At 40.4% G+C, this 72,089-nt stretch overlaps 1 protein-coding gene across 1 annotated transcript; it reads left to right on the forward strand.

Moving 5' to 3' along the window:
- The first annotated feature begins 3,171 nt into the window (after window positions 1-3,171).
- On the forward strand, window positions 3,172-52,845 carry LOC138356999 (uncharacterized protein PFD1115c-like). Its single transcript, XM_069313530.1, has 4 exons — window positions 3,172-3,311; window positions 3,466-3,742; window positions 8,102-8,169; window positions 52,497-52,845. The coding sequence occupies exons 1-4, from the start codon at window positions 3,172-3,174 to the stop codon at window positions 52,843-52,845; spliced, it is 834 nt and encodes a 277-aa protein (XP_069169631.1).
- Window positions 52,846-72,089: the final 19,244 nt, after the last annotated feature.

Here is a 72,089-nt window from a genome sequence, read left to right on the forward strand (position 1 = left end):
AGCTCAACCCCCGCAAACACAACTAGGTGAGTACACACACACCTCCCCCCCTCTCTCCCTCACCCCGTCTCTCCCTCACCCTGTCTCTCCCTCACCTGGTCTCTCCCTCTCCATCTCTCTCCCTCTCCATCTCTCTCCCTCTCCATCTCTCTCCCTCTCCTCTCTCTCCCTCTCTCCTCCCTCTCTCTCTCCCTCCCTCCCTCCCTTCTCTCTCTCCATCTCCTCCCCCCCTCTCCTTGTACTTTCTTCTAACTTCAGTGGAAGGGTCGGATCGCCCCCCCCCCCCCACCCATTTAGCTCTCCCTTTATCACTCCCTTTCTCTCTCTCTCTTTCTCTCTCTCTCTCTCTCTCTCTCTCTCTCTCTCTCTCTCTCTCTCTCTCTCTCTCTCTCTCTCTCTCTCTCTCTCTCTCTCTCTCTCTCTCTCTCTCTCTCTCTCCCTCCCCCATCCCGCTCTGCCCGCCTGACAAATCCTATCACGGCACAACTATAGGAACAGGGGCAAGCATGACAGCCAGAGGTACCAGGGGAACAGGGAAGAGTCAAGGTGACGAAATGAAGGAAATGTTCGCCCAGTTTCTGGAGGACATCAAGAGTGAGATGCAAGAAATGATGCAGGAAATGAAGAACGAAATAAGCAACCTGAAAAGAGAGCTGACAGCAGCAAAGGAGGAGATTAGAGCCCTCAAAGAGAATGGTATCAACGCTGAGACTCAGAAAATCATCCAGGGAGAAGGTGGTAATAGTTTTTTGGATGAGAATGCCACAATAAAAGCAACATTTGCAGAAATACTAAAAACAATAACCCTGAAGTAATGACTGCAGTGATGGAGTTGGCCATGAAAGCAGCCACCTCACAGGAGGCGGCACGCTCCACTAGCCAACTGCTGGAGAGGAACAGATCAGTGGTTGCTGTGGGTATTAAAGAGCAGGAAGGCTCTAATAGGACAGAGTGGAATGACAAGGACAAAGCAGCTGTGAATGAAGTACTAAAGGCACTAGACATGGAAGGGGCTGAGCATAGCATTGAGAAGGTTTTCAGGCTAGGTTGGTACAACAAAGACCGAGACTGAGTGATAAAGATAGTGTTTGCAAACGAGAGCACACAGGAGAAGATTCTATCAAGGAAGAGCTCCCTGAAAAACATGGTAAAATTAAAAAATGTATTCCTCCAGAGAGACATGACAAGGAAGGAGAGAGCCGTGGCAGTAGAAGCAAGGAAGAGGCCCTGGACGAGAGGGGAAAACCGGAAGTCACAGCTCCCAACACAAATCCCCAGAGGCGAGGGGGGAACCCACAACCAGCTACACAGTAATACCAGAGGGGAGGACATTTCCGCCACCCTACTCTGCATAGAAAACCCCCCTACCCCAAACCCTCCCTGGCCCCAATCAAATGTTCAGCCATATCTCCCTCCCCCCACACCCAATCCCCACCCTTCTACCCCTCCCCTCCTCCCGCCGAGTCCTCCCTCCCCCCTTTCCTTCCTGTCCTCCCTCCCCTTTCACCCCATACCCTCCCTGTCCCTCCCCCTTCACTGGATCCCCCACCCCTCATCCCAGTATTCTCTGAGACCCTGTTATCCACCTCACAGGTCCTCACACCCATGGAACAGCTTCCCCCACAAGCAGAACACTCACCAAGGAGGCGATTTGAGAAGGGACAGAAGAAAGTGAGCCTCAAAGCAATGTTCACTAACATAGATGGAATTACAAATAAAGCAAATGAGCTCGGAGAACGGGTACTAGAGGAAAACCCAGACATAATAGCCCTCACAGAAACAAAGCTAATGAAAACGATAACAAACGCAGTGTTCCCACAGGACTATTATGTTATGAGGAAAGAGAGGGAAGGAAGAGGTGGGGGTGGTGTAGCTCTGCTGGTAAGAAAAGGCTGGGATTTTGAGGAGATGGTTATTCAGGGCTGTGAAGGTTTCAGTGACTACATAGCAGGTACCATAACAAATGGAGGGGAAAAAGTTATAATCGTAGTCATATATATAATCCACCACCAAATGACAGAAGACCTAGACAGGAATATGATAGAAAAAACATGGCCACCATTAACATAATAGAAAGACACACACACACAAATTAGAAAGAACTTTTTTAGTGTCAGACTGGTTGACAAATGGAATGCATTAGGAAGTGATGTGGTGGAGGCTGACTCCATACACAGTTTCATGTGTGGATATGATAGAGCCCAATAGGCTCAGGTAACCTGTACACCTGTTGATTGACGGTTGAGAGGCAAGACCATAGAGCCAGAGCTCAACCCCTGCAAGCACAATTAGGTGAGTACATGCAAGCACGCACATGCACGCATGTACACGCACGCACTCGCACACACACACACACACACACACACACACACACACACACACACACACACACACACACACACACACACACACACACACACACACACACACACACACACATATTAGAAAGAACTTTTTTAGTGTCAGACTGGTTGACAAATGGAATGCATTAGGAAGTGATGTGGTGGAGGCTGACTCCATACACAGTTTCATGTGTAGATATGATAGAGCCCAATAGGCTCAGGAATCTGTACACCTGTTGATTGACGGTTGAGAGGCGGGACCAAAGAGCCAGAGCTCAACCCCCACAAGCACAACTAGGTGAGTACACACACACACACACACACACACACACACATACACACACACACACACACACACACACACACACACACACACACATAAGAAGGTTTGGGGGGGCCTCGTAGCCTGGTGGATAGCGCGCAGGACTCGTAATTATGTGGCGCGGGTTCGATTCCCGCACGAGGCAGAAACAAATGGGCAAAGTTTCTTTCACCCTAAGTGCCCCTGTTACCTAGCAGTAAATAGGTACCTGGGAGTTAGTCAGCTGTCACGGGCTGCTTCCTGGGGTGTGTGTGTGTGGTGTGGGGAAAAAAAAAAAAAAAAAAAAAAAAAAAAAAGTAGTTAGTAAACAGTTGATTGACAGTTGAGAGGCGGGCCGAAAGAGCAAAGCTCAACCCCCGCAAAAACACAACTAGTAAACACACACACACGCACACACACACTTACAAATAAACACAAACACACACACGAGGAAAAGCTAGGGGAGAATAGGATGGAGGGATATCACCGCACACAGGGTCAGGGGAGAATGGTGGATACTACCGTTGAATGGCTCAACCAGACATTAGGGAGATTTGGCAGAGACCTGCAGGCAATGCAAATGGGATTCAGCAGAGACCTGCACTAAATGAAAGAGGAATTTGGCAGAGACCTGCAGGAAATGCAAGCATTAATACAGAGCCAAAGGAGTGAGTTGGAGGAAGCCAGAGAAGAAATAAAGAGACTCAGGGAAAATTAGAATTCAAACCAATACGGGGTATGCAACCTCCTGGAAACAGGGGACAATGCTGATGGAAGGCTCCTTCCACGGGGACTCTCATTTGCAGAAATACTGCAAAACAGCCCAGGGGCCAAGGCCGCTTTAGAGGCTGCAGCTATGAAAGCAGCTACCTCGCAGAAACCTGCAAAATGCACTGAACAAATGCTGGAAAGGAAAATACCATTTATAGTTGAAGGAGTTCAGAAACCAGAGAGATCCAGTCGGGAGGCGCGGAGAAGGCGGGACCGAGCAACTATGACAGAGATCTTGGAGGGACTGAATATGGAGGAGGCAAATGGCAACATAGAGAAGGTTTTCAGGCTGGGCATTTACAAGAAGGAAAGGAAACGATTGATCAAGGTAGTGCTCACGAACGAGGCAACAAAGAAGAAAATCCTATCCAGGAAGAGCAGACTTGTGAGGTTAGGGGGATACGAGGACGTCTTTCTGCAAAAAGACATGACGAGGGAGGAGAGAAGGAAGGCTGCAGAAGCAAGGAGGAGACGCAAAGAAAGGGGTGGGGATATGGAAGCCACAGGACTCGGATCAGTGTCTCCAGGAACCTCACTGGGAATTGGGAATCCTTCCACCAGCAGGCCAGCACCCCCAGAGAGGATTGTAACAGAAGCCTCCCACCAACCAACCCCTCAGCCATCCCCCACCAATCACCTGCACCTCCCCAGACAGTAAAGTTCCTCTTCAGGCCATGCCCCCCCCCCCCCACGGTCCCTGACCCCAGACCCCCATGTTCCCCCCATGGATTCTTTCCTATCCCCTACCCTAGGTCCTCACTAATCCTGCACCCCATGTCCTTCCCTGTTTCTCCAGCCCATGCCCTTCTCAGTTCCCCACACTCCAAGCTCTTCTTCCTACCCCACCCCCTCCCTCCCGGAACCCACCCCCCTCCCCTCCCCCAACCCCTGACCTCCATGTCAACCCACCCCAGTCTCCTCTGCATACCCCAACCCGTGACCTCCCACTACATGCCCATCCAGCTCCTCCATCCCATGCCCCAGTTAACCCCCAACCCCAGACCCCCTCAGCCGCACCATGCCATACCCCCTTAGCCCCCCTGTTCCAGATCTTCCCAGCTCCCTCACCCCCCCCCCCCCCCAGGTCCTTCTTCCTAGGCCCCTCCCACCCCAGACATCCCTTGCCCCTGAACTCTAGTGGAATCAACAAAAACTGAGAATGGACAGAAGAGAGTCAGCTTCAAGTTCATGAACTCGATCATAGATGGTATTACAAACAAGGCTAGTGAACTTATGGAAAGAACACAAGAAGGAAACCCAGATGTAATTGGACTCACATTCAATTACATCTGGACACATTTCCAAAGTGTCAGACGGCAGCAAACAAGTTCGTCCGAGTTCAAAAGGAAAAAAATAAATGCAGATGAGAAACCCATGGTTTAATCAGAGTTGTAAGCTAGCAAAGCAACGAAGTAAAATGGCGTGGAGAAACTATAGAAACAAAGAACACTAGAGAGCAGAGAAAGATACCAGGGCGCCAGGAATGAATACGTCAAGGTGAGAAGAGAGGTAGAAAGGCAATATGAAAATGACATAGCCAGCAAGGCAAAGATTCAACCCAAACTGCTGCTTAGCCACATCAGGAGAAAAACAGCAGTGAAGGAATGGGTAATAAATCTGAGGATAGGGTCAGAAAGATTCACTTCAAACGACAAGGAAGTGTGCTAGGAACTCAATAAGAAATTCCAGAAGGTCTTCACCTCAGAGCAAGGAGAAGTCCCAGAGATAAAGAAGGGAACATCAAACCAGACACCACTAGAGGATTTTGTGATTACCAATGGGGAGGTGAGGAAGCATCTGCTAGATTTGGACGTGATATAGCATCTGCTAGATTTGGACGTGATTCCATCCAGGCTATAGGCCCGGATGGAATCTGACCATGGATTCTAAAGGAAGGAACAGAAGCTCTGTGCCTGCCACTCTAGATGGTGTACAACAAATCACTGGTAACATGTGAACTGCCAAAAATTTGGAAGACGGCCAATGTAGTCCCAATATACAAGAACGGTGATAGGCAGGAGGCACTGAACTACAGGCCAGTGTCCCTAACTTGCATTCCATGCAAGATGATGGAGAAGATTGTGCAAAAAAAGCTAGTGGAACATCTGGAGCGGAAGAACTTTGTAACACAACATCAGCATGGGTTCAGAGATGGCAAATCATGCCTAACAGGTTTAATTGAGTTCTATGACCAGGCAACAGAAATCAGGCATGAGAGAGAGGGTTGGGCAGACTGCATATTTCTGGACTGCCAGAAAGCTTTTGACACAGTACCACATAAGAGACCAGTGCACAAACTGGAGATGTAGGCAGGAGTGAAAGGGAAGGTACTCCTCTGGATACAGGAGTACCTAAGCAACATGACACAGCGAGTCACCGTGAGGGGTGAGGTCTCGGAGTGGTGGGGAGTCACCAGTGGAGTTCCACAGGGATCAGTCCTTGGTCCTATACTGTTTTTTGTATCTATTTTACCTATACGTAAAGATCTCCCAGAAGGAATTGACTCGTTCCTCTCGATGTTTGTTGATGACGCAAAAATTATGAGGAGGATAGTATGAGGCTACAAGATGACCTATACAAACTGAAGGAATGGTCCGACAAATGGCTACTAAAGTTCAACCCAGGTAAATTTAAGGTTAGTTAAACTAGGAGGCCAGTCAATGGATACCGAATGGGAGATGAAGTCCTTCACGAAAAGGACAGAGAGAAAGATCTAGGAGTTGATATCAGGCCAAACCTGTCTCCTGAACCCCACATCAAAAGAATGACATCAGCGGCCTATGCGAGGCTGGCTAAGATCAGAACTGCTTTCAGAAACCTGTGTAAGGAAACCTTCAGAACCTTGTATACCACATATGTAAGGCCAATCCTGGAGTATGCAGCCCCCAGCATGGAGCCCGTATCAAGTCAAGCACAAGACGAAGCTGGAAATAGTTCAGAGGTATGCCACTAGGCTAGTCCCAGAACTAAGAGGCATGAGTTATGAGGACAGATTACGTGAACTGCACCTCACGTCGCTGGAAGACAGAAGAGCTAGGAGAGACATGATCACCACACACAAAATACTCAGGGGTATTAACAGGATGGACAAGGATGGATTATTTAACACGGGAGGCACACGCACAGAGACACGGGTGGAAGCTGAGTACCCAAATGATCCACAGAGACATTAGAAAGAACTTTTTCAGTGTTAGAGTAATTAATAAATGTAATGCACTAGGAATTGATGTGGTGGAGGCTGACTCTATACACAGTTTCAAATGTAGATATGATACAGCCCAGTAGAGCTGTAGAGCTACCTACCGAAGAGCTAGGATGTCGATGAGGAAGGAGGAGGTTGAGGAGGAAGGAGGAAGACGTAGGAGGTCGAGAAGGAAGAAGTAGGAGGTGAAGGAGGTCGAGAAGGAAGGAGTAAGAGGTGGAGAAGAAAGAAATAAAAGGAAAGAGGAAAAAGGGGGGAGGGGAGAAGAATGAAGAGGGAGGAGCAGGTCGTGGAGGAAAGAGGAGGAGGAAGGAAGGAGGAGGAGGTTGAGGAGGTCGAGGAGGAAGAAGGAGAAAGTCGAGGAGGTCGAGGAGGAAGAAGGAAAAGGAGGAGAAATGAAAAAGTCGAGGAGGAAGGAGAAGGATGAGGAAGAAAGAGAAGAAGGTAGAGGAAGAAGGAGGAGGAGAAGGTCGAGGAGGAAGGAGCAGAAGGTCGAGGAGAAGGAGGAGGAAGGATTGCGAGGAAAGAGGTCAAGGAGGTAGAGTAGAAGGTGCAGGAGATCGAGAAGGAAGGAGAGGAAAGAGGAAGGAGAAGGAAGAGGGGGATTAAGAAGTCGAGGAGGAAGGAGGAGAAAGTCGAGGAGGAAGGATAGCGAGGAAGGAGGAGGTCGAGGAAGAAGATGTCAAGAGGAAGGAGGTCGAGGAGGAGGAATGAAGAGGTCGAGGAGGAAGAGTAGAAGGAGGAGGAGGTCGAGAAGGGCGGAGGAAGAGTAGAAGGTGGAGGAGGTCGAGAAGGAAGGAGGAGGAGGAGGAAGAGGAAGGAGAAGGAAGAGGGGGACGAGGAGGAGGAGGAGGTCGAGGAGGAAGAAAAAGGAGGACGAGGAAGGAGGAGGTCGAGGATGAGGCCGAGGAGGAAGGAGTAGGTCTAGGAGGAAGGAGGATGGGGAAGAAAGAGAAGGAGGAAAAGATCGAGGAAGGAGGAAGAGATCGAGGAACGAGGAGGTTGAGGAAGGATGTGGAAGGAGGAGGTAGGAGGAAGGGGTCGAGAAGGAGTAAGGAGGGAGGTCAAGGAGGAAGGAGGCTGCGGAGAAGGTCGAAGAAGGGTAAGGAAGAGGAAGGGCAGGAGGAGGTCGAGGAGTGAGGAAGAGGAAAGTGGAGGAGGAAGGAAGGAAGAGGAGTAGTTCGATGAGGAGTAGGACGGGAAGGGGGAATTAAGTAGCAGAGGTGAAGGGGGAAGAGGAGGAGGGGGGAAGAGGAAGGGGGATAAGCAAGAAGGGGAAGAGGAGGGAGGAGGGTGATGGTGTCACACTACGCATGGAAAATGCTACACCGACCCCCAGTGAAGGTGAGCACGGTACTGAGGGTAACCCTCTCTGCCTCACCAACTGTTATTCACACAGTTTCTAATATTAATATAAATCACAAGTAAAATCAGAGATGAAGTAATTTAAAACATTATCTGATTATTTTTGTTGCTGTATTTTAGGAAGATGAACACACGCTATTTATCTACCAAGACAAGTCTATAATAATCCAGGATAGGACCGACCCCAGGTAAAACAATTCCCAGCAAATAATACTTGTCCTAATAGATCTGTAGTCCATGAGAGATTAACCTACTCCCCTCCAAACAGGGTCAAAGGATACTGCACTATAATCTAAGTACTTATTTATTAGCCCTCTATTAACCCCAATATACAAAAATACAACAATTTACTTTACCACTCAGTCTTTGACGAGACCTCATCGTGGAGAGTAGTGAAAGACAGGGGTCTTAAGAAGACCTTGACAAGGCCGCCTACAGACGCCCTAAGGACGGCAAATTCATTTGCCGTGTTGGAGGATGAGTGCTGTAGTGCACCTGCAGCGAGGAAATCAGCGAGGAACGGCGGAGCGCAGGCCCCTCAGGCTGCTCAGAAAGTTAGGGCGGTAGCGAAGCGAATTTTGGTTGTGGCAGATTCCCAGGTGAGGTATTTAGACAGAACGTTTTGTGCCAGAGATAGGGGAAACAGATTAAGGGTTTGCTATCCGGGAGCTGGAATTGGTGATATTGTTGAAAACATGAATGATATTATGACGGGAAATGGGAACAAACCCATTATTTGTATTAGTGCAGGGGGTAATGATGTTGGACGAGTTAGGAGTGAGGAACTAATACAGAGATTTAGGACAGCCATTGAATTAGTTAGGAGCAAGGGAGGAATCCCAATCATATGTGGCATTCTTCCAAGAAAGGGAGTGGGAAATGAATGGATGTCGAGGGCACTTGGTGTCAATTGCCGGCTGGAAAGATATTGCAAATCAAATGCAATATCTTTCATAGACAACTGGGAACGCTTCTATGGAAGAAATGAAATGTATGCTCGTGATGGGGTGCATCTATCGAGGGCTGGGGTTGTTGCTGTTGCGAACTCGTTGGAACCAGTGGTTAGAGGTGTTTGTTTGGGTTTAAACTGTTAGTAGATAGTGGTATGGGAATTGATTTGGAGGAAGGAGGTAAGAAAAGTATGTGTTCGTGGGAGAAAGGAATTGGCAAAATGATCAGGGAAAGAAAAGGGCCTCAAAATAACAATTCACTTAGGATATATTACACTAACAGTAGAAGTCTAAGAAATAAAATTAATGAATTAAATGCTCTTGTCTGCACAGAAAAAATTGATATTATTGCACTTACCGAAACGTGGTTGAACGTAGAAAATAGAGAACTATTAGCTGAATATCAGATAAATGGATTTAAACTATTTCACACAGATAGATATATTAGACGAGGAGGGGGAGTAGCCATATATGTTAGGGACAATTTGAAATGTAGTCTCAAACAGGGAATCAAAACTGAGCCACACACAGAAACTATTTGGATAGAATTAAACGAAAAAGCAAATAATATTATAATAGGAGTTATATATAGGCCACCAAATTTAGACAGAATGGAAGTAAAGCATCTATGGAATGAAATATCTAGAGCATCTAGATCTAACAGTATTTATGTCATGGGTGACTTTAATTTTAGTGGAATAAACTGGGTGAACAAAACAGGGAATAGTGAAGCAGAAGATTTTCTAGAATTAATTGACAATTGCTTTCTTATGCAACACATTAAGGAACCAACACGGGAAAATAATATTTTAGATTTAGTGCTAACTAACAGGGAAACACAAATTAATGACATCGAAATAGGGAGTGAGCTAGGGAACAGTGATCACAAAGTAATCAGATTTAGCATAGAATGGAATAGACCTGTAGGAGAAAATTCTGTTAAAGTGCCAGATTTTCGAAAAGCTGATTTTAATAGCCTAAGAAATTTTTTGGGTCAATTAGATTGAAAAGTCTTGGGTATGGGGTGTGGGCCGGTCTTAGAGCGAGACATGAACCCAGCGATAGGTGACGTAAAAGGGGATTTCGATGTTAATTTAATATATAACTTATTTAAGAATATTCTAAACAAAGCACAGGAACGTAGTATACCATACAAATTGAATAGGTCGTATAGTAATGACCCAAAGTGGATAACAAATAATTTAAAGAACCTTATAGGTAAAAAGAGAGCTTGGTACAAAAGGATTAAGAATGGGGAAGTCAGGTTAGAACAGGAATTCATACAACTGGTTAGAAATGTTAAAAAAGAGATTAGGAAAGCAAAAAGAAACTATGAAGTTCGCATAGCAGAGCAAGCAAAGTCAAATCCTAAAGGGTTTTTTCAGTTATATCGAACTAAGACTAGGGAAAGGATAGGTCCGTTAAAATCTGAGACAGGTCTAATAACGGATAATGCCAAGGAGATGTGTAGTATTTTTAACAAATATTTTATATCTGTATTTACTAAAGAAGAACTTAACAATATGCCTTCAGCCGAACAAGTCTATGTGGGTGGGGATGAGGACAGGTTGACTAGTTTAGCAGTTACCAGGGAGGATGTAATTAAACAATTAGAAAAACTGAAACCAAACAAATCCCCAGGGCCGGATGAAGTGTTTGCCAGGGTGCTTAAAGAATGCAAAGAGGAGCTTTCCGATCCACTGTCTACCATATTTAATAAATCAATAGAGTCAGGCAAAGTGCCAGAGTCATGGAAGGTAGCTAATGTGGTACCAATTTTTAAGAAAGGAGATAGATCACTTGCGTCAAACTATCGGCCAATTAGCCTAACGTCTATTGTGGGAAAGTTACTTGAATTAATAATTGCAAATACAATTCGTCTCCATCTAGAAAAACATAAATTAATAAATGAGTCGCAACATGGTTTTACAAATGGCCGTTCATGTTTAACATAAGAACATAAGAACAAAGGTAACTGCAGAAGGCCTATTGGCCCATACGAGGCAGCTCCTATTCTATAACCACCCAATCCCACTCATATACTTGTCCAACCCGCGCTTGAAACAATCGAGGGACCCCACCTCCACCACGTTACGCGGCAATTGGTTCCACAAATCTACAACCCTGTTACTGAACCAGTATTTACCCAAGTCTTTCCTAAATCTAAACTTATCCAATTTATACCCATTGTTTCGTGTTCTGTCCTGTGTTGATACTTTTAATACCCTATTAATATCCCCCTTGTTATGTCCATTCACCCACTTGTAAACCTCTATCATGTCGCCCCTAACTCTTCGCCTTTCCAGTGAATGCAACTTAAGCTTTGTTAATCTTTCTTCATATGAAAGATTTCTAATTTGGGGAATTAACTTAGTCATCCTACGCTGGACACGTTCAAGTGAATTTATATCCATTCTATAATATGGCGACCAAAACTGAACTGCATAATCTAAATGGGGCCTAACTAGAGCAAGATATAGCTTGAGAACCACACCAGGTGTCTTGTTACTAACGCTGCGATTAATAAATCCAAGTGTCCGATTTGCCTTATTACGAACATTTATGCATTGATCCTTTTGTTTTAAATTCTTACTAATCATAACTCCCAGATCCCTTTCGCAATCCGACTTCGCAATCACAACACCATCTAGCTCGTATCTTGTAACTCTATCATCATTACCTAACCTCAGAACTTTACATTTATCAGCATTAAACTGCATCTGCCAATCCTTTGACCATTTCAAAACCCTATCTAGATCAACTTGAAGTGATAGTGAGTCCTCCTCCGAATTAATTTCCCTACCGATTTTCGTATCATCGGCAAATTTGCAAATGTTGCTACTCAAACCTGAATCTAAATCATTTATATATATTATAAACAACAGAGGTCCCAGGACAGAGCCTTGAGGCACTCCACTTACAACATTTTCCCACTCTGACTTGATTCCATTTATACTAACTCTCTGTTTCCTTTGGTATAGCCATGCCCTAATCCAGCTTAATATAGCACCCCCAATACCATGAGACTCTATCTTTTTAATCAGTCTTTCATGTGGCACTGTATCAAAAGCTTTGCTAAAGTCAAGGTATACAACATCGCAATCCTTACCACTATCAACTGCCTCAACAATGCTAGAATAAAAAGATAACAAATTTGTTAAACATGAACGGCCATTTATAAAACCATGTTGCGACTCAATTATTAATTTATGTTTTTCAAGATGAAGACGAATTTTATTTGCTATTATGGATTCGAGTAACTTTCCCGCAATAGACGTTAGGCTAATTGGTCGATAGTTAGACGCAAGTGATCTATCTCCTTTCTTAAAAACTGGTATCACATTAGCAACTTTCCAAAACTCTGGCACTCTGCCTGACTCTTTTGATTTATTAAATATGGTTGACAGTGGGTCACAAAGCTCCTCTTTGCATTCTTTAAGCACCCTGGCAAACACTTCATCCGGCCCTGGGGATTTGTTTGGTTTGAGTTTTACTATTTGTTTAAGAACATCCTCCCTGGTAACTGTTAAACTCGTCAACCTGTCCTCGTCTCCACCCACATAGACTTGTTCGGCTGAAGGCATATTGTTAAGTTCCTCTTTAGTAAATACAGATACAAAATATTTATTAAAAATACTACTCATCTCTTCATCACTATCTGTTATTTGACCTGTCTCAGTTTTTAATGGACCTATCCTTTCCCTAGTCTTAGTACGATATAACTGAAAAAACCCTTTAGGATTTGTCTTTGCTTGCCCTGCTATGCGAACTTCATAGTTTCTTTTTGCTTTCCTTATCTCTTTTTTAACATTTCTAACCAGTTGTACGAATTCCTGTTCTAAAGTGACCTCCCATTTTTAATCCTTTTGTACCAAGCTCTCTTTTTACCTATAAGGTTCTTCAAATTCTTTGTTATCCACTTTGGGTCATTAGTATTCGATCTATTCAATTTGTATGGTATACTACGTTCCTGTGCTTTGTTTAGAATATTCTTAAATAAGTTATATATTGAATCCACATCGAAATCCCCATTTAAGTCACCTATCGCTGGGTTCATGTCTCGCTCCAAGACCGGCCCACACCCCATACCCAAGACTTTCCAATCAATTTGACCCAAAAAAATTCTTAGGCTATTAAAATCAGCTTTTCGAAAATCTGGCACTTTAACAGAATTTTCTCCTACAGGTCTATTCCATTCTATGCTAAATCTGATTTCTTTGTGATCACTGCTCCCTAGCTCACTCCCTATTTCGATGTCATTAATTTGCGTTTCCCTGTTAGTTAACACTAAATCTAAAATATTATTTTCCCGTGTTGGTTCCTTAATGTGTTGCGTAAGAAAGCAATCGTCAATTAATTCTAGAAAATCTTCTGCTTCACTATTCCCTGTTTTGTTCAACCAGTTTATTCCGCTAAAATTAAAGTCACCCATGACATAAATACTGTTAGATCTAGATGCTCTAGATATTTCATCCCATAGGTGCTTTGCTTCCATTCTGTCTAAATTTGGTGGCCTATATATTACTCCTATTATAATATTATTTGCTTTTTCGTTTAATTCTATCCAAATAGTTTCTGTGTGTGGCTCTGTTTTGATTCCCTCTTTGAGACTACATTTCAAATTGTCCCTAACATATATGGCTACTCCACCTCCTCGTCTAATATATCTATCTGAGTGAAATAGTTTAAATCCATATATTTGATATTCAGCTAATAGTTCTCTATTTTCTACATTCATCCACGTTTCGGTAAGTGCAATAATATCTATTTTTTTCTGTGCAGACAAGAGCATTTAATTCGTTAATTTTATTTAACACTCCTAACTCAGTGTTGTTATATTATCATAGCAATATGGAAGTTGTAGTGAAGGACCTGGTGACTCTAGTGGGAGCCCTGAGGACAGAGTTGGACTCTCTGCGGGAGGAGGTGCGTCAGCTTAAAAAACAACGAGAAGTAACGAAGGAGGAGACCAGCAGTAAAGGGACCTCGTCTTGGAGAGTTGCGAAAGACAGGGGCCTTAAGAAGACTTTGATAAAGCCGCCTTCAAACGCCATAGCAACTTCAAATTCATTTGACGTTTTGGAGGACGAGTGCTGTGGAGAGACTGTGGATCGCGCAAAAGGGAAAGCAACGAAGAGAAAGGAAGCGCAGGCCCCTCAGAAAGTAAAGGAAGTACCTAAGCAAACATTAGTTGTGGGAGATTCCCAGATAAGGTATTTGGATAGAACGTTTTGTGCTAGAGATAGGGGGAACAGGTTAAGGGTTTGCTATCCCGGAGCTGGCATTGGTGATATTATAAACAACATGAATGATATTATGGCTGGTAATGGGAACAATCCCATTATTTGCATTAGCGTGGGAGGAAATGATGTTGGTCGAGTCAGGAGTGAGGAACTGATTCAGAGGTATAAAACAGCCATAGAGTTAGTTAGGAGCAAGGGAGGAATCCCGATCATATGTGGCATTCTTCCAAGAAAGGGAGTGGGAAATGAATGGATATCGAGGGCACTTGGTGTCAATTGCCGGCTGGAAAGATATTGCAAATCAAATGCAATATCTTTCATAGACAACTGGGAACACTTCTATGGAAGAAATGAAATGTATGCTCGTGATGGGGTGCATCTATCGAGAGCTGGGGTTGTTGCTGTTGCGAACTCGCTAGAAGAAGTGGTTAGAGGTGTTTGTTTGGGTTTAAACTGTTAGTAGATAGAGGTATGGGAATTGATTTGGAGGAAGGAGGTAATAAAAGTATGTGTTTGTGGGAGAAAGGAATTGGCAAAACGATCAGGGAAAGAGAAGGTCCGCAAAATAACAATTCACTTAGGGTATATTACACTAACAGTAGAAGTCTAAGAAATAAAATTAACGAATTAAATGCTCTTGTCTGCACAGAAAAAATAGATATTATTGCACTTACCGAAACGTGGATGAATGTAGAAAATAGAGAACTATTAGCTGAATATCAAATATATGGATTTAAACTATTTCACACAGATAGATATATTAGACGAGGAGGTGGAGTAGCCATATATGTTAGGGACAATTTGAAATGTAGTCTCAAAGAGGGAATCAAAACAGAGCCACACACAGAAACTATTTGGATTGAATTAAACGAAAAAGCTAATAATATTATAATAGGAGTAATATATAGGCCACCAAATTTAGACAGAATGGAAGCAAAGCATCTATGGGATGAAATATCTATGGCATCTAGATCTAACAGTATTTATGTCATGGGTGACTTTAATTTTAGCGGAATAAACTGGTTGAACAAAACAGGGAATAGTGAAGCAGAAGATTTTCTAGAATTAATTGACGATTGCTTTCTTACGCAACACATTAAGGAACCAACACGGGAAAATAATATTTTAGATTTAGTGTTAACTAACAGGGAAACGCAAATTAATGACATCGAAATAGGGAGTGAGCTAGGGAGCAGTGATCACAAAGAAATCAGATTTAGCATAGAATGGAATAGACCAGTAGGAGAAAATTCTGTTAAAGTGCCAGATTTTCGAAAAGCTGATTATAATAGCCTAAGAAATTTTTTGGGTCAAATTGATTGGAAAGGCTTGGGTATGGGGTGTGGGCCGGTCTTGGAGCGAGACATGAACCCAGCGATAGGTGACTTAAATGGGGATTTCGATGTGGATTCAATATATAACTTATTTAAGAATATTCTAAACAAAGCACAGGAACGTAGTATACCATACAAATTGAATAGATCGTATACTAATGACCCAAAGTGGATAACAAAGAATTTGAAGAACCTTATAGGTAAAAAGAGAGCTTGGTACAAAAGGATTAAAAATGGGGAGGTCACTTTAGAACAGGAATTCGTACAACTGGTTAGAAATGTTAAAAAAGAGATAAGGAAAGCAAAAAGAAACTATGAAGTTCGCATAGCAGGGCAAGCAAAGACAAATCCTAAAGGGTTTTTTCAGTTATATCGTACTAAGACTAGGGAAAGGATAGGTCCATTAAAAACTGAGACAGGTCAAATAACAGATAGTGATGAAGAGATGAGTAGTATTTTTAATAAATATTTTGTATCTGTATTTACTAAAGAGGAACTTAACAATATGCCTTCAGCCGAACAAGTCTTATAGAGGTTTACTTATAGAGGTTAATAGAGGTTTACAAGTGGATGAATGGACATAACCGGGGGGATATTAATAGGGTATTAAAAGTATCAACACAGGACAGAACACGAAACAATGGATATAAATTGGATAAGTTTAGATTTAGGAAAGACTTGGGTAAATACTGGTTCAGTAACAGGGTTGTTGATTTGTGGAACCAATTGCCGCGTAACATTGTGGAGGTGGGGTCCCTCGATTGTTTCAAGCACGGGTTGGACAAGTATATGAGTGGGATTGGGTGGTTATAGAATAGGAGCTGCCTCGTATGGGCCAATAGGCCTTCTGCAGTTACCTTTGTTCTTATGTTCTTATGTTCTTATGTAAGTCTATGTGGGTGGGGACGAGGACAGGTTGACGAGTTTAGCAGTTACCAGGGAGGATGTTCTTAAACAAATAGTAAAACTCAAACCAAACAAATCCCCAGGGCCGGATGAAGTGTTTGCTAGGGTGCTTAAAGAATGCAAAGAGGAGCTTTGTGACCCACTGTCAACCATATTTAATAAATCAATAGAGTCAGGCAGAGTGCCAGAGTTTTGGAAAGTTGCTAATGTGATACCAGTTTTTAAGAAAGGAGATAGATCACTTGCGTCTAACTATCGACCAATTAGCCTAACGTCTATTGTGGGAAAGTTACTGGAATCTATAATAGCAAATAAAATTCGTCTTCATCTTGAAAAACATAAATTAATAATTGAGTCGCAACATGGTTTTATAAATGGCCGTTCATGTTTAACAAATTTGTTATCTTTTTATTCTAGCATTGTTGAGGCAGTTGATAGTGGTAAGGATTGCGATGTTGTATACCTTGACTTTAGCAAAGCTTTTGATACAGTGCCACATGAAAGACTGATTAAAAAGATAGAGTCTCATGGTATTGGGGGTGCTATATTAAGCTGGATTAGGGCATGGCTATACCAAAGGAAACAGAGAGTTAGTATAAATGGAATCAAGTCAGAGTGGGAAAATGTTGTAAGTGGAGTGCCTCAAGGCTCTGTCCTGGGACCTCTGTTGTTTATAATATATATAAATGATTTAGATTCAGGTTTGAGTAGCAACATTTGCAAATTTGCCGATGATACGAAAATCGGTAGGGAAATTAATTCGGAGGAGGACTCACTATCACTTCAAGTTGATCTAGATAGGGTTTTGAAATGGTCAAAGGATTGGCAGATGCAGTTTAATGCTGATAAATGTAAAGTTCTGAGGTTAGGTAATGATGATAGAGTTACAAGATACGAGCTAGATGGTGTTGTGATTGCGAAGTCGGATTGCGAAAGGGATCTGGGAGTTATGATTAGTAAGAATTTAAAACAAAAGGATCAATGCATAAATGTTCGTAATAAGGCAAATCGGACACTTGGATTTATTAATCGCAGCGTTAGTAACAAGACACCTGGTGTGGTTCTCAAGCTATATCTTGCTCTAGTTAGGCCCCATTTAGATTATGCAGTTCAGTTTTGGTCGCCATATTATAGAATGGATATAAATTCACTTGAACGTGTCCAGCGTAGGATGACTAAGTTAATTCCCCAAATTAGAAATCTTTCATATGAAGAAAGATTAACAAAGCTTAAGTTGCATTCACTGGAAAGGCGAAGAGTTAGGGGTGACATGATAGAGGTTTACAAGTGGATGAATGGACATAACCGGGGGGATATTAATAGGGTATTAAAAGTATCAACACAGGACAGAACACGAAACAATGGATATAAATTGGATAAGTTTAGATTTAGGAAAGACTTGGGTAAATACTGGTTCAGTAACAGGGTTGTTGATTTGTGGAACCAATTGCCGCGTAACATTGTGGAGGTGGGGTCCCTCGATTGTTTCAAGCATGGGTTGGACAAGTATATGAGTGGGATTGGGTGGTTATAGAATAGGAGCTGCCTCGTATGGGCCAATAGGCCTTCTGCAGTTACCTTTGTTCTTATGTTCTTATGTTCTTATTTCTTAGACTTCTACTGTTAGTGTAATATACCCTAAGTGAATTGTTATTTTGCGAACCTTCTCTTTCCCTGATCGTTTTGCCAATTCCTTTCTCCCACAAACACATACTTTTATTACCTCCTTCCTCCAAATCAATTCCCATACCTCTATCTACTAACAGTTTAAACCCAAACAAACACCTCTAACCACTTCTTCCAACGAGTTCGCAACAGCAACAACCCCAGCTCTCGATAGATGCACCCCATCACGAGCATACATTTCATTTTTTCCAAAGAAGTGTTCCCAGTTGTCTATGAAAGATATTGCATTTGATTTGCAATATCTTTCCAGCCGGCAATTGACACCAAGTGCCCTCGATATCCATTCATTTCCCACTCCCTTTCTTGGAAGAATGCCACATATGATCGGGATTCCTCCCTTGCTCCTAACTAATTCTATGGCTGTTTTATACCTCTGAATCAGTTCCTCACTCCTAACTCGACCAACATCATTTCCTCCCACGCTAATGCAAATAATGGGATTGTTCCCATTACCAGCCATAATATCATTCATGTTGTTTATAATATCACCAATGCCAGCTCCGGGATAGCAAACCCTTAACCTGTTCCCCCTATCTCTAGCACAAAACGCTCTATCCAAATACCTTATCTGGGAATCTCCCACAACTAATGTTTGCTTAGGTACTTCCTTTACTTTCTGAGGGGCCTGCGCTTCCTTTCTCTTCGTTGCTTTCCCTTTTGCGCGATCCGCAGTCTCACCACAGCACTCGTCCTCCAAAACGTCAAATGAATTAGAAGTTGCTATGGCGTTTGAAGGCGGCTTTATCAAAGTCTTCTTAAGGCCCCTGTCTTTCACAACTCTCCAAGACGAGGTCCCTTTACTACTGGTCTCCTCCTTCGTTACTTCTCGTTGTTCTTTCAGCTGACGCACCTCCTCCCGCAGAGATTCCAACTCTGTCCTCAGGGCTCCCACTAGAGTCACCAGGTCCTTAACTACAACTTCCATATTGCTATGATAATATAACAACACTCAGGAGCTCCGGTTAACACAACCTCTCACTGTGACTTCACCTGACTGACTAACAAATTTGCTAACTTTTTATTCCAGCATAGTTGAGGCAGTTGATAGTGGTAAGGATTGTGATGTTGTGTACCTTGACTTTAGCAAAGCTTTTGATACAGTGCCACATGAAAGACTAATTAAAAAAAATAGAAGCTCATGGTATTGGGGGTGCTGTATTAACTTGGATTAGGGCAAGGCTATTCCACAGGAAACAGAGAGTTAGTATAAATGGGGTTAAGTCAGAGTGGGATAATGTTGTTAGTGGAGTACCTCAGGGCTCTGTCCTGGGACCTCTGTTGTTTATAATATATATAAATGATTTAGATTCAGGTTTGAGTAGCAACATTTGCAAATTTGCCGATGATACAAAAATCGGTAGGGAAATTAATTCGGAGGAGGACTCACTATCACTTCAAGTTGATCTAGATAGGGTTTTGAAATGGTCAAATGATTGGCAAATGCAGTTTAATGCTGATAAATGTAAAGTTCTGAGGCTAGGTAATGATGATAGAGTTACAAGATACGAGCTAGATGGTGTTGAGATTGCGAAGTCGGATTGCGAAACGGATCTGGGAGTTATGATTAGTAAGAATTTAAAACAAAAGGATCAATACATGAATGTTCGTAATAAGGCGAATAGGACACTGGGATTTATTAATCGAAGCATTAGTAACAAGACACCTGGTGTGGTTCTTAAGCTATATCTTGCTCTGGTTAGGCCCCATTTAGATTATGCAGTTCAGTTTTGGTCGCCATATTATAGAATGGATATAAATTCACTTGAACGTGTCCAGCGTAGGATGACTAAGTTCATTCCCCAAATTAGAAATCTTTCATATGAAGAAAGATTAACAAAGCTTAAGTTGCATTCACTGGAAAGCGAAGAGTTAGGGGTGACATGATAGAGGTTTACAAGTGGATGAATGGACATAACAGGGGGGATATTAATTAATAGGGTATTAAAAATATCAACACAAGACAGAACACGAAACAATGGGTTCAAATTGGATAAGTTTAGATTTAGGAAAGACTTGGGTAAATACTGGTTCAGTAACAGGGTTGTTGATTTGTGGAACCAATTGCCGCGTAACGTGGTGGAGGTGGTGTCCCTCGATTGTTTCAAGCGCTGGTTGGACAAGTATATGAGTGGGATTGGGTGGTTATAGAATAGGAGCTGCCTCGTATGGGCCAATAGGCCTTCTGCATTTACCATTGTTCTTATGTTCTTATGTAAAAGGGGATTTCGATGTGGATTTAATATATAACTTATTTAAGAATATTCTAAACAAAGCACAGGAACGTAGTATACCATACAAATTGAATAGGTCGAATACTAATGACCCAAAGTGGATAACAAATAATTTAAAGAACCTTATAGGTAAAAAGAGAGCTTGGTACAAAAGGATTAAGAATGGGGAAGTCAGGTTAGAACAGGAATTCATACAACTGGTTAGAAATGTTATAAAAGAGATTAGGAAAGCAAAAAGAAACTATGAAGTTCGCATAGCAGAGCAAGCAAAGTCAAATCCTAAAGTTTTTTTTCAGTTATATCGAACAAAGACTAGGGAAAGGATAGGTCCATTAAAATCTGAGACAGGTCAAATAACGGATAATAACAAGGAGATGAGTAGTATTTTTAACAAATATGTTATATCTGTATTTACTAAAGAAGAACTTAACAATATGCCTTCAGCCGAACAAGTCTATGTGGGTGGGGATGAGGACAGGTTGACTAGTTTAGCAGTTACCAGGGAGAATGTAATTAAACAATTAGAAAAACTAAAACCAAACAAATCCCCAGGGCCGGATGAAGTGTTTGCCAGGGTGCTTAAAGAATGCAAAGAGGAGCTTTCCGAGCCACTGTCTACCATATTTAATAAATCAATAGAGTCAGGCAGACTGCCAGAGTCATGGAAGGTAGCTAATGTGGTACCAATTTTTAAGAAAGGAGATAGATGACTTACGTCAAACTATCGGCCAATTAGCCTAACGTCTATTGTGGGAAAGTTACTTGAATCAATAATTACGAATACAATTCGTCTCCATCTTGAAAAACATAAATTAATAAATGAGTCGCAACATGGTTTTACAAATGGTCATTCATGTTTAACAAATTTGCTAACTTTTTATTCCAGCATAGTTGAGGCAGTTGATAGTGGTAAGGATTGTGATGTTGTGTTCCTTGATTTTAGCAAAGCTTTTGATACAGTGCCACATGAATGACTAATTAAAAAAATAGAAGCTCATGGTATTGGGGGTGCTATATAAACTTGGATTAGGGCATGGCTATTCCAAAGGAAACAGAGAGTTAGTATAAATGGGGTTAAGTCAGAGTGGGATAATGTTGTTAGTGGAGTACCTCAAGGCTCTGTCCTGGGACCTCTGTTTATAATATATATAAATGATTTAGATTCAGGTTTGAGTAGCAACATTTGCAAATTTGCCGATGATACGAAAATCGGTAGGGAAATTAATTCGGAGGAGGACTCACTATCACTTCAAGTTGATCTAGAAAGGGTTTTGAAATGGTCAAATGATTGGCAAATGCAGTTTAATGCTGATAAATGTAAAGTTCTGAGGCTAGGAAATGATGATAGAGTTACAAGATACGAGCTAGATGGTGTTGAGATTGCGAAGTCGGATTGCGAAAGGGATCTGGGAGTTATGATTAGTAAGAATTTAAAACAAAAGGATCAATGAATAAATGTTCGTAATAAGGCGAATAGGACACTGGGATTTATTAATCGAAGCGTTAGTAACAAGACACCTGGTGTGGTTCTTAAGCTATATCTTGCTCTGGTTAGGCCCCATTTAGATTATGCAGTTCAGTTTTGGTCGCCGTATTATAGAATGGATATAAATTCACTTGAACGTGTCCAACGTAGGATGACTAAGTTAATTCCCCAAATTAGAAATCTTTCATATGAAGAAAGATAAACAAAGCTTAAGTTGCATTCACTGGAAAGGCGAAGAGTTAGGGGTGACATGATAGAGGTTTACAAGTGGGTGAATGGACATAACAAAGGGGATATTATCAAGGGATGTTATATTATCATTGCAATATGGAAGTTGTAGTTAAGGACCTGGTGACTCTAGTGGGAGCCCTGAGGACAGAGTTGGACTTTCTGCGGGAGGAGGTGCGTCAGCTGAAAGAACAACGAGAAGTAACGAAGGAGGAGACCAGCAGTAAAGGGACCTCGTCTTGGAGAGTTGTGAAAGACAGGGGCCTTAAGAAGACTTTGATAAAGCCGCCTTCAAACGCCATAGCAACTTGTAATTCATTTGACGTTTTGGAGGACGAGTGCTGTGGAGAGACTGTGGATCGCGCAAAAGGGAAAGCAACGAAGAGAAAGGAAGCGCAGGCCCCTCAGAAAGTAAAGGAAGTACCTAAGCAAACATTAGTTGTGGGAGATTCCCAGATAAGGTATTTGGATAGAACGTTTTGTGCTAGAGATAGGGGGAACAGGTTAAGGGTTTGCTATCCCGGAGCTGGCATTGGTGATATTATAAACAACATGAATGATATTATGGCTGGAAATGGGAACAATCCCATTATTTGCATTAGCGTGGGAGGAAATGATGTTGGTCGAGTTAGGAGTGAGGAACTGATTCAGAGGTATAAAACAGCCATAGAGTTAGTTAGGAGCAAGGGAGGAATCCCGATCATATGTGGCATTCTTCCAAGAAAGGGAGTGGGAAATGAATGGATATCGAGGGCACTTGGTGTCAATTGCCGGCTGGAAAGATATTGCAAATCAAATGCAATATCTTTCATAGACAACTGGGAACACTTCTATGGAAGAAATGAAATGTATGCTCGTGATGGGGTGCATCTATCGAGAGCTGGGGTTGTTGCTGTTGCGAACTCGTTAGAAGAAGTGGTTAGAGGTGTTTGTTTGGGTTTAAACTGTTAGTAGATAGAGGTATGGGAATTGATTTGGAGGAAGGAGGTAATAAAAGTATGTGTTTGTGGGAGAAAGGAATTGGCAAAACGATCAGGGAAAGAGAAGGTCCGCAAAATAACAATTCACTTAGGGTATATTACACTAACAGTAGAAGTCTAAGAAATAAAATTAACGAATTAAATGCTCTTGTCTGCACAGAAAAAATAGATATTATTGCACTTACCGAAACGTGGATGAATGTAGAAAATAGAGAACTATTAGCTGAATATCAAATATATGGATTTAAACTATTTCACACAGATAGATATATTAGACGAGGAGGTGGAGTAGCCATATATGTTAGGGACAATTTGAAATGTAGTCTCAAAGAGGGAATCAAAACAGAGCCACACACAGAAACTATTTGGATTGAATTAAACGAAAAAGCTAATAATATTATAATAGGAGTAATATATAGGCCACCAAATTTAGACAGAATGGAACCAAAGCATCTATGGGATGAAATATCTAGAGCATCTAGATCTAACAGTATTTATGTCATGGGTGACTTTAATTTTAGCGGAATAAACTGGTTGAACAAAACAGGGAATAGTGAAGCAGAAGATTTTCTAGAATTAATTGACGATTGCTTTCTTACACAACACATTAAGGAACCAACACGGGAAAATAATATTTTAGATTTAGTGTTAACTAACAGGGAAACGCAAATTAATGACATCGAAATAGGGAGTGAGCTAGGGAGCAGTGATCACAAAGAAATCAGATTTAGCATAGAATGGAATAGACCAGTAGGAGAAAATTCTGTTAAAGTGCCAGATTTTCGAAAAGCTGATTTTAATAGCCTAAGAAATTTTTTGGGTCAAATTGATTGGAAAGTCTTGGGTATGGGGTGTGGGCCGGTCTTGGAGCGAGACATGAACCCAGCGATAGGTGACTTAAATGGGGATTTCGATGTGGATTCAATATATAACTTATTTAAGAATATTCTAAACAAAGCACAGGAACGTAGTATACCATACAAATTGAATAGATCGAATACTAATGACCCAAAGTGGATAACAAAGAATTTGAAGAACCTTATAGGTAAAAAGAGAGCTTGGTACAAAAGGATTAAAAATGGGGAGGTCACTTTAGAACAGGAATTCGTACAACTGGTTAGAAATGTTAAAAAAGAGATAAGGAAAGCAAAAAGAAACTATGAAGTTCGCATAGCAGGGCAAGCAAAGACAAATCCTAAAGGGTTTTTTCAGTTATATCGTACTAAGACTAGGGAAAGGATAGGTCCATTAAAAACTGAGACAGGTCAAATAACAGATAGTGATGAAGAGATGAGTAGTATTTTTAATAAATATTTTGTATCTGTATTTACTAAAGAGGAACTTAACAATATGCCTTCAGCCGAACAAGTCTATGTGGGTGGGGACGAGGACAGGTTGACGAGTTTAGCAGTTACCAGGGAGGATGTTCTTAAACAAATAGTAAAACTCAAACCAAACAAATCCCCAGGGCCGGATGAAGTGTTTGCCAGGGTGCTTAAAGAATGCAAAGAGGAGCTTTGTGACCCACTGTCAACCATATTTAATAAATCAATAGAGTCAGGCAGAGTGCCAGAGTTTTGGAAAGTTGCTAATGTGATACCAGTTTTTAAGAAAGGAGATAGATCACTTGCGTCTAACTATCGACCAATTAGCCTAACGTCTATTGTGGGAAAGTTACTCGAATCTATAATAGCAAATAAAATTCGTCTTCATCTTGAAAAATATAAATTAATAATTGAGTCGCAACATGGTTTTATAAATGGCCGTTCATGTTTAACAAATTTGTTATCTTTTTATTCTAGCATTGTTGAGGCAGTTGATAGTGGTAAGGATTGCGATGTTGTATACCTTGACTTTAGCAAAGCTTTTGATACAGTGCCACATGAAAGACTGATTAAAAAGATAGAGTCTCATGGTATTCGGGGTGCTATATTAAGCTGGATTAGGGCATGGCTATACCAAAGGAAACAGAGAGTTAGTATAAATGGAATCAAGTCAGAGTGGGAAAATGTTGTAAGTGGAGTGCCTCAAGGCTCTGTCCTGGGACCTCTGTTGTTTATAATATATATAAATGATTTAGATTCAGGTTTGAGTAGCAACATTTGCAAATTTGCCGATGATACGAAAATCGGTAGGGAAATTAATTCGGAGGAGGACTCACTATCACTTCAAGTTGATCTAGATAGGGTTTTGAAATGGTCAAAGGATTGGCAGATGCAGTTTAATGCTAATAAATGTAAAGTTCTGAGGTTAGGTAATGATGATAGAGTTACAAGATACGAGCTAGATGGTGTTGTGATTGCGAAGTCGGATTGCGAAAGGGATCTGGGAGTTATGATTAGTAAGAATTTAAAACAAAAGGATCAATGCATAAATGTTCGTAATAAGGCAAATCGGACACTTGGATTTATTAATCGCAGCGTTAGTAACAAGACACCTGGTGTGGTTCTCAAGCTATATCTCGCTCTAGTTAGGCCCCATTTAGATTATGCAGTTCAGTTTTGGTCGCCATATTATAGAATGGATATAAATTCACTTGAACGTGTCCAGCGTAGGATGACTAAGTTAATTCCCCAAATTAGAAATCTTTCATATGAAGAAAGATTAACAAAGCTTAAGTTGCATTCACTGGAAAGGCGAAGAGTTAGGGGTGACATGATAGAGGTTTACAAGTGGATGAATGGACATAACCGGGGGGATATTAATAGGGTATTAAAAGTATCAACACAGGACAGAACACGAAACAATGGATATAAATTGGATAAGTTTAGATTTAGGAAAGACTTGGGTAAATACTGGTTCAGTAACAGGGTTGTTGATTTGTGGAACCAATTGCCGCGTAACATTGTGGAGGTGGGGTCCCTCGATTGTTTCAAGCACGGGTTGGACAAGTATATGAGTGGGATTGGGTGGTTATAGAATAGGAGCTGCCTCGTATGGGCCAATAGGCCTTCTGCAGTTACCTTTGTTCTTATGTTCTTATATTAATAGGGTATTAAAAGTATCAACACAAGACAGAACACGAAACAATGGGTATAAATTGGATAAGTTTAGATTTAGGAAAGACTTGGGTAAGTACTGGTTCAGTAACAGGGTTGTTGATTTGTGGAACCAATTGCCACGTAACATTGTGGAGGTGGGGTCCCTCGATTGTTTCAAGCATGGGTTGGACATGTATATGAGTGGGATTGGGTGGTTATAAATAGGAACATAAGAACATAAGAACATAAGAACAAAGGCAACTGCAGAAGGCCTGTTGGCCCATACGAGGCAGCTCCTATTTATAACCACCCAATCCCACTCATATACATGTCCAACCCATGCTTGAAACAATCGAGGGACCCCACCTCCACAATATTACGCGGCAATTGGTTCCACAAATCAACAACCCTGTTACTGAACAAGTATTTACCCAAATCTTTCCTAAATCTAAACTTATCCAATTTATACCCATTGTTTCGTGTTCTGTCTTGTGTTGATACTTTTAATACCCTATTAATATCCCCTTTGTTATGTCCTCGACACCAGGTGTCGAGGTCCCTCGATTGTTTCAAGCATGGGTTGGACATGTATATGAGTGGGATTGGGTGGTTATAAATAGGAACATAAGAACATAAGAACAAAGGCAACTGCAGAAGGCCTGTTGGCCCATACGAGGCAGCTCCTATTTATAACCAGCCAATCCCACTCATATACATGTCCAACCCATGCTTGAAACAATCGAGGGACCCCACCTCCACAATGTTACGCGGCAATTGGTTCCACAAATCAACAACCCTGTTACTGAACCAGTATTTACCCAAATTTTTCCTAAATCTAAACTTATCCAATTTATACCCATTGTTTCGTGTTCTGTCTTGTGTTGATACTTTTAATACCCTATTAATATCCCCTTTGTTATGTCCATTCACCCACTTGTAAACATCTATCATGTCACCCCTAACTCTTCGTCTTTCCAGTGAATGCAACTTAAGCTTTGTTAATCTTTCTTCATATGAAAGATTTCTAATTTGGGGAATTAACTTAGTCATCCTACGATGGACACGTTCAAGTGAATTTATATCCATTCTATAATATGGCGACCAAAACTGAACTGCATAATCTAAATGGGGCCTAACTAGAGCAAGATATAGCTTGAGAACCACACCAGGTGTCTTGTTACTAACGCTGCGATTAATAAATCCAAGTGTCCGATTAGCCTTATTACGAACATTTATGCATTGATCCTTTTGTTTTAAATTCTTGCTAATCATAACTCCCAGATCCCTTTCGCAATTCGACTACGCAATTTCAACACCATCTAGCTCGTATCTTGTAACCCTATCATCATTACTTAACATCAGAACTTTACATTTATCAGCATTAAACTGCATCTGCCAATCCTTCGACCATTTCAAAACCCTATCCAGATCAACTTGAAGTGATAGTGAGTCCTCCTCCGAATTAATTTCCCTACCGATTTTCGTATCATCGGCAAATTTGCAAATGTTGCTACTCAAACCTGAATCTAAATCATGTATATATATTATAAACAACAGAGGTCCCAGGACAGAGCCCTGAGGCACCCCACTTACAACATTTTCCCACTCTGACTTGACTCCATTTATACTAACTCTCTGTTTCCTTTGGAATAGCCATGCCCTAATCCAACTTAATATAGCCCCCCCAATACCATGAGACTCTAACTTTTTAATTAGTCTTTCATGTGGCACTGTATCAAAAGCTTTGCTAAAATCAAGGTACACAACATCACAATCCTTACCACTGTCAACTGCCTCAACTATGCTAGAATAAAAAGATAACAAATTTGTTAAACATGAACGGCCATTTATAAAACCATGTTGCGACTCAATTATTAATTTATGTTTTTCAAGATGAAGACGAATTTTATTTGCTATTATAGATTCGAGTAACTTTCCCACAATAGACGTTAGGCTAATTGGTCGACAGTTAGACGCAAGTGATCTATCTCCTTTCTTAAAAACTGGTATCACAATAGCAACTTTCAAAAACTCTGGCACTCTGCCTGACTCTATTGATTTATTAAATATGGTTGACAGTGGGTCACAAAGCTCCTCTTTGCATTTTTTTTGTACTCTGGCAAACACTTCATCCGGCCCTGGGGATTTGTTTGGTTTGAGTTTTACTAACATCCTCCCTGGTAACTGCTAAACTCGTCAACCTGTCCTCGTCCCCACCCACATAGACTTGTTCGGCTGAAGGCATATTGTTAAGTTCTTCTTTAATAAATACAGATACAAAATATTTATTAAAAATACTACTCATCTCTTCATCACTATCTGTTATTTGACCTGTCTCAGTTTTTAATGGACCTATCCTTTCCCTAGTCTTAGTACGATATAACTGAAAAAACCCTTTAGGATTTGTCTTTGCTTGCCCTGCTATGCGAACTTCATAGTTTCTTTTTGCTTTCCTTATCTCTTTTTTAACATTTCTAACCAGTTGTACGAATTCCTGTTCTAAAGTGACCTCCCCATTTTTAATCCTTTTGTACCAAGCTCTCTTTTTACCTATAAGATTCTTCAAATTCTTTGTTATCCACTTTGGGTCATTAGTATTCGATCTATTAAATTTGTATGGTATACTACGTTCCTGTGCTTTGTTTAGAATATTCTTAAATAAGTTATATATTGAATCCACATTTAAGTCACCTATTGCTGGGTTCATGTCTCGTTCCAAGACCGGCCCAAACCCCATACCCAAGACTTTCCAATCAATTTGACCCAAAAAATTTCTTAGGCTATTAAAATCAGCTTTTCGAAAATCTGGCACTTTAACAGAATTTTCTCCTACAGGTCTATTCCATTCTATGCTAAATCTGATTTCTTTGTGATCACTGCTCCCTAGCTCACTCCCTATTTCGATGTCATTAATTTGCGTTTCCCTGTTAGTTAACACTAAATCTAAAATATTATTTTCCCGTGTTGGTTCCTTAATGTGTTGCGTAAGAAAGCAATCGTCAATTAATTCTAGAAAATCTTCTGCTTCACTATTCCCTGTTTTGTTCAACCAGTTTATTCCACTAAACTTAAATGTCACCCATGACATAAATACTGTTAGATCTAGATGCCCTGGATATTTCATCCCATAGATGCTTTGCTTCCATTCGGTCTAAATTTGGTGGCCTATATATAACTCCTATTATAATATTATTTGCTTTTTCGTTTAATTCTATCCAAATAGTTTCTGTGTGTGGCTCAGTTTTGATTCCCTGTTTGAGATTACATTTCAAATTGTCCCTAACATATACGGCTACTCCACCTCCTCGTCTAATATATCTATCTGTGTGAAATAGTTTAAACCAGTTGGATTGGTTACTTACTGGAGGTCGCGGGTTCGTATCCTGTCGGGGCTCCCCAACGTGGTGGAGGTGGGGTCCCTCGATTGTTTCAAGCGCGGGTTTGACAAGTATATGAGTGGGATTGGGTGGTTATAGAATAGGAGCTGCCTCGTATGGGCCAATAGGCCTTCTGCAGTTACCTTTGTTCTTATGTTCTTAAATCCATTTATTTGATGTTCAGCTAATAGTTCTCTATTTTCTACATTCATCCACGTTCCGGTAAGTGCTATAATATCTATTTTTTCTGTGCAGACAAGAGCATTTAATTCGTTTATTTTATTTCTTAGACTTCTACTGTTAGTGTAATATACCCTAAGTGAATTGTTATTTTGAGGCCCTTCTCTTTCCCTGATCATTTTGCCAATTCCTTTCTCCCACAAACACATACTTTTATTACCTCCTTCCTCCAAATCAATTCCCATACCTCTATCTACTAACAGTTTAAACACAAACAAACACCTCTAACCACTTCTTCCAACGAGTTCGCAACAGCAACAACCCCAGCCCTCGATAGATGCACCCCATCACGAGCATACATTTCGTTTCTTCCAAAGAAGTGTTCCCAGTTGTCTATGAAAGATTGCATTTGATTTGCAATATCTTTCCAGCCGGCAATTGACACCAAGTGCCCTCGACATCCATTCATTTCCCACTCCTTTTCTTGGAAGAATGCCACATATGATCGGGATTCCTCCCTTGCTCCTAATTCAATGGCTGTCCTGAATCTCTGTATTAGTTCCTCACTCCTAACTCGTCCAACATCATTACCCCCTGCACTAGTACAAATAATGGGTTTGTTTCCATTTCCTTTCATAATATCATTCATGTTTACAACAATATCACCAATTCCAGCTCCCGGATAGCAAACCCTTAATCTGTTCCCCCTATCTCTGGCACAAAACGTTCTGTCTAAATACCTCACTAAATGCGAAAAGTTAGGGGTGACATGATAGAGGTTTACAAGTGAATGAATGGACATAACAGGGGGGATATTAGTAGGGTATTAAAAATATCAACACAAGACAGAACACGAAACAATGGGTATAAATTGGATAAGTTTAGATTTAGGACAGACTTGGGTAAATAAAATCAACATTCAACCCTGAATCAACAGGGTTGTTGATTTGTGGAACCAATTGCCGTGTAACGTGATGGATGTGGGGTCCCTCGATTGTTTCAAGCGCGGGTTGGACAAGTATATGAGTTGGATTGGGTGGTTATAGATAGGAGCTGCCTCGTATGTGCCAATAGGCCTTCTGCCATTACCTGTGTTCTTATGTTCTTATACATAAGAACAAGGTAACCGCAGAAGGCCTACTGGCCCACACGAGACAGCTCCTATCTATAACCACCCAATCCCATTCATAAACATGTCCAACCCACGCTTGAAACAATCGAGGGACCCCACCTCCAACACGTTATGCGGTAATTGGTTCCACAAATCAGCACTGTTACCGAACCAGTATTTACCCAAGTCTTTCCTAAATCTAAACTTATCCAATTTATACCCATTGTTTCGTGTTCTGTCTTGTGTTGATACTTTTAATACCCTATTAATATCCCCTTTGTTATGTCCATTCATCCACTTGTAAACCTCTATCATGTCACCCCTAACTCTTCGCCTTTCCAGTGAATGCAACTTAAGCTTCGTTAATCTTTCTTCATATGAAAGATTTCTAATTTGGGGAATTAACTTACTCATCCTACGCTGGACACGTTCAAGTGAATTTATATCCATTCTATAGTATGACGACCAAAACTGAACTGCATAATCTAAATAGGGCCTAACCAGAGCTTGATATAGCTGAAGAACAACACCAGATGTCTTGTTACTAATGCTTCGATTAATAAATCCCAGTGTCCTATTTGCCTTATTACGAACATTCAGGCATTGATAAGAACATAAGAACAAAGGTAACTGCAGAAGGCCTATTGGCCCATACGAGGCAGCTCCTATTCTATAACCACCCAATCCCACTCATATACTTGTCCAACCCGTGCTTGAAACAATCGAGGGACCCCACCTCCACAATGTTACGCGGCAATTTGTTCCACAAATCAACAACCCTGTTACTGAACCAGTATTTACCCAAGTCTTTCCTAAATCTAAACTTATCCAATTTATATCCATTGTTTCGTGTTCTGTCCTGTGTTGATACTTTTAATACCCTATTAATATCCCCCCGGTTATGTCCATTCATCCACTTGTAAACCTCTATCATTTCACCCCTAACTCTTCGCCTTTCCAGTGAATGCAACTTAAGCTTTGTTAATCTTTCTTCATATGAAAGATTTCTAATTTGGGGAATTAACTTAGTCATCCTACGCTGGACACGTTCAAGTGAATTTATATCCATTCTATAATATGGCGACCAAAACTGAACTGCATAATCTAAATGGGGCCTAACTAGAGCAAGATATAGCTTGAGAACCACACCAGGTGTCTTGTTACTAACGCTGCGATTAATAAATCCAAGTGTCCGATTTGCCTTATTACGAACATTTATGCATTGATCCTTTTGTTTTAAATTCTTACTAATCATAACTCCCAGATCCCTTTCGCAATCCGACTTCGCAATCACAACACCATCTAGCATCACAACACCATCTAGCAATGCGATACTAACGCTGCGATTAATAAATCCAAGTGTCCGATTTGCCTTATTACGAACATTTATGCATTGATCCTTTTGTTTTAAATTCTTACTAATCATAACTCCCAGATCCCTTTCGCAATCCGACTTCGCAATCTTAACACCATCAAGCTCGTATCTTGTAACTCTATCATCATTTCCCAGCCTCAGAACTTTATGTTTCTGAGCATTAAACTGCATCTGCAAATCTTTTGACCATTTCATAACACTATTTAGATTAACTTGAAGTGATAATGAGTCTTTTTCCGTGTTAAAAAATAATTAATAAATAAGTAGATTTTTGTATCATCTGCAAATTTGCAAATGTTGCTACTCAAAGCTGAATCTAAATCATTTATATATATTATAAACAGAGGTCCCAGGACAGAGCCCTGAGGTACTCTACTAACAACATTATCCCACTCTGACTTAATCTCATTTATACTTACTCTCTCTGTTTCCTTTGGAATAGCCATGCCCTAATCCAACTTAATATAGCACCCTAAAAACCATGAGCGTCTATTTTTTTAATCAGTCTTTCATGTGGCACTGTATCAAAAGTTTTGCTAAAGTCAAGGTACACAACATCACAATCCCTACCACTATCAACTGCCTCAACAATGCAAGAATAAAAAGATAGCAAATTTGTTAAACATAAACGGCCATTTGTAAAGCCATGTTGGGACTCATATAATAATTTATGTTTTTCAAGATGAAGACGAATTGTGTTTGCAATTATCGATTCAAGTAACTTTACCACAATAGACGTTAGGCTAATTGGCCGATAGTTTGACGCAAGTGATCTATCTCCTTTCTTAATAAATCAATAGAGTCAGGCAGAGTGCCAGAGTTTTGGAAAGTTGCTAATGTGATACCAGTTTTTAAGAAAGGAGATAGATCACTTGCGTCTAACTATCGACCAATTAGCCTAACGCCTATTGTGGGAAAGTTGCTCGAATCTATAATGGCAAATAAAATTCGTCTTCATCTTGAGAAACATAAATTGATAATTGAGTCGCAACATGGTTTTATAAATGGCCGTTCATGTTTAACAAATTTGTTATCTTTTTATTCTAGCATTGTTGAGGCAGTTGATAGTGGTAAGGATTGCGATGTTGTATACCTTGACTTTAGCAAAGCTTTTGATACAGTGCCACATGAAAGACTGATTAAAAAAATAGAGTCTCATGGTATTGAACATAAGAACATAAGAACAAAGGTAACTGCAGAAGGCCTATTGGCCCATACGAGGCAGCTCCTATTCTATAACCACCCAATCCCACTCATATCATCAGGGAAAGAGAAGGTCCGCAAAATAACAATTCACTTAGGGTATATTACACTAACAGTAGAAGTCTAAGAAATAAAATTAACGAATTAAATGCTGTTGTCTGCACAGAAAAAATAGATATTATTGCACTTACCGAAACGTGGATGAATGTAGAAAATAGAGAACTATTAGCTGAATATCAAATATATGGATTTAAACTATTTCACACAGATAGATATATTAGACGAGGAGGTGGAGTAGCCGTATATGTTAGGGACAATTTGAAATGTAGTCTCAAAGAGGGAATCAAAACAGAGCCACACACAGAAACTATTTGGATTGAATTAAACGAAAAAGCTAATAATATTATAATAGGAGTAATATATAGGCCACCAAATTTAGACAGAATGGAAGCAAAGCATCTATGGGATGAAATATCTAGAGCATCTAGATCTAACAGTATTTATGTCATGGGTGACTTTAATTTTAGCGGAATAAACTGGTTGAACAAAACAGGGAATAGTGAAGCAGAAGATTTTCTAGAATTAATTGACGATTGCTTTCTTACGCAACACATTAAGGAACCAACACGGGAAAATAATATTTTAGATTTAGTATTAACTAACAGGGAAACGCAAATTAATGACATCGAAATAGGGAGTGAGCTAGGGAGCAGTGATCACAAAGAAATCAGATTTAGCATAGAATGGAATAGACCAGTAGGAGAAAAATTCTGTTAAAGTGCCAGATTTTCGAAAAGCTGATTTTAATAGCCTAAGAAATTTTTTGGGTCAAATTGATTGGAAAGTCTTGGGTATGGGGTGTGGGCCGGTCTTGGAGCGAGACATGAACCCAGCGATAGGTGACTTAAATGGGGATTTCGATGTGGATTCAATATATAACTTATTTAAGAATATTCTAAACAAAGCACAGGAACGTAGTTACCATACAAATTGAATAGATCGAATACTAATGACCCAAAGTGGATAACAAAGAATTTGAAGAACCTTATAGGTAAAAAGAGAGCTTGGTACAAAAGGATTAAAAATGGGGAGGTCACTTTAGAACAGGAATTCGTACAACTGGTTAGAAATGTTAAAAAAGAGATAAGGAAAGCAAAAAGAAACTATGAAGTTCGCATAGCAGGGCAAGCAAAGACAAATCCTAAAGGGTTTTTTCAGTTATATCGTACTAAGACTAGGGAAAGGATAGGTCCATTAAAAACTGACACAGGTCAAATAACAGATAGTGATGAAGAGATGAGTAGTATTTTTAATAAATATTTTGTATCTGTATTTACTAAAGAGGAACTTAACAATATGCCTTCAGCCGAACAAGTCTATGTGGGTGGGGACGAGGACAGGTTGACGAGTTTAGCAGTTACCAGGGAGGATGTTCTTAAACAAATAGTAAAACTCAAACCAAACAAATCCCCAGGGCCGGATGAAGTGTTTGCCAGGGTGCTTAAAGAATGCAAAGAGGAGCTTTGTGACCCACTGTCAACCATATTTAATAAATCAATAGAGTCAGGCAGAGTGCCAGAGTTTTGGAAAGTTGCTAATGTGATACCAGTTTTTAAGAAAGGAGATAGATCACTTGCGTCTAACTATCGACCAATTAGCCTAACGTCTATTGTGGGAAAGTTACTCGAATCTATAATAGCAAATAAAATTCGTCTTCATCTTGAAAAACATAAATTAATAATTGAGTCGCAACATGGTTTTATAAATGGCCGTTCATGTTTAACAAATTTGTTATCTTTTTATTCTAGCATTGTTGAGGCAGTTGATAGTGGTAAGGTTTGCGATGTTGTATACCTTGACTTTAGCAAAGCTTTTGATACAGTGCCACATGAAAGACTGATTAAAAAAATAGAGTCTCATGGTATTGGGGGTGCTATATTAAGCTGGATTAGGGCATGGCTATACCAAAGGAAACAGAGAGTTAGTATAAATGGAATCAAGTCAGAGTGGGAAAATGTTGTAAGTGGAGTGCCTCAAGGCTCTGTCCTGGGACCTCTGTTGTTTATAATATATATAAATGATTTAGATTCAGGTTTGAGTAGCAACATTTGCAAATTTGCCGATGATACGAAAATCGGTAGGGAAATTAATTCGGAGGAGGACTCACTATCACTTCAAGTTGATCTAGATAGGGTTTTGAAATGGTCAAAGGATTGGCAGATGCAGTTTAATGCTGATAAATGTAAAGTTCTGAGGTTAGGTAATGATGATAGAGTTACAAGATACGAGCTAGATGGTGTTGTGATTGCGAAGTCGGATTGCGAAAGGGATCTGGGAGTTATGATTAGTAAGAATTTAAAACAAAAGGATCAATGCATAAATGTTCGTAATAAGGCAAATCGGACACTTGGATTTATTAATCGCAGCATTAGTAACAAGACACCTGGTGTGGTTCTCAAGCTATATCTTGCTCTAGTTAGGCCCCATTTAGATTATGCAGTTCAGTTTTGGTCGCCATATTATAGAATGGATATAAATTCACTTGAACGTGTCCAGCGTAGGATGACTAAGTTAATTCCCCAAATTAGAAATCTTTCATATGAAGAAAGATTAACAAAGCTTAAGTTGCATTCACTGGAAAGGCGAAGAGTTAGGGGTGACATGATAGAGGTTTACAAGTGGATGAATGGACATAACCGGGGGGATATTAATAGGGTATTAAAAGTATCAACACAGGACAGAACACGAAACAATGGATATAAATTGGATAAGTTTAGATTTAGGAAAGACTTGGGTAAATACTGGTTCAGTAACAGGGTTGTTGATTTGTGGAACCAATTGCCGCGTAACATTGTGGAGGTGGGGTCCCTCGATTGTTTCAAGCACGGGTTGGACAAGTATATGAGTGGGATTGGGTGGTTATAGAATAGGAGCTGCCTCGTATGGGCCAATAGGCCTTCTGCAGTTACCTTTGTTCTTATGTTCTTATGTTCTTATATACTTGTCCAACCCGTGCTTGAAACAATCGAGGGACCCCACCTCCACAATGTTACGCGGCAATTGGTTCCACAAATCAACAACCCTGTTACTGAACCAGTATTTACCCAAGTCTTTCCTAAATCTAAACTTATCCAATTTATATCCATTGTTTCGTGTTCTGTCCTGTGTTGACACTTTCAACACCCTATTAATATCCCCCCGGTTATGTCCATTCATCCACTTGTAAACCTCTATCATGTCACCCCTAACTCTTCGCCTTTCCAGTGAATGCAACTTAAGCTTTGTTAATCTTTCTTCATATGAAAGATTTCTAATTTGGGGAATTAACTTAGTCATCCTACGCTGGACACGTTCAAGTGAATTTATATCCATTCTATAATATGGCGACCAAAACTGAACTGCATAATCTAAATGGGGCCTAACTAGAGCAAGATATTAGCTTGAGAACCACACCAGGTGTCTTGTTACTAACGCTGCGATTAATAAATCCAAGTGTCCGATTTGCCTTATTACGAACATTTATGCATTGATCCTTTTGTTTTAAATTCTTACTAATCATAACTCCCAGATCCCTTTCGCAATCCGACTTCGCAATCACAACACCATCTAGCTCGTATCTTGTAACTCTATCATCATTACCTAACCTCAGAACTTTACATTTATCAGCATTAAACTGCATCTGCCAATCCTTTGACCATTTCAAAACCCTATCTAGATCAACTTGAAGTGATAGTGAGTCCTCCTCCGAATTAATTTCCCTACCGATTTTCGTATCATCGGCAAATTTGCAAATGTTGCTACTCAAACCTGAATCTAAATCATTTATATATATTATAAACAACAGAGGTCCCAGGACAGAGCCTTGAGGCACTCCACTTACAACATTTTCCCACTCTGACTTGATTCCATTTATACTAACTCTCTGTTTCCTTTGGTATAGCCATGCCCTAATCCAGCTTAATATAGCACCCCCAATACCATGAGACTCTATTTTTTTAATCAGTCTTTCATGTGGCACTGTATCAAAAGCTTTGCTAAAGTCAAGGTATACAACATCGCAATCCTTACCACTATCAACTGCCTCAACAATGCTAGAATAAAAAGATAACAAATTTGTTAAACATGAACGGCCATTTATAAAACCATGTTGCGACTCAATTATTAATTTATGTTTTTCAAGATGAAGACGAATTTTATTTGCTATTATAGATTCGAGTAATTTTCCCACAATAGACGTTAGGCTAATTGGTCGATAGTTAGACGCAAGTGATCTATCTCCTTTCTTAAAAACTGGTATCACATTAGCAACTTTCCAAAACTCTGGCACTCTGCCTGACTCTATTGATTTATTAAATATGGTTGACAGTGGGTCACAAAGCTCCTCTTTGCATTCTTTAAGCACCCTAGCAAACACTTCATCCGGCCCTGGGGATTTGTTTGGTTTGAGTTTTACTATTTGTTTAAGAACATCCTCCCTGGTAACTGCTAAACTCGTCAACCTGTCCTCGTCCCCACCCACATAGACTTGTTCGGCTGAAGGCATATTGTTAAGTTCTTCTTTAGTAAATACAGATACAAAATATTTATTAAAAATACTACTCATCTCTTCATCACTATCTGTTATTTGACCTGTCTCAGTTTTTAATGGACCTATCCTTTCCCTAGTCTTAGTACGATATAACTGAAAAAACCCTTTAGGATTTGTCTTTGCTTGCCCTGCTATGCGAACTTCATAGTTTCTTTTTGCTTTCCTTATCTCTTTTTTAACATTTCTAACCAGTTGTACGAATTCCTGTTCTAAAGTGACCTCCCCATTTTTAATCCTTTTGTACCAAGCTCTCTTTTTACCTATAAGGTTCTTCAAATTCTTTGTAATCCACTTTGGGTCATTAGTATACGATCTATTCAATTTGTATGGTATACTACGTTCCTGTGCTTTGTTTAGAATATTCTTAAATAAGTTATATATTGAATCCACATCGAAATCCCCATTTAAGTCACCTATCGCTGGGTTCATGTCTCGCTCCAAGACCGGCCCACACCCCATACCCAAGCCTTTCCAATCAATTTGACCCAAAAAATTTCTTAGGCTATTAAAATCAGCTTTTCGAAAATCTGGCACTTTAACAGAATTTTCTCCTACTGGTCTATTCCATTCTATGCTAAATCTGATTTCTTTGTGATCACTGCTCCCTAGCTCACTCCCTATTTCGATGTCATTAATTTGCGTTTCCCTGTTAGTTAACACTAAATCTAAAATATTATTTTCCCGTGTTGGTTCCTTAATGTGTTGCGTAAGAAAGCAATCGTCAATTAATTCTAGAAAATCTTCTGCTTCACTATTCCCTGATTTGTTCAACCAGTTTATTCCGCTAAAATTAAAGTCACCCATGACATAAATACTGTTAGATCTAGATGCTCTAGATATTTCATCCCATAGATGCTTTGCTTCCATTCTGTCTAAATTTGGTGGCCTATATATTACTCCTATTATAATATTATTAGCTTTTTCGTTTAATTCAATCCAAATAGTTTCTGAGTGTGGCTCTGTTTTGATTCCCTCTTTTAGACTACATTTCAAATTGTCCCTAACATATATGGCTACTCCACCTCCTCGTCTAATATATCTATCTGTGTGAAATAGTTTAAATCCATATATTTGATATTCAGCTAATAGTTCTCTATTTTCTACATTCATCCACGTTTCGGTAAGTGCAATAATATCTATTTTTTCTGTGCAGACAAGAGCATTTAATTCGTTAATTTTATTTCTTAGACTTCTACTGTTAGTGTAATATACCCTAAGTGAATTGTTATTTTGCGGACCTTCTCTTTCCCTGATCGTTTTGCCAATTCCTTTCTCCCACAAACACATACTTTTATTACCTCCTTCCTCCAAATCAATTCCCATACCTCTATCTACTAACAGTTTAAACCCAAACAAACACCTCTAACCACTTCTTCTAGCGAGTTCGCAACAGCAACAACCCCAGCTCTCGATAGATGCACCCCATCACGAGCATACATTTCATTTCTTCCATAGAAGTGTTCCCAGTTGTCTATGAAAGATATTGCATTTGATTTGCAATATCTTTCCAGCCGGCAATTGACACCAAGTGCCCTCGATATCCATTCATTTCCCACTCCCTTTCTTGGAAGAATGCCACATATGATCGGGATTCCTCCCTTGCTCCTAACTAACTCTATGGCTGTTTTATACCTCTGAATCAGTTCCTCACTCCTGACTCGACCAACATCATTTCCTCCCACGCTAATGCAAATAATGGGATTGTTCCCATTACCAGCCATAATATCATTCATGTTGTTTATAATATCACCAATGCCAGCTCCGGGATAGCAAACCCTTAACCTGTTCCCCCTATCTCTAGCACAAAACGTTCTATCCAAATACCTTATCTGGGAATCTCCCACAACTAATGTTTGCTTAGGTACTTCCTTTACTTTCTGAGGGGCCTGCGCTTCCTTTCTCTTCGTTGCTTTCCCTTTTGCGCGATCCACAGTCTCTCCACAGCACTCGTCCTCCAAAACGTCAAATGAATTTGAAGTTGCTATGGCGTTTGAAGGCGGCTTTATCAAAGTCTTCTTAAGGCCCCTGTCTTTCGCAACTCTCCAAGACGAGGTCCCTTTACTGCTGGTCTCCTCCTTCGTTACTTCTCGTTGTTTTTTAAGCTGACGCACCTCCTCCCGCAGAGAGTCCAACTCTGTCCTCAGGGCTCCCACTAGAGTCACCAGGTCCTTCACTAAAACTTCCATATTGCTATGATAAAATAACAACACTCAGGAGCTCCGGTTAACACAACCTCTCACTGTGACTTCACCTGACCGACTGACTTCACCTGACCGACTGACTTCACCTGACCGACTGAAATTGGGGGTGCTATATTAAGCTGGATTAGGGCATGGCTATACCAAAGGAAACAGAGAGTTAGTATAAATGGAATCAAGTCAGAGTGGGAAAATGTTGTAAGTGGAGTGCCTCAAGGCTCTGTCCTGGGACCTCTGTTGTTTATAATATATATAAATGATTTAGATTCAGGTTTGAGTAGCAACATTTGCAAATTTGCCGATGATACGAAAATCGGTAGGGAAATTAATTCGGAGGAGGACTCACTATCACTTCAAGTTGATCTAGATAGGGTTTTGAAATGGTCAAAGGATTGGCAGATGCAGTTTAATGCTGATAAATGTAAAGTTCTGAGGTTAGGTAATGATGATAGAGTTACAAGATACGAGCTAGATGGTGTTGTGATTGCGAAGTCGGATTGCGAAAGGGATCTGGGAGTTATGATTAGTAAGAATTTAAAACAAAAGGATCAATGCATAAATGTTCGTAATAAGGCAAATCGGACACTTGGATTTATTAATCGCAGCGTTAGTAACAAGACACCTGGTGTGGTTCTCAAGCTATATCTTGCTCTAGTTAGGCCCCATTTAGATTATGCAGTTCAGTTTTGGTCGCCATATTATAGAATGGATATAAATTCACTTGAACGTGTCCAGCGTAGGATGACTAAGTTAATTCCCCAAATTAGAAATCTTTCATATGAAGAAAGATTAACAAAGCTTAAGTTGCATTCACTGGAAAGGCGAAGAGTTAGGGGTGACTTGATAGAGGTTTACAAGTGGATGAATGGACATAACCGGGGGGATATTAATAGGGTATTAAAAGTATCAACACAGGACAGAACACGAAACAATGGATATAAATTGGATAAGTTTAGATTTAGGAAAGACTTGGGTAAATACTGGTTCAGTAACAGGGTTGTTGATTTGTGGAACCAATTGCCGCGTAACATTGTGGAGGTGGGGTCCCTCGATTGTTTCAAGCACGGGTTGGACAAGTATATGAGTGGGATTGGGTGGTTATAGAATAGGAGCTGCCTCGTATGGGCCAATAGGCCTTCTGCAGTTACCTTTGTTCTTATGTTCTTATGGGTTGGACAAGTATATGAGTGGGATTGGGTGGTTATAAATAGGAGCTGCCTCGTATGGGCCAATAGGCCTTCTGCAGTTGCCTTTGTTCTTATGTTCTTAAAAATTGGTACTACAGTAGCTACCTTCAATGACTCTGGCACTCTACTAAAGTCTATTGATTTATTAAATATGGTAGACAGTGGCTCGGAAAGCATTCTTTAAGCACCCTGGCAAACACTTCATCCGGCCCTGGGGATTTGTTTTTTTTAAGTTTGACTATTTGTTTAATTACGTCCTCCCTGGTAACTGCTAAACTATTCAACCTGTCCTCGTCCCCACCCACGTATACTTGTTCGGCTGAAGGCTTATTGTTAAGTTCCTCTTTAGTAAATACAGATATAAAATATTTATTAAAAATACTACTCATCTCCTCGTCATTATCCGTTATTTGACCTGTCTCAGTTTTTAATGGACCTATGCTTTTTCTAGTCTTAGTTCGATATAACTGAAAAAATCCTTTAGGATTTGTCTTCCCTTGCCCTACTATGCGTACTTCGTAGTTTTCTTTTTGCTTTCCTTATCTCTTTTTTAACATCTCTAACCAGTTGTACGAATTCCTGTTCTAAACTAACTTCCTCATTCTTAACAATATTAAGATTTAGTGTTAACTAACATGGAAACACAAATTAAGGACATCAAAATAGGGAGTGAGCTAGGGAACAGTGATCATAAAGAAATCAGATTTAGCATAGAATGGAATAGATCTGCAGGAGAAAATTATGTTAAAGTACTTGATTTTCGAAAAGCTAATTTCAATAACCTAAGAAATTTATTGGGTCAAATAGATTGGAAAGTCTTGGGTATGGGGTGTGGGCCGGTTTTGGAGTTAGACGTGAACCCAGCGATTGGTGACGTAAAAGGGGTTTTCGATGTGGACTTAAAATATAACCTATTTAAAAATATTCAAAGCGAAGCCCAGGAACGTAGTATACCATATAAATTGAATAGATCGAATACTAATGATCCAAAGTGGATAACAAAGGATCTGAAGAACCTTATAGGTAAAAAGTGAGCGTGGTACAAAAGGATTAAGAATGGGGAAGTCAGTTTAGAAAAGGAATTCGTACAACTGGTTAGAAATACTAAAAAAAGAGATTAGGAAAGCAAAAAGAAACTATGAAGTTCGCATAGCAGAGCAAGCAAAGACAAATCCTAAAGGGTTTTTCCAGTAATACCGGACAAAGATTAAGGAAAGGATAGGTCCATTAAAAACTGAGACAGGTCAAATAACAGATAATGATGAAGATATGAGTTGTATTTTTAATAAATATTTTATATCTGTATTTACTAAAGATGAACTTAACAATATGCCTTCAGCCGAACAAGTCTATGTGGGTGGGGACGTGGACAGGTTGACTAGTTTAGCAGTTACCAGGGAGGATGTAATTTAACAAATAGTTAAACTCAAACCAAACAAATCCCCAGGGCTGGATAAAATGTTTGTCAGGGTGCTTAAAGAATGCAAAGAAGATCTTTCCGAGCCACTGTCTACCATATTTAATAAATCAATATAGTTAAGCAATGTGCCAGAATTATGGAAAGTTGCTAATGTGATACCAATTTTTAAGAAAGGAGATAGATCACTTGCGTCAAACTATCGACCAATTAGCCTAACGTCTATTGTGGGAAAGTTACTTGAATCGATAATTGCAAATAAAATTCCTCTTCATCTTGAAAAACACAAATTAATATATGAGTCTCAAATGGCCGTTCATGTTTAACAAATTTGCTATCTTTTTATTCCAGCATAGTTGAGGCAGTTGATAGTGGTAAGGATTGTGATGTTGTGTACCTTGACTTTAGCAAAGCTTTTGATACAGTGCCACATGAAAGACTGATTAAGAAGATAAAGGGTCATGGTATTAGGGGTGCTATATTAAGATGGATTAGTTCATGTCTATACCAAAGGAAACAGAGAGTTAGTATAAATGGGGTTAAGTCAGAGTGGGAAAATGTTGTAAGTGGAGTGCCTCAAGGCTCTGTATTGGGACTTCTGTTGTTTATAATATATATAAATGATTTAAATTTAGGTTTGAGTAGCAACATTTGCAAATTTGCCGATGGTACAAAAATCGGTTGGAAAATTAGCACGGAAGAAGACTTATTATCACTTCAAGTTGATCTAAATAGGGTTTTGAAATTGTCAAAATATTGGCAGATACAGTTTAATGCTGATAAATGTAAAGTTCTGGTGCTAGGTAATAATGATAGAGTTACAAGATAGGAGCTAGATGGTTTTGAGATTGCGAAGTCGGATTGCGAAAGGGATCTGGGAGTTATGATTAGTAAGAACTTAAAACCAAAGGATCAATGCATTAATGTTCGTAATAAGGCAAATAGGACACTGGGATTTATTATTCGAAAGCGTGAGTAACAAGACACCTAATGTTGTTCTTCAACTATATCTTACTCTGGTTAGGCCCCACTTAGATTATGCAGTTCAAATCCACACAGGCCATGACAGGGATTCAAACTTGTGTCCGAGAGCCTCCCAGACGTTGTCTTAATCGACTGAGCTACGACACGGTCAAAAGGATTTGAAACCGAAGTTCTACTGAACTCTGATTCATCCCATACAAAGATGACCAAATAGTCTGTCATCCGGCTCAAAGATGACCATATAATGTGGGCAGATTTGAACTGGTTCTGTACCCTCTTGGTTCAAATGACCATATAATGTGGGAACCGAACTGTGAGATTTATATTTATTTAATTTGTATGAATTTATATTTACATTAATTTATATATTTCGATAGCAATTTGTGTGATGTTTAGCGAACTGTATTTCTGCAAATTCTCACAAATCGATCCTTACACACTAGGGTGGGTTATATTAAATTTATATATATGCAGCCAATCAAACTACAGTATTAAACTACATGTATTAGTAAATAACTTGGGGGTGCCTTGTCTTATTGTATGGTAGGCTTTGTCCACCAGGTATAACTAGGATGTTGACACCAAATAATCCTCGTGTGAGGCTAGCTTCTAACACCCCTAGTAACTGATGTACCAAGATTAATTCTTGCTTCCTCTTCTTGTTCCTGTCAAAGGGCACTAGCTGTAAATCTGGAATCCTAATATATGACAGCTATATCAAATGAAACCTTTATATATTATTAGATAAGGACCAAGGACTAATTACCTGTGTTTAGTGATTGTCTAGTGCCCTAACCAGTTCGCCCTATGTCTACTTAACATTAACTGGCCAGAAATGATTAGATAAACGGGTTTCGGTAAGACACTTCCTTTGTTTAGATGTTGACTGTGTGTTGATGATGGAAGAAATACTAATTTGATCTCCATAACACTTCGACCAAAGGAGAATTTATTGGATCTGAATTTACTACAGCCACTATGTTCTTAACAACACTGGCTGACCTCCCTCACCACTGATGCTCCTGGCTCTATTTGTCCAGATGTCAATAAGTGATAGAAGGGTCACATTTACTCTGTTTTGATTCTGATAATTAAGTTGAGATTTTTTTATGATGCAAAAAGTCCAGAGACTACTGTATTATGTATAATTCCCAACAGAATAGCTGGTGAATTTATAGCACTATGTAGCAATGATATCCCATTTTCTATATGATGGAAAATTCCAATACAAGCTACATTTCCTATGGGTTAACTTGTGTATACACAAGCAGCAATATTATCTGCATATTGTATATATTATTAGTATGGTGTCGGGTTTTCTGACGGGGATGGAAGTAAGGCAACAGTGGATGCGAGTAAGGGAACAGGGATGGGAGTAAGGCAACACGGATGAGAGTAGGGCAACAGGGGGATGTGAGTAAGGCAACAGGGATGAGAGTAAGGCTAAAAGGATGAGGGTAAGGGAACAGTGGATGAGAGTAAGACAACAGTGGATGAGAGTAAGACAACACCCAGCAAACACAAATCATATAGAAAACGTTTGTCTATCTCTTCCCATAGGTGTAGGAATGACTTGCATTGAGGATGGTGCAGGAGAGCATTTGAGAAACTTTTAATCCAAAAATCCAAACACATAGGTTTTAAAATAAATAGTTTTTCTACAACTATTTTCTTCCTAATGTATTACAAATAGTTTTTACATGTTTAAATATAAAATATATGGTGTTTTTTGTAAAATTCATTAATAAATTGTTAATGATATTTAATGGCTGAATGAACCTTCAAAATACATTTTGTTATTCGGGAAGGGAGTACCACCTCTGGCTGGAAGAAGGGGGACCCATAGCCTCGGAGGAAACCACACATAACGCATTGGAGGGAATGTAGGTCCCCTCCAATACAGTTTCTGTGTGCTTTTCTCCTGCCACCCCCTTCCCTTTTTTATTTTTTTCCTTTATTGTGTATTTAAAGGTTACAAAACATACAAGACAAATGCCTAAAGGTTATGGATCTCTTGAAGCTCCTCCGCTTCTGGACAGGAACCGAGGACGCAGCAAGCATTTTCCCTCTGGATCGTCATACTGAGACGCTGAAACAAAAAACTGGAAGCCCTTGGGTCTCTGGTGACGTCAATGAGCTTGGAACCCAATTCCTTGAGAAATCCCAAGGCACTCTTGCCCCAGGGGACATGCGTCTCAGACGCTATGGGAACAAAGAGGTATTGACCTTCCAGTCGCCTGTACTTGAGTGATTTAGCTGTTTCCCTGTGGTTGGCCGCCCCACCTGCTTGATCAGCTCCGAAGTGTACATAGGTGTCAGCCAGGGTGGATACACATGTGTAGTCCCACACCAACTGTCTACCCTCCTTCCATGAGTATATGGTGATGCCATCAGGGCGAAGTGCGGGGAAATCCGGGTTTTGGACCCCTAGGATGCGAGGTTCTCTCTCCGCTGGGCACCTAGCTGAGACGAGGCTTCTCTTGATGATGTCATTGACCTCGTTGTGTCTTGCATGCCAGCCCTTTGTGCTTCCGCAATGCAACCCATGCAGTCCGTATTGGTCTGCTTCCACCCTGTTGCAAATATTGTATATATTATACAGTTATTCTATGATCAGAAAAAAGTAGTTTTCCAAATTTTCTAAATATCGCTCTTTTTAACACAATTTGACTCCTTATGCATTCCACTAAACACTAATATCATGTTTAAATATATAATTTATGTATTATTCCCTAAAATAATTGATATAAATTATAAATGTTGCTGGAAAGTGGTGTGAAAGAATCTGAAAACGTTTTGTTGTCTTATATATTGGAGGAGAGCAAGGAGGAAGGAGGAGGAGGAGGAGGGCAAGGAGAAAGGAGGAGGAGGGCTAGGAGGAAGGAGGAATTAGGAGGAGGAGGGCGGAGAGGAAGGAGGAGGAGGGCGAGGAGGAAGGAGGACGAGGACGAGGAGGAAGGAGGATGGTGAGGAGGAAGGAGGAGGATGGAGAAGAAGAGCGAGGAGGAAGGAGGAATAAAATGGCGAGGAGGAAGGAGGAGGAGGAGGCAGGAGGAGGAAGGAGGAGGAGGAGGCAGGAGGAGGAGGAGGGCGAGGAGGAAGGAGGAGGAGGATGAGGGCGAGGAGGAAGGAGGAGGAGGAGGGCGAGGAGGAAGGAGGAGGGCGAGGAGGAAGGAGGAGGAGGAGGGCGAAGAGGAAGCAGGAGGTGGGCGAGGAGGAAGGAGAGGTGGAATGAGGAGGGCAAGGAGGAAGGAGGAAGAGGGCGAGGAGTAAGGAACAGAACGAGGAGAAGGAGGAGGGCTAGGAGGAAGGAGGATGAGGTAGAGGAGGAAGGAGTAGGTCTAGGAAGAAGGAAGAAGAGGGGGGAGGGGGAAGGAGGAGGACCTCGGAGAGGGGGGAACTAAGTGACGGAGGAGAAGAGGAGGGGGAGAATAGCAGGGGTAGAAGTAGTAGAGGTAAACGGGAGAGGGCGAAGAGGAGGAGTGATGGAAGGGGGATGAGAAGGAAGAGGAAGGGGAAGTGGAGGGGGTGAGGGTAGGGGGAAGAAGTAAGAGAACAGGGCAGTAAGGAGGGGGAGGGGGTAAGAAAAGGGGGGATGGGGAGGAGGGCGAAAAGGAGGGGTAACAGACAGGGATGAGAAGGAAGGGGAAGAGGAGGGGTAAGAGAAGGGGAAGAGGAGAGGGAGGGGTAAAAGAAAGGGGGTAAAAAAGGGGGAGGGGTAAGAGAAGGGTGGATGAGGAGGAAGGGAGGATGGGGAAGAGAAGGAGGATGAAAATGATGAGGAAGGGGAAGAGTAGGGGAAAGAGAAGGGGGATGAGGAGGAATGGGAAGAGGAGGGGGAAGAAGGGAGGGGGTAACAGAAAGGGAAAGAGAATGGGGGTTGGGGTAAGAGAAGGGGGAGGAAGAGGGGGAGGGGGGTGAGGAGTGGAGAGGGGGTAAGAGAAGGGGGCATGTGAAGGAAGGGAAAGAGGAGGGGAAGAGGGGAGGGGTAAGAGAAAGGGAATGAGAAGGAGGAAGGGGAAGAGGGTAGGAAGGAAGAGGGTACGAGGGAAGAGAGGAAGATGGGGAGGGAGTGTAACAGGATCTGTGTGATGGCTGGGGCATGTACACTATAGGCCTTGGTAGAAAATAATAATAAAAAAAAAACTATAGGCCTACAGAGTTGCAATGACGTGTTAGGGCGCTTGATTAAACAGGCATGTCTTGGTAGATGACTATGGTGTGTTCATCTTCATCAAATACAGCAAGAAAAATAAAGAATATGATAATAATGTTTTACATTAATTTATCTCTGATTTTACTAATGAATTAAATTAATATTATTAAGTGAACACTGCGAGATGGTGAGGCAGCGACGGTTGTCGTGAGGGTCCACCAGGCGAGGGTCAGTAGTAGCCAGCTGACCATCACCCGGGTGGTCCAGTGTTTATACCCGCGCGTAGTGACCATCACCCCCTCCCCCTGCTCTACCCCTTCCTTCTCTTACCCCTTCCCCTGCTCTTCCCCTTCCTTCTCTTACCCCTCCCCCTGCTTTTCTCCTTCCTTCTCTTACCCCTCCCCCTGCTCTTACCCTTCCTTCTCTTACCCCTCCCCCTGCTCTTCCCCTTCCTTCTCTTACCCCTCCCCCTGCTAAGCCCCTGCTTTCTCTTACCCCTCCCCCTGCTCTTCCCCTTCCTTCTCTTACCCCTCCCCCTGCTCAGCCCCTTCCTTCTCTTACCCCTTCCCCTGCTCTTCCCCTTCCTTCTCTTACCCCTCCCCCTGTTCTTCCCCTTCCTTCTCATCCTCCCCCCTTCTCTTCCCCTTCCTTCTCGTTCCCCTTCTCTTACTCCTCCTCCTCTTCCCCCTCCCCCCTCTTACCTGTACTACTCCTACCCCTGCTATTCTTCCCCCTCCCCCCTCTTACCTGTACTACTCCTACCCCTGCTATTCTTCCCCCTCCACTTCTCCTCCGTTATCTAATTCCCCCCTTTCCCCCCCAGACGTCCTGCTCCTTCCCCCTCCTCCTTTCCTCTCCCCCTTCTTCCTCCTTCCTCTTAGACCTACTCCTTCCTCTTTTTCATCCACCTTCCTCCTCTGACTCGACCTCCTCCTCCTCCTTCCTCCTTGATCTCCTTTTCCTCGACCTCCTCCTCCCTCCTCCTCCACAACCTTCCTACCTTACCAACTCCTCCCTCCTCCTCCACAACCTTCCTACCTTGCCAACTCCTCCCTCCTCCTCCACAACCTTCCATCCTTACCAACTCCTCCTTCCTCTTCGACCTCCTACTCCTCCTTTCTCCTGGCTCTTCTAATTAACCTCCTCTTTAACATCCTCCTCCTTCCTTTTCGCCCTCCTCCTCCTTCCTTTTTGCCCTCCTCCTCCTTCCTCCTCGCCCTCGTCCTCCTTGCCTTCCTCCTTCCTCCTCGCCCTGCTGTTCTTTCCTTCTTGCTCTCCTCCTTCTTCTTCCTCGCCCTCTTCCTTCTTCCTCCTCGACCTCCTATTCCTTCCTTCTCGCCCTCCTCCTCCTCGCTCTCCTCTTTCCTCCTTCCTCATCGCTCTCCTCCTCCTCCTTCCTCCTTACCTTCCTCCTCCTTCCTCCTCCTCGACCTCCTCCTTTCTCCTCGACCTCATCCTCTTACCTGGAATTCTTCCTCCTTCCTCCTCGCTCTCCTCCTCCTTCCTCCTCGCCCTCCTTCCTCCTCGACCTCCTATTCCTTCCTTCGCGCCCTCCTCCTCCTCACTCTCCTCCTCCTTCCTTCTCGCCCTCCTCCTCGCCCACCTCATCCTTCCTCCTCGCCCTCCTCCTCCTTCCTCCTCTTCCTTCCTCCTTCCTCCCTCCTCGCCCTCCTCCTTCCTCTTCGTCCTCCTACTCCTCCTTCCTTCTCGCCCTCCTCCTCGCTCTCCTTCTTCCTAGCCCTCTTCCTCCTTTCTCCTCTTTCCTCCTTCCACCTCGCTCGCCTCCAACTCCTTCCTCTTCGCCCTCCTCATTCTTCCTCCTTGCCCTCCTTCTTCCTCCACCTCCTTCTTCCTTGCTCTCCTCCTTCCTCCTCGACCTTCTATTCCTTCTCGCCCTCCTCCTCCTCCTTTCTCCTCCTCCTTACTCCTCACCCGCCTCCTCCCTCTCCTTCCTCGCCCTGCTACTTCTCGTCCTTCCTTCTCGCCCTCCTCCTACCTCCTTGCCCTCCTCATCCTTCCTCCTCGCCCTCCTCCTTCCTGCTCCTTCCTCCTCGCCCTCCTCCTTCCTGCTCCTTCCTCCTCGCCCTCCTCCTTCCTGCTCCTTCCTCCTCGCCCTCCTCCTCCTTCCTCCTCGCCCTCCTCGTTCTTCCTTCTCGCCCTCCTTCCTCCTCCTCCTTCTTCCTAGCCTTCTTCCTCCTTCCTCCTCTTTCCTCCTTCCTCCTCGCTCGCCTCCTCCTACTTTCTCCTTCTCCTCCTCCTACCTCCTCGCTCTCCTCCTCCTTCCTTCCCGCCTTCCTCCTTACTCCTCACCCGCTTCCTCCTCCCTCTCCCTCCTCGCCTGAGAGTAAGGCAACAGGGGGTGAGTGTAAGGAAACAGGGAGTAAGAGTAAGGCAACAGGTATGGGTGTAAGAAAACAGGGGATGAAAGTAATGCAACAGGGAATGAGAGTAAGGCGACAGGTGATGAGTGTGAGGCAACAGGGGGTGAGAGTAAGGTAACAGGTGATGAGTGTAAGGCAACAGGGGGTGAGAGTAAGGCAACAGGGGGTTGAGTGTGGGGGAAAACCTGACTCCAATAACTAATAATTAAATATATATATATATATATATATATATATATATATATATATATATATATATATATATATATATATATATATATATATATATATATATATATATATATATATATATATATATATATATGTCGTACCTAGTAGCCAGAACTCACTTCTCAGCCTACTATTCAAGGCCCGATTTGCCTAATAAGCCAAGTTTTCCTGAATTAATATATTTACTATAATTTTTTTCTTATGAAATGATAAAGCTACCCTTTTCTCTATGTATGAGGTCAATTTTTTTTATTGGAGTTAAAATTAACGTAGATATATGACCGAACCTAACCAACCCTACCTAACCTAACCTAACCTATATTTATAGGTAAGGTTAGGTTAGGTAGCCAAAAAAAGCTAGGTTAGGTTAGGTAGGTTAGGTAGACGAAAAAACATTAATTCATGAAAACTTGGCTTATTAGGCAAATCGGGCCTTGAATAGTAGGCTGAGAAGTGCGTTCTGGCTATTAGGTACGACATATATATATATATATATATATATATATATATATATATATATATATATATATATATATACTTCGATAGCAATGAAGGACCACCACTTTTTTGGGAAAAAGTGGAAAACAAAATATAGCAATGGTAAAATTGATCCCAAGAACTAGTGTCCTATGGATCTTAGTAAGACTGTAATTCTTATATAAATGGAGTCAAATTAACTTAAACAAAATTGGGGGGTTACATGCTAAAAGATGAATACATCCCTAGCATTATTCTGGTGCTGGTTCTTCACCAGAGTAAATCAAATATGAAATTAAACAAGGTTGAATATATAATATTGATTGTAGGTAAATGCACCTCAATATACTACTGAAATGTTGAATAACATCAGTAAATCAATGGGTTAGTATAATTGATCTCTTTGAGAGATCACTACTGTAACTACAGTTATTGCTACAGATAAAAAAGGGAGAGCTTAGCTGTAAATCTAGTGAGGTGTAATCAGTTGCTACGCTCCACCGACGACGTGTTGCATAGGGCAAATTGTTGCACGAAACGGTGGGAAGCCTAGCACCTCGGTTGACGTCGCCTTGGTACTGAAAGGCAATTACATTGTAGAAAACTTCTACATAATAAGTAACTACAAATAAATCTTAAATCATGAGGATAACAATGGAAATTATCAGCTAATATCTGAGCAATTTATGTTCAAGCACTGTAGTTCTCTCTGGAGAAAATACTGAAATTAATTATCTATTTAGATGGTAAATTTACTTAAGACACGTACGGGATTGTATTATTTTACATTCGGCCTAACGACTGCTAGTCTAAATGTTAACTGTTGCCACATGATAACAAACAGATAAACCTAGCTGCCGAGACGCGTGTCAATTCAATTGACACGCGGCAATTCTTCGTCCTCCAGCTGCTGCTTGAAAGGCGTTAACTTTGGAATTGCAGATATGCTAGTCTGGGACACGGCTATTGTGCCAAATAACGTGGCACTGTTCTACTGGTCGTGGGAGCGAAATAAGTAGGTCAAAACGTAGCTCTGCTACACGCTGTCAATGGCGTCCGAGTCGTGCTCTCTCGTTCTCTCGTGTCTAGTGACGCTCTCCCGTCTTCCTCCTCTTCCTCATTGCGCATGCGCGGCTCTCGATAAACATCTCGAGCGTAAATGTATATGTATATATCGCAATTGACTAAGAAAGGAAGAGGTAATGACGAGTATTAATATCACATTAAATTCTTCTGTGATAAAATAGAATTTCTCGTAACATAAATTGGTTTATTAAAGTTGTGCAGCCAATCGAGAAAATTAAAGTAAAATCATTTACATCAAAGTAATTTCCTCTAGAATGTTTGATATTAACTAAATAAGAGAGTTCCAGTAAGTAGTAGTATACTACGAAATTAAACTTATTAGTAAGTAACTATTTTTAGTAAAGGAAATGATAAACTGGACTCTTGTTATAAATCCAACTAAATGTGGAGAGAATTCATGTTACTGTCTGTCGTTCCTCACGTCGTCACTCTCACTAGCAAGAATCTGGCAGTGAATAAATCATGATAATGATTAAATCTACGAGTTAGTAATTTTAGTAACTACTTTGGTTAATATAAAGGTTGCATAAAATACAAAGATGTATAAAACTGTTGGTTATTTCCAACATTGAGAGTAAAGCAACAGGGGATGAGAGAAAGGCCACAGGGGATGAGAGTAATGCAACAGGGAATGAGAGTAAGGCATCAGGGGATGAAAGTAAAGCAACAGGAGATGAGAGTAAGGCAACAGGGGATGAGAGTAATGCAACAGGGAATGAGAGTAAGGCATCAGGGGATGAAAGTAAGGCAACAGGGGATGAGAGTAAGGCAACAGGGGAGGAGTGTGAGGCAACAGGGGAGGAGTGTGAGGCAACAGAGGATGAGAGTAAGGCAACAGGGGATGAGAGTAAGGCGATAGGGGATGAGAGTAAGGAAACAGGGGATTAAAGTAAAGCAACAGGGGTGAGAGTAAGTCAACAGGGGGTTGAGAGTAAAGCAACAGGGGATGAGAGTAAGGCAACAGTGAATGAGAGTGAAGCAACAGGGATGGGAGTAAAGCAACAGGGGATGAGAGTAAGGCATCAGGGATGAGAGTAAGGCCACAGGAATGGGAGTAAGGCAACAGGGGATGAGAGTAAGGCAACAGGGGATGAGAGTAAGGCAACAGGGGATGAAAGTAAAGCAAACGGGGGTTGTGTGTAAGGCAACAGGGGATGAGAGTAAGGCAACAGGGGATGAGAATAATGCAACAGGGAATGAGAGTAAGGCATCAGGGGATGAAAGTAAAGCAACAGGGGATGAGAGTAAGGCAACAGGGGAGGAGTGTGAGGCAACAGAGGATGAGAGTAAGGCAACAGGGGATGAGAGTAAGGCGATAGGGGATGAGAGAAAGGCGACAGGGGATGAGAGTAAGGAAACAGGGGATTAAAGTAAAGCAACAGGGGTGAGAGTAAGGCAACAGGGGGTTGAGAGTAAAGCAACAGGGGATGAAAGTAAAGCAACAGGGGATGAGAGTAAGGCAACAGTGAATGAGAGTGAAGCAACAGGGATGGGAGTAAGGCAACAGGGATGAGAGTAAGGCTACAGGAATGAGAGTAAGGCAACAGGGGATGAGAGTAAGGTAAAAGGGATGCGAGTAAGGCACCTGGGGATGAGAGTAAGGCAACAGTGGGTGAGAGTAAGGTAACAGGGGATGAGAGTAAGGAAACAGGGGATGAGAGTAAGGCAACAGGGGATGAGATTAAGGCATCAGGGATGGGAGTAAGGCAACAGGAGATGAGAGTAAGGTAACAGTGGACGAGAGTAAGGCAACAGGGGGTGAGAGTAAGGCCACAGAGGGTGTGAAAAAGGCAACAGGGATGAGAGTAAGGACCCAGTGGATGAGAGTAGGTCAATAGGGATGAAACTAAGGCAACAGGGGTTGAGAGTAAGGCAATAGGGGACGAGAATATAGTAACAGTGGATGAGAGTAAGGCAAAAGGAGGATGGGAGTAAAGCAAAAGGGGATGAGAGTAAGGCAACAGGGGGATGAGAGTAAAGCAACAGTGGATGATAGTAAGGCAACAGGAGATGAAAGTAAGGCAAGAGGGGGATGCGAGTAAGTCAACAGGGATGAGAGTAAGGCAACAAAGATGAGAGTAAGGCAACCGTGGATGAGAGTGAGGCAACGAGGATGAGAATAAGGCAATAGTGGATGAGAGTAAGGCAACAGGGGGTCAGAGTAAGGCAACTGGGGGTGAGAGTAATTCAACAGGAATGAGAGTAAGGCTACAAGGATGAGGGTAAAGCAACAGGGGATGAGAGTAAGGCAACAGGGATGGGAGTAAGGTAACAGGAGAAGAGAGTAAGGCAACAAGGGGATGAGAGTAAGGCAACAGGGGGATGAGAATAAGGCAACAGGGATGAGAGTAAGGTAACAGGGGGTGAGAGTAAGGCAACAGGGGATGAGAGTAAGGCAACAGGGGGATGAGAGTAAGGGACAGGGGATGAAAGCGAGGCAACAGGGGGATGAGAGTAAGGCAACAGGGATGAAAGTAAGGTAACAGGGGGTGCGAGTAAGGCAACAAGGGATCAGTGTAAGGAAACAGGGGGGTGAGAGTAAGGAAACAGGAGGATGATAGTAAGGCAACAGGAGGGAAGAGTAAGGCAACAGGGATGAGAGTAAGGAAACAGTGGATGAGATTAAGGCAACAGAGGATGAGAGTAATGCAACAGGGAATGAGAGTAAGGCAATAGGGAATGAGAGTAAGGCAACAGGGGATGAGTGTGAGGCAACAGGGGATGAGAGTAAGGCAACAGGGATGAGAGTAAGGCAACAGGGATGAGAGTAAGGTAACGGGGGTGAGAATAAGGCAACAGGGGATGAGTGTAAGGAAACAAGGGGTGAGAGTAATGCAACAGGGGATGAAAGTAAGGCAACAGGAGGGAAGAGTAAGGTAACAGGGATGAGAGTAAGGAAACAGTGGATGAGATTATTGCAACAGAGGATGAGATTAATGCAACAGGGGATGAGAGTAAGGCAACAGGGAATGAGAGTAAGGCAACGGTGTTGTAATCCACAAGTTAGTAGGAATTATTAGCTAGAGGATCATTACTACAACACTTAACGAATGATGATTGGAAGTACATGTTAAGTAGACAGACTATGGATCACATATCTAAGAAAGGTCAATGGATTAAGACCGAAGCTGTTTAGCCAAATTAATAATTCCTGGAAAGAGGAATTATTCTTCCTCAGGCTTCTAGGAACAAGATTACCGCTTCTAGGGATAAGGTTAATCGGATTATACCTTCCTTGAGAGGCGGGGTGAAATGGTTGAGGTAGATGGCTGATTGGAGCCAGTCTGATTGTGGGAGTGGAACTGAGAAGTCCTCTGGATCTCCGTTGTGGCAGCAGCGAAGTGTAGCAGACAGCTATGCGAGACCCTGATGTGATCTTAGTGACGAAGTTAAGTCTGCAGTATGTGAGTATTGGTTGAAAGACTAACCGGGTGTGGAGCGTTGTAGTAATCATTCCGTATTAGGGACTTAGGCGGAAGTTACGAGTGTGGGTGGTGATCGCAGAGGAAAAGTGGTCTATGGGTATTGGAAGTGTATTTACCTAATAGAGTATGTAAATATGTTATTATTTGTCAGAGTCTATTCTTTGTAATTAAATGACAAAACCCAACGGCCTTTAAATACCTTCCATATGTTCACTCATTGTGTTCCTGTACAAACCTAGTGGTACGCCTCAAGGGTCTGGTGTGTTTAGGAGTACACGGTGGTAGTAACGGTTGCTGAGGCAAGGTGTTATGTGTTGTGTAATCGCTGTGTTCGGAATGAACCGGGGTTCAGCGTCACAACAACAGGGATCAGAGTAAGGTAACAGGGGATGAAAGTAAGGCGATAAGGGATGAGAGTAAGGCATCTGGGGATGAGAGTAAGGCATCTGGGGAAGAGAGTATGGCAACAGGGATGAGAGTTAGGCAACAGGGGATGAGAGTAAGGCAACAGTGGATGAGAGTAATGCAACAGTGGGTGAGAATAAGAGACAGGGGATGAGAGCAAGGCAAAAGGGGATGAGAGTAAGGCAACAGGGATGAGAGTTAGGCAACAGGGGATGAGAGTAAGGCAACAGGAGATGAGTGTAAGACAACAGGGGATGATAGTATGGCACAGGGGATGACGGTAAGCAACAGGGGATGCGAGTAAAGCAACAGGGGATGAGAGTAAGGCAACAGGGGGTGAGAGTATGGCAACAGGAGATGAGTGTAAGACAACACGGGATAAGAGTATGGCACATGGGATGAGAGTAAGGCAACAGGGGAAGAGAGTAAGGCAACAGTGGCTGAGAGTAAGGAAACAGGGGGATGAGAGTAAAGCAAAAGGGATGAGAGTAAGGCAACAGGGATGAGAGTAAAGCAACAGGGATAGGAGTAAGGCAACAGGGGATGATTGTAAGGCAACATTGGATGTGAGTAAGGACCCAGTGGATGAGAGTAAGGCAACAGTAATGAGAGTAAGGCAGTAGGGATGAGAGTAAGGCAACAGTGGATGAGAGTAAGGCAACAGGGATGAGAGTAAGGCAGCAGGGGGTGAGAGTAAGGCAACAGGGAGTGAGAGTAAGGCAACAGGGTGGGGTGAGAGTAAGGCAACAGTGGATGAGAGTAAGGCAACAGGGATGAGAGTAAGGCAACAGGGGATGAGTGTAAGGCAACAGTGGATGAGAGTAAGGCAACAGGGATGAGAGTAAGGCAACAGGGGGTTAGAGTAAGGCCACAGGGGGTGAGAGTAAGGCAACAGGGATGAGAGTAAAGCAACAGTAATGAGAGTAAGGCAGTACTGATGAGAGTAAGGCAACAGTGGATGAGAGTAAGGCAACAGGGATATGAGTAAGGCAGCAGGGGGTGAGAGTAAGGCAACAGGGGGTGAAAGTATGGCAACAGGAGATGAGTGTAAGACAACACGGGATGAGAGTAAAACAATAAGTGATGAGAGTAAAGCAATAAGTGATGAGAGTAAAGTAATAAGTGATGAGAGTAAAGCAATAAGTGATGAGAGTAAGGCAACAGTGGATGAGAGTAAAGTAATAAGTGATGAGAATAAAGCATAAGTCATTAGAGAAGAGCAATAAGTGATGAGAGTAAAACAATAAGTGATGAGAGTAAAGCAAAAAGTGATGAGAGTAAAGCAATAAGTGATGAGAGTAAAGCAATAAGTGATGAGAGTAAAGCAATAAGTGATAACATTAACGTTGCCTATGTGTTATAGACAAAATATAATAATATACCATAATTACCCCTTAACCGAGTGTTGTCCGAGCCGGACCGTGTGTGGAGCACCCGCAAGGCTCTCTCTGTATATGGTACAAAGTCATAAAATCTCCACACTGAGGACTGTGGAAGACACAGAGACATAACTCTCTTTTTCCTACATATTGTGGCAGTAAAAGGAAAATATAAGACGATAGTAAAGAAAGAATAACTCGAAAGTCAAAAGAAAAACGAGAACATATTTTTGTGGAGAATGGCAAGTTTTGGGCGTTGGGGAAGTGAACCTTGAGAGAAGGTTCGCTAGGGTAAAGTATTATGCAACTTTACGGATGTTATTGTGACGACAGCGGGAGATGTTGGGATCACCAGCGATGGACGTTCACAGGTGTTATTGTGACGACTGCGGGAGATGTTGGGATCACCAGCGATGGACGTTCACGGATATTTTTGTGATGACTGCGGGAGATGCCCCATCAAACAATTAGTTGTGTGATTGTGTCGAGTAGTAAATAACTGACCACAATTTCCTGCAAAACTGCAAAACGTTTACTAAACAGAATTGGAGATCTTGTTGCAACCTTTATGTTGCAAAATAGTAGCTTGTGTGATTGATGGAATATATATGTATATATATATATATATATATATATATATATATATATATATATATATATATATATATATATATATATATATATATATATATATATATATATATATATATTGCTGCCACAATCCACACCAGATATAGGTGTATTTGCGGCGAGGTAGTGGCTGACAGGTACGGCCACCATGGCCTACTGTGCCAAAGCACAGGGGGATGGCACTCGAGGCACAGTGAAGTTAACGACATCATCAAGAGGAGCCTCACCACAGCTGGATGCCCAGCTGAAAGAGAGCCCCGTTACCTAACGCCCCGTAACTCTGATGCACTTATTGGTCGCCCGGATGGTATCACAGTGAACCCCTGGAAGAATGGCAAGCAGTTGGTATGGGATTACACGTGCATATCAACCCTGGCTAACACCTACATTAACCTCAGTGTTGCACAACCAGGTGGCGCTGCCACCCACAGGGAAGCAGCCAAATCCCGTAAGTATAGAGAACTGGATCACCACTACAATTTTGTCCCCATTGCTTCTGAGACACTCGGCGCCTGGGGTAAAAGTACTACCAGTATTTTGAAGGAACTGGGTTCTAGGCTCATTGAAACAACAAGGGACCCGAGAGCTGCAAGCTTTCTTTTCCAGCGCCTCAGTGTGGCGATACAGAGGGGAAATGCGCACTGCATCCAGGGTTCCTGCCCGCCATCTGAGGAGCTGGAGGAACTCGACAACCTATGATAACCATCTTTGTAACCCATATGTAACTCCTTTTTTGTAACAAAGTTAAAAAAAAGTAAATATATATGTGTACATACAAAAGAATGGGGGTGGTAGGAGAAGATAATATTAGTGTTCAGTGAGAAACCACAAGGTCTCCTCTGAATACTTTTTATTTTCTTCTCCGAGGCTATGGGTCCCCACATTGGCACCAGAGGTGGTACCCTCACAAACTTTATATATATATATATATATATATATATATATATATATATATATATATATATATATATATATATATATATATATATAATATATATATATATATATATATATATATATATATATATATATATATGTCGTACCTAGTAGCCAGAACGCACTTCTTTGCCTACTATGCAAGGCCTGATTTGCCTAATAAGCCAAGTTTTCATGAATTAATTGTTTTTCGACTACCTAACCTACCTAACCTAACCTAACCTAACTTTTTCGGCTACCTAACCTAACCTAACCTATAAAGATAGGTTAGGTTAGGTTAGGTAGGGTTGGTTAGGTTCGGTCATATATCTACGTTAATTTTAACTCCAATAAAAAAAAATTGACCTCATACATAATGAAATGGGTAGCTTTATCATTTCATAAGAAAAAAATTAGAGAAAATATATTAATTCAGGAAAACTTGGCTTATTAGGCAAATCGGGCCTTGCATAGTAGGCTGAGAAGTGCGTTCTGGCTACTAGGTACGACATATATATATATATATATATATATATGTCGTACCTAGTAGCCAGAACTCACTTTTTGGCCTACTATGCATGGCCCGATTTGCCTAATAAGCCAAGTTTTCCTGAATTATTATATTTTCTCTAATTTTTTTCTTATGAAATGATAAAGCTACCCATTTCATTATGTATGAGGTCAATTTTTTTTAATTGGAGTTAAAATTAACGTAGATATATGACCGAACCTAACCAACCCTACCTAACCTAACCTAACCTATCTTTATATGTTAGGTTAGGTTAGGTAGCCGAAAACGTTAGGTTAGGTTAGGTTAGGTAGGTTAGGTTGTCGAAAAAACATTAATTCATGAAAACTAGGCTTATTAGGCAAATCGGGCCTTGCATATTAGGCTGAGAAGTGAGTTCTGGCTACTAGGTACGACATATATATATATATATATATATATATATATATATATGTCGTACCTAGTAGCCAGAACGCACTTTTTGGCCTACTATGCAAGGCTCGATTTGCCTATTAAGCCAAATTTTCCTGAATTAATATATTTTCTCTAATTTTTTTCTTATGAAATGATAAAGCTACCCATTTCATTATGTATGAGGTCAATTTTTTTTTATTGGAGTTAAAATTAACGTAGATATATGACCGAACCTAACCAACCCTACCTAACCTAACCTAACCTATCTTTATAGGTTAGGTTAGGTTAGGTAGCCAAAAAAGTTAGGTTAGGTTAGGTTAGGTAGCCAAAAAAGTTAGGTTAGGTTAGGTTAGGTAGGTTAGGTTGATGAAAAACAATTAATTCATGAAAACTGGGCTTATTAGGCAAATCGGGCCTTGCATAGTAGGCTGAGAAGTGCGTTCTGGCTACTAGGTACGACATATATATATATATATGTCGTACCTAGTAGCCAGAACTCACTTTTTGGCCTACTATTCAAGGCCCGATTTGCCTTATAAGCCAAGTTTTCCTGAATTAATATAGTTTTTCTAATTTTTTTCTTATGAAATGATAAAGCTACCCATTTCATTATGTATGAGGTCAATTTTTTTTTTATTGGAGTTAAAATTAACGTAGATATATGACCGAACCTAACCAACCCTACCTAACCTAACCTTAGCTATCTTTATAGGTTAGGTTTGGTTAGGTAGCCGAAAAAGTTAGGTTAGGTTAGGTTAGGTAGGTTAGGTAGTCGAAAAACAATTAATTCATGAAAACTTGGCTTATTAGGCAAATCGGGCCTTGCATAGTAGGCTGAGAAGTGAGTTCTGGCTACTAGGTACGACATATATATATATATATATATATATATATATATATATATATATATATATATATATATATATATATATATATATATATATATATATATATATATATATATATATATATATTAGTATATTTTGGTAGCAGTCTTTCCTGTAGACATATATTATTAAATATGACCGAAAAAGTAAGATTAATAATTCTAACACGAATTTTCTCAATCTTTCGTACATTACGCTTCACTGTTGGAGGTAAATCAAAAATCAATTCTCCAAAATTCATTTTTATTTCTAGTCTGACGCGACACGGGCGCATTTCGTAAAACTTATTACATTTTCAAAGACTTTAGTTCACAAATACACAACTGAATAGAACTTACGTATCTCCGATTTTATATCTACATTTGAGTGAGGTGGAAGGGGTGATGTGGCATTAACACAAGACAGAACAAAGTGTGGTATTAATAGGGTATTAATTTCATCAACACAAGACAGAACAAGAGTATTAATAGGGTATTAATTTCATCAACACAAGACAGAACACGAAACAATGGATATTGAATAGAAGTGTTTGTAGAAAGCCTATTGGTCCATATTTCTTGATGCTTCTATATTGGAGCGGAGTCTTGAGGTGGGTAGAATATAGTTGTGCAAAAATTGGCTGTTGATTGCTGGTGTTGACTTCTTGATGTGTAGTGCCTCGCAAACGTCAAGCCGCCTGCTATCGCTGTATCTATCGATGATTTCTGTGTTGTTTACTAGGATTTCTCTGGCGATGGTTTGGTTGTGGGAAGAGATTATATGTTCCTTAATGGAGCCCTGTTGCTTATGCATCGTTAAACGCCTAGAAAGAGATGTTGTTGTCTTGCCTATATACTGAGTTTTTTGGAGCTTACAGTCCCCAAGAGGGCATTTGAAGGCATAGACGACGTTAGTCTCTTTTAAAGCGTTCTGTTTTGTGTCTGGAGAGTTTCTCATGAGTAGGCTGGCCGTTTTTCTGGTTTTATAGTAAATCGTCAGTTGTATCCTCTGATTTTTGTCTGTAGGGATAACGTTTCTATTAACAATATCTTTCAGGACCCTTTCCTCCGTTTTATGAGCTGTGGAAAAGAAGTTCCTGTAAAATAGTCTAATAGGGGGTATAGGTGTTGTGTTAGTTGTCTCTTCAGAGGTTGCATGGCTTTTCACTTTCCTTCTTATGATGTCTTCGATGAAACCATTGGAGAAGCCGTTATTGACTAGGACCTGCCTTACCCTACAGAGTTCTTCGTCGACTTGCTTCCATTCTGAGCTGTGGCTGAGAGCACGGTCGACATATGCGTTAACAACACTCCTCTTGTACCTGTCTGGGCAGTCGCTGTTGGCATTTAGGCACATTCCTATGTTTGTTTCCTTAGTGTAGACTGCAGTGTGGAAACCTCCGCCCTTTTCCATGACTGTTACATCTAGAAAGGGCAGCTTCCCATCCTTTTCCATCTCGTAAGTGAAACGCAGCACGGAACTCTGCTCAAATGCCTCCTTCAGCTCCTGCAGATGTCTGACATCAGGTACCTGTGTAAAAATGTCGTCAACATACCTGCAGTATATGGCCGGTTTCAAGTTCATGTCGACTAAGACTTTTTGCTCGATGGTACCCATGTAGAAGTTTGCAAACAGGACACCTCGGGGAGAACCCATGGCGACCCCATCTACTTGCTTATACATGTGCCCATCCGGGCTCAAGAAGGGTGCCTCTTTAGTACAAGCTTGGAGTAGTTTCCTCAGAATATTTTCTGGTATGTCAAGAGGAGTACAGGCTGGATCACGATACACTCTGTCGGCTATCATTCCGATTGTCTCGTCCACAGGTACGTTGGTAAACAGCGATTCTACGTCCAACGAGGCTCTTATCCCTGTGGCCCGTGTGCCCCGCAGTAAGTCAACAAATTCCTTTGGAGACTTCAGGCTGAAGGCGCAAGGAACATAAGGAGTCAGCAGGCCGTTGAGTCGCTTCGCCAGTCTGTACGTGGATGTGGGTATCTGGCTAATGATTGGCCGAAGTGGGTTTCCAGGCTTGTGCGTCTTGACATTTCCATACGCATATCCAGGTTTATATTCCCCAATGATCTTTGGCAGGTGGAGTCCGGATTTCTTGGCGTTCACAGTTTCGATCAGTTTGTTGACCTTTGCTTTTAATTCGGCTGTAGTGTCCTTCGTTACCCTTTGGAACTTAGTTTGGTCAGAGAGTATGATGTTCATTTTCGCCAGATATTCGTCTTTTTTAAGAATGACATATATTGGCGACTTGTCACCTCTCCTGACAACTATCTCCTTGTTCTCACGAAGGCTTTTAGCTGCCGCTTTAAGCTCGGGGGACAGTATGGTGCTTCTGTAGTTGCCTCGATTCTTTCCTCCTTCTGCAATAAGTTCTGCTTGTAAGGTATCTTTGGTAGTGACCTTCTTTTGTGTCTCGAGGTCGAATATGTCGTCCAACAGAATTTCCAACTCTACTTTCCGGGCCATCTCACTCGGTCTGGACATAACATGACAGTTTATGCCCAGATTTAGGAGAGTGACTTGGTCCTCAGTGAGGTTAATTCCTGCAAGGTTCAGGAAGCCATCTCTTGGTCGTGGAATTGCCATAGGTCCTCCATATAATGTTGTTAGTTTCTTGATAATCCTTGTTTCAGTGCTGAGGTGATGTTGGTCTGTGAGGATGTCGAGGTGTTGTTCAATGCGGGTACGGATACTATCGTCGATGTTGCTATTTCTCCACTCGTTTGTAGCATGAAGTAGTTGCGTTTTGTTGTCTTTGATTTCATTCTCTGCCTTGTATATCTGATCACGAATCAGATCCTGGCGATATTTTATCGTGAAGGCTTGATTCCTTGCTGCTGGGTCGTGCGCTTTAATATTAGTATATTTTGGTAGCAGTCTTTCCTGTAGACATATATTATTAAATATGACCGAAAAAGTAAGATTAATAATTCTAACACGAATTTTCTCAATCTTTCGTACATTTCGTTTCACTGTTGGAGGTAAATCAAAAATCAATTCTCCAAAATTCATTTTTATTTCTAGTCTGACGCGACACAAGCGCGTTTCGTAAAACTTATTACATTTTCAAAGACTTTAGTTCACAAATACACAACTGAATAGAACTTACTCATCTCCGATTTTATATCTACATTTGAGTGAGGTGGAAGGGGTGATCAAGGGGGCATCAAGAAATATGGACCAATAGGCTTTCTACAAACACTTCTATTCAATATCCATTGTTTCGTGTTCTGTCTTGTGTTGATGAAATTAATACCCTATTAATACTCTTGTTCTGTCTTGTGTTGATGAAATTAATACCCTATTAATACCACATCTTGTTCTGTCTTGTGTTAATGCCACATCACCCCTTCCACCTCACTCAAATGTAGATATAAAATCGGAGATGAGTAAGTTCTATTCAGTTGTGTATTTGTAAACTAAAGTCTTTGAAAATGTAATAAGTTTTACGAAACGCGCTTGTGTCGCGTCAGACTAGAAATAAAAATGAATTTTGGAGAATTGATTTTTGATTTACCTCCAACAGTGAAACGAAATGTACGAAAGATTGAGAAAATTCGTGTTAGAATTTTTAATCTTACTTTTTCGGTCATATTTAATAATATATATATATATATATATATATATATATATATATATATATATATATATATATATATATATATATATATATATATATATATATATATATATATGTCGTACCTAGTAGCCAGAACGCACTTCTCAGCCTACTATGCAAGGCCCGATTTGCCTAATAAGCCAAGTTTTCATGAATTAATATATTTTCTCTAATTTTTTTCTTATGAAATGATAAAGCTACCCATTTCATTATGTATGAGGTCAGTTTTTTTATTGTAGTTAAAATTAACGTAGATATATGACCGAACCTCACCAACCCTACCTAACCTAACCTAACCTATCTTTATAGGTTAGGTTAGGTTAGGTAGCCGAAAAAGTTAGGTTAGGTTAGGTTAGGTAGGTTAGGTAGTCGAAAAACAATTAATTCATGAAAACTTGGCTTATTAGGCAAATTGGGCCTTGCATAGTAGGCTGAGAAGTGCGTTCTGGCTGCTAGGTACGACATATATATATATATATATATATATATATATATATATATATATATATATATATATATATATATATATATATATATATATATATATATATATATATATATATATATATACATATGTCGTACCTAGTAGCCAGAATGCACTTCTCGGCCTACTATGCAAGGCCCAATTTGCATAATAAGCCAAGTTTTCATGAATTAATTGGTTTTCGACTACCTAACCTACCTAACCTAACCTAACCTAACTTTTTCGGCTACCTAACCTAACCTAACCTATAAAGATAGGTTAGATTAGGTTAGGTAGGGTTGGTTAGGTTCGGTCAAATATCTATGTTAATTTTAACTCCAATAAAAAAAAATTGACCTCATACATAATGAAATGGGTAGCTTTATCATCTCATAAGAAAAAAAGTAGAGAAAATATATTATTTCAGGAAAACTTGGCTTATTAGGCAAATCGGCCCTTGCATAGTAGGCTGAGAAGTGCGTTCTGGCTACTAGGTACGACATATATATATATATATATATATATATATATATATATATATATATATATATATATATATATATATATATATATATATATATATATATATATATATAGTTTTCCAGAATTAATATATTTTCTCTATTTTTTTCTTATGAAATGATAAAGCTACCCATTTCATTATGTATGAGGTAATTTTTTTTTTATTTGGAGTTAAAATTAACGTAGATATATGACCGAACCTAACCAACCCTACCTAACCTATCTTCATAGGTTAGGTTAGGTATGGTAGCCGAAAAAGTTAGGTTAGGTTAGGTTAGGTAGTCGAAAAACAATTAATTCATGAAAACTTGGCTTATTAGGCAAATTGGGCCTTGCATAGTAGGCTGAGAAGTGCGTTCTGGCTGCTAGGTACGACATATATATATATATATATATATATATATATATATATATATATATATATATATATATACATATATATATATATATATATATATATATATATATATATATATATATATATATATGTCGTACCTAGTAGCCAGAACTCACTTCTCAGCCTACTATTCAAGGCCCGATTTGCCTAATAAGCCAAGTTTTCCTGAATTAATATATTTACTATAATTTTTTTCTTATGAAATGATAAAGCAACCCTTTTCACTATGTATGAGGTCAATTTTTTTTTATTGGAGTTAAAATTAACGTAGATATATGACCGAACCTAACCAACCCTACCTAACCTATATTTATAGGTAAGGTTAGGTTAGGTAGCCAAAAAAAGCTAGGTTAGGTTAGGTTAGGTAGGTTAGGTAGACGAAAAAACATTAATTCATGAAAACTTGGCTTATTAGGCAAATCGGGCCTTGAATAGTAGGCTGAGAAGTGCGTTCTGGCTATTAGGTACGACATATATATATATATATATATATATATATATATGTCGTACCTAGTAGCCAGAACGCACTTCTCAGCCTATTATGCAAGGCCCGATTTGCCCAATAAGCCAAATTATCCTGAATTAATATATTTTCTCTATTTTTTTTCTTATGAAATGATAAAGCTACCCATTTCATTATGTATGAGGTCAATTGCTTTTTATTGGAGTTAAAATTAACGTAGATATATGACCGAACCTAACCAACCCTACCTAACCTAACCTAACCTATCTTAATAGGTTAGGTTAGGTTAGGCAGCCAAAAAAGTTAGGTTAGGTTAGGTTAGGTAGGTTAGGTAGTCGAAAAAACATTAATTCATGAAAACTTGGCTTATTAGGCAAATCGGGCCGCGTATAGTAGGCTGAGAAGTGCGTTCTGGCTACTAGGTACGACATATATATATATATATATATATATATATATATGTCGTACCTAGTAGCCAGAACTCACTTCTCAGCCTACTATGCAAGGCCAAATTTGCCTAGTAAGCCAAGTTTTCATGAATTAATTGTTTTTCGACTACCTAACCTACCTAACCTAACCTAACCTAACTTTTTCGGCTACCTAACCAAACCTAACCTATAAAGATAGGTTAGGTTAGGTTAGGTAGGGTTGGTTAGGTTCGGTCATATATCTACGTTAATTTTAACTCCAATAAAAAAAAATTGACCTCATACATAATGAAATGGGTAGCTTTATCATTTCATAAGAAAAAAATTAGAAAAAATATATTAATTCAGGAAAACTTGGCTTATTAGGCAAATCGGGCCTTGAATAGTAGGCCAAAAAGTGAGTTCTGGCTACTAAGTACGACATATATATATATATATATATATATATATATATATATGTCGTACCTAGTAGCCAGAACTCACTTCTCAGCCTACAATGCAAGGCCCGATTTGCCTAATAAGCCAAGTTTTCCTGGATTAATATATATTCTCTAATTTTTTTCTTATGAAATGATAAAGCTACCCATTTCATTATGAATGAGGTCAATTTTTTTTTATTGTATTTAAAATTAACGTAGATATATGACCGAACCTAACCAACCCTGCCTAACCTAACCTAACCTATCTTCATAGGTTAGGTTAGGTTTGGTAGCCTAAAAAGTTAGGTTAAGTTAGGTTAGGTAGGTTAGGTAGTCGAAAAAACATTAATTCATGAAAACTTGGCTTATTAGGCAAATTGGGCCTTGCGTAGTAGGCTGAGAAGTGCGTTCTGGCTACTAGGTACGACATATATATATATATATATATATATATATATATATATATATATATATATATATATATGTCGTACCTAGTAGCCAGAACACACTTCTCAGCCTACTATGCAAGGCCCGATTTGCCTAATAAGCCAAGTTTTCATGAATTAATTGTTTTTCGACTACCTAACCTAACCTAACCTAACTTTTTCGGCTACCATACCTAACCTAACCTATGAAGATAGGTTAGGTAGGGTTGGTTAGGTTCGGTCATATATCTACGTTAATTTTAACTCCAATAAAAAAAAATTTACCTCATACATAATGAAATGGGTAGCTTTATCATTTCATAAGAAAAAAATAGAGAAAATATATTAATTCTGGAAAACTTGGCTTATTAGGCAAATCGGGCCTTGCATAGTAGGCCGAGAAGTGCATTCTGGCTACTAGGTACGACATATATATATATATATATATATATATATATATATATATATATATATATATATATATATATATATATATATATATATATGTATATATATATATATATATATATATATACATATATATATATATATATATATATATATATATATATATATATATATATATATATACATATAAATATATATATATATATATATATATATATATATATATATATATATATATATATATATATATATATATATATAAATATATATATATAAAGAGTATGACATAAGAGTATGTATATACACATACATACATAAGAGTATGACAGCTTGCTGAAATCAACACTAGAAAAAGCCCTCAATCTTTCCCTCAGCGACTCACAGTGGAAACAGGCCTCCCTTCCTGTCAGACTCGGGGGCCTTGGCGTGCGCACAGCAACACAAATTGCTGTACCAGCATTCCTGTCCTCTTAAGTGGGGTCTGACAACCTGGTGAAGGAAATCCTACCTGAGCACCTAGTTCAACAGGCAGGGGTGCATGATCCCAGCTTCACAGACTGCACAACCAAATGGGTCTCTCTCGCAGGACCAGCACCCCAACCACCGCCTTCTGAAGCCCATAAGCAATCCAGCTGGGATCGCCCCATTGCCGACCAAGAAGCTGCAACTTTGCTAGAAGCTGCGACGACACCACATGACACTGCCCGACTTAGAGCTGTAGCAGCTCCCCATGCAGGTGATTTCCTATTAGCAACCCCAATGTCAGCAACCGGCACCCGTCTCACACCGCAGGCCCTCCGAATTGCCGTGGCTCTTCGCCTAGCTGCCCCAATCCACACCGAATACAGGTGTATTTGCGGCGAGGCAGAGGCCGACAGATATGGACGGCATGGCCTTCTTTGCCAAAGGACCGGAGGATGGCATGCAAGACACGGCGAGGTTAATGACATTATTAAGAGAAGCCTTACCACAGCCGGTTGTCCAGCAGAGAGAGAGCCCCGTTACCTAATGTCCCGCAACTCTGATGAGCCTGTCGGTCGCCCAGACGGAATTACGGTGAACCCCTGGAAGAATGGTAGACAGTTGGTGTGGGACTACACTTGCGTTTCAACTTTAGCCAATACCTATGTTGACTTCAGTGCTACACAAGCAGGAGGAGCTGCCAATCACCGGGAAGCGGCCAAGTCACGTAAATACAGAGACCTTGAGCACCACTACAATTTTGTCCCCATTGCCTCAGAGACGCTTGGTGCCTGGGGTAAAAGTGCTGCTAGCTTTTTAAAGGAGTTGGGGTCTAAGCTAATCGAAACAACTAGAGACCCCAGAGCTGCCAGTTTTCTTTTTCAGCGCCTTAGTGTGGCAATCCAGAGAGGAAATGCTCACTGCATCCATGGTTCGTGCCCGCCATCTGAGGAGCTGGAGGAGCTATTCAACTTATGACAAGCAGCCTTGTACCCTGTATGTAATCAATATTGTAACTTTTTTTGTGTAATGACATTTTCAAATAAAGTTAGATAAATATACACACTTAACAAAAGAATAGGGGTGGTAGGAGAAGAAAATATCAAAGTGTTCAGTGAGGATCCAAAAGGTCTTCTCTGAGTACTCTTTATTTTCTTCTCTGAGGCTATGGGTCCCTACATTTGCACCAGAGGTGGTACCCCTCCTATATATATAAATATATATATATATATATATATATATATATATATATATATATATATATATATATATATATATGTCGTACCTAGTAGCCAGAACGCACTTCTCAGCCTACTATGCAAGGCCCGATTTGCCTAATAAGCCAAGTTTTCATGAATTAATTGTTTTTCGACTACCTAACCTACCTAACCTAACTTTTTCGGCTACCTAACCAAACCTAACCTATAAAGATAGGTTAGGTTAGGTTAGGTAGGGTTGGTTAGGTTCGGTCATATATCTACGTTAATTTTAACTCCATTAAAAAAAAATTGACCTCATACATAATGAAATGGGTAGCTTTATCATTTCATAAGAAAAAAATTAGAAAAAATATATTAATTCAGGAAAACTTGGCTTATTAGGCAAATCGGGCCTTGAATAGTAGGCCAAAAAGTGAGTTCTGGCTACTAGGTACGACATATATATATATATATATATATATATATATATATATATATATATATATATATATATATATATATATATATATATATCCCCTTGGTTCCAAGGGGTTGTCATAGCCAGAGGGGTGGTAATGGGGGACGAGCTCACATGACCAATAAAATGCTCCTATACGGCATGCGTCTCCAATAGCCTCTGACAACGAAGTCCAACTCCTGGCCTGCACGGGTGGCTTAGTCTTTAAGTCCGGCGGAACTGCTTTTACCGACAGGAGAAGGGGCGAGGGCGTGCCTCTGGCGCCTTAAAACCATCTGCTCCGGGTAGATGGAACTCGATAGCCTGGGAAGGCAGCCCATCTAGGGGAAGGAAAACTCTGATTTTAAACCTCCGCTGCCTTGCGGCCATACCCCTTTTTTGGGAAAGGCTTCAGGAGTCAACCTCAAGGAATAATCCGGAGTTGGAGCCCCTAAGGCAGTTCGTTGTTGACGTCGACCTCGTTCTGGCAGCTCCTGCGACGTTGCTGGAACCATGTGTATTGGCATTTACCTTTCTATTTGATAATTTCAGCAACGTGGAGAGGGGGGACCTGCTGCAAGGGTGACAACTTCTCCTCCATATCTACCTACCCAGGCTTTGCGCTCTGTCAGGGCGCAACTCCATAGGCTTCTGAGACTGAAGGATGCCTACTACTACTACTACTATATATATATGTCGTACCTAGTAGCCAGAACGCACTTCTCGGCCTACTATGCAAGGCCCGATTTGTCTAATAGGCCGAGTAATTTTCTTTACTTTCAATAATTTATTTCCAAATAGTTTACTTGAATTATTTTTATTATTTTATATTAAAACCAAAATTTATTGACTTAGTTGCATTAGTTTAGGTTAGGTTAAGATAGGTTAGGTTAGGTTATGTAGGGTTGGTTAGGTTCAGTCATATATCTAGATTATTTTAAACTCAAATTTAAACAAATTAACTTGTACATAATGAAATGGACAGATTTATCATTTCATAAGAAAAAAATTGGAAAAATTTATAAATTCAGGAAAACTTGGCTTATTAGGCAAATCGGGCCTTGCGCAGGCCAAGTACGACATTCTGGCTACTAGGTACAACATATATATATATATACATATATATATATATGTATATATATATATATATATATATATATATATATATATATATATATATATATATATATATATATATATATATATACATATATATATATGTCGTACCTAGTAGCCAGAACGCACTTATCAGCCTACAATGCAAGGCCCGATTTGCCTAATAAGCCAAGTTTTCATGAATTAATATGTTTTCTCTAGTTTTTTTCTTACGAAATGATAAAGCTACCCATTTCATTATGTATGAGGTCAATTTTTTTTTAATGGAGTTAAAATTAACGTAGATATATGACCGAACCTAACCAACCCTACCTAACCTAACCTAACCTATCTTCATAGGTTAGGTTCGGTTAGGTAGCAGAAAAAGTTAGGTTAGGTAGTCGAAAAAACATTAATTCATGAAAACTTGGCTTATTAGGCAAATCGGGCCTTGAATAGTAGGCTGATAAGTACGTTCTGGCTATTAGGTACGACATATATATATATACATATATATATATATATATATATATATATATATATATATATATATATATATATATATATATATATGTCGTACCTAGTAGCCAGAATGTACTTCTCGGCCTACTATGCAAGGCCCGATTTGCCTAATAAACCAAGTTTTCCTGAATTAATATATTTTCTCTAAATTTTTTCATATGAAATGATAAATCTACCCATTTCATTATGTATGAGGTCAATTTTTTTTTATTGAAGTTAAAATTAACGTAGATATATGACCAAACCTAACCAACCCTACCTAACCTAACCTAACCTATCTTTATAGGTTAGGTTAGGTTAGGTAGCCGAAAAAGTTTGGTTAGGTTAGGTTAGGTAGGTTAGATAGTCGAAAAACAATTAATTCATGAAAACTTGGCTTATTAGGCAAATTGGGCCTTGCATAGTAGGCTGAGAAGTGCGTTCTGGCTACTAGGTACGACATATATATATATATATATATATATATATATATATATATATATATATATATATATATATATATATATATATATATATATATATATATATATATATATATATATATATATATATATATATATATATATCTATATATATATATATATACATATATATATATATATATATATATATATTAATATATTTTGGTAGCAGTCTTTCCTGTAGACATATATTATTAAATATGACCGAAAAAGTAAGATTAAAAATTCTAACACG

The sequence above is a fragment of the Procambarus clarkii genome, chromosome 75, assembly GCF_040958095.1.
Source record: "Procambarus clarkii isolate CNS0578487 chromosome 75, FALCON_Pclarkii_2.0, whole genome shotgun sequence".
NCBI classification, from domain to species: domain Eukaryota; kingdom Metazoa; phylum Arthropoda; class Malacostraca; order Decapoda; family Cambaridae; genus Procambarus; species Procambarus clarkii.

Coding starts and splice junctions, on each gene's coding strand:
- LOC138356999 (XM_069313530.1), top strand. CDS start 3,172: ATGGCTCAACCAGACATTAGGGAGATTTGGCAGAGACCTGCAGGCAAT. Junction 3,743..8,101: donor AAAGGAAACGATTGATCAAG/GTAGTGCTCACG, acceptor GCTGTATTTTAG/GAAGATGAACACACGCTATT. Junction 8,170..52,496: donor CAGGATAGGACCGACCCCAG/GTAAAACAATTC, acceptor TAAAATACAAAG/ATGTATAAAACTGTTGGTTA.